This window comes from Pan paniscus, chromosome 1, assembly GCF_029289425.2.
Source record: "Pan paniscus chromosome 1, NHGRI_mPanPan1-v2.0_pri, whole genome shotgun sequence".
Classification (NCBI taxonomy): domain Eukaryota; kingdom Metazoa; phylum Chordata; class Mammalia; order Primates; family Hominidae; genus Pan; species Pan paniscus.
This window is the reverse complement of record NC_073249.2, coordinates 200668305-200735620: the sequence shown is the minus strand read 5'-3', so window position 1 is coordinate 200735620 and position 67316 is coordinate 200668305. Positions and strand designations below refer to the sequence as shown.

General features: G+C 51.7%; 6 protein-coding genes across 13 annotated transcripts; 4 read left to right on the top strand and 2 right to left on the bottom strand.

Moving 5' to 3' along the window:
* Positions 1–23330: 23330 nt before the first annotated feature.
* FAM110D (family with sequence similarity 110 member D) lies at positions 23331–26956 on the top strand. The gene is made up of 2 exons (XM_034958812.3): positions 23331–23442; positions 25524–26956. Exon 2 carries the CDS (start codon positions 25601–25603, stop codon positions 26414–26416), a length of 816 nt encoding a protein of 271 aa, XP_034814703.1. The 5' UTR covers positions 23331–23442; positions 25524–25600; the 3' UTR covers positions 26417–26956.
* A 1022-nt stretch (positions 26957–27978) lies between these two features.
* Positions 27979–32557, bottom strand: C1H1orf232 (chromosome 1 C1orf232 homolog). Its single transcript, XM_034942407.2, has 4 exons — positions 32427–32557; positions 30033–30116; positions 29824–29921; positions 27979–28450 (listed from the first exon to the last, which is right to left on the bottom strand). The coding sequence occupies exons 1-4, from the start codon at positions 32508–32510 to the stop codon at positions 28156–28158; spliced, it is 561 nt and encodes a 186-aa protein (XP_034798298.1). The 5' UTR covers positions 32511–32557; the 3' UTR covers positions 27979–28155.
* On the bottom strand, positions 32427–53314 carry ZNF593OS (ZNF593 opposite strand). Its single transcript, XM_055103742.2, has 3 exons — positions 53135–53314; positions 35628–35700; positions 32427–35346 (listed from the first exon to the last, which is right to left on the bottom strand). The coding sequence occupies exons 1-3, from the start codon at positions 53233–53235 to the stop codon at positions 35200–35202; spliced, it is 321 nt and encodes a 106-aa protein (XP_054959717.1). The 5' UTR covers positions 53236–53314; the 3' UTR covers positions 32427–35199.
* On the top strand, positions 33995–34884 carry ZNF593 (zinc finger protein 593). Its single transcript, XM_003809452.5, has 3 exons — positions 33995–34194; positions 34429–34491; positions 34586–34884. The coding sequence occupies exons 1-3, from the start codon at positions 33995–33997 to the stop codon at positions 34725–34727; spliced, it is 405 nt and encodes a 134-aa protein (XP_003809500.1). The 3' UTR covers positions 34728–34884.
* On the top strand, positions 35219–53872 carry CNKSR1 (connector enhancer of kinase suppressor of Ras 1). Of its 4 annotated transcripts, none has more exons than XM_063601562.1 (21): positions 35219–35352; positions 44467–44624; positions 44729–44910; positions 45867–45951; positions 46370–46411; positions 46489–46593; positions 47195–47254; positions 47344–47412; positions 47727–47828; positions 48068–48138; positions 48211–48284; positions 48398–48504; positions 48582–48609; positions 49011–49183; positions 51159–51232; positions 51402–51473; positions 52226–52299; positions 52434–52495; positions 52590–52689; positions 52764–52945; positions 53264–53872. In XM_063601562.1, exons 9-21 carry the CDS (start codon positions 47748–47750, stop codon positions 53531–53533), a joined length of 1368 nt encoding a protein of 455 aa, XP_063457632.1. In that variant the 5' UTR covers positions 35219–35352; positions 44467–44624; positions 44729–44910; positions 45867–45951; positions 46370–46411; positions 46489–46593; positions 47195–47254; positions 47344–47412; positions 47727–47747; the 3' UTR covers positions 53534–53872. The 4 variants fall into 4 exon arrangements, with proteins under 4 accessions (XP_063457632.1, XP_034814713.1, XP_034814722.1 ...); XM_034958822.3 differs by lacking the exon at positions 35219–35352 and adding an exon at positions 41020–41614 and having other exon boundaries at positions 47344–47433; XM_034958831.3 differs by lacking the exon at positions 35219–35352 and adding an exon at positions 41021–41614.
* A 667-nt stretch (positions 53873–54539) lies between these two features.
* On the top strand, positions 54540–66987 carry CATSPER4 (cation channel sperm associated 4). 5 transcript variants are annotated; one of them, XM_003809451.4, is made up of 10 exons: positions 54540–54825; positions 55272–55415; positions 57775–57876; positions 61674–61771; positions 61945–62065; positions 62274–62407; positions 63892–64066; positions 64838–65049; positions 65362–65503; positions 66483–66987. In XM_003809451.4, exons 1-10 carry the CDS (start codon positions 54613–54615, stop codon positions 66534–66536), a joined length of 1395 nt encoding a protein of 464 aa, XP_003809499.1. In that variant the 5' UTR covers positions 54540–54612; the 3' UTR covers positions 66537–66987. The 5 variants fall into 5 exon arrangements, with proteins under 5 accessions (XP_003809499.1, XP_054959702.1, XP_054959696.2 ...); XM_055103725.1 differs by having other exon boundaries at positions 54571–54825; positions 57803–57876; XM_055103727.1 differs by lacking the exon at positions 55272–55415 and having other exon boundaries at positions 54551–54825.
* The last annotated feature ends 329 nt before the right edge of the window (positions 66988–67316 follow it).

Sequence of the window (67316 nt, the reverse complement as noted above, 5' to 3'; positions counted from 1 at the left end):
TATTACAATAAAACAAGAAAATGAAATGAAAGCATACAGATTTGGAAGAAAGAAATAAAACCATTTGTTTACAGATGACATGATTGTCTGTGTAGAAAAATCCAAAAGAATCATCAGCAACAACAAAAACTCCTAGAACTAATTAGCAGTTATAGCAATGTTGTAGAATACAAGATTAATGTACAAAAGTCTATCAGCAATAAGCAAGTAGAATTTGAAAATAAAGATGCATTACTATTTACATTAAGTTGTACAAATTAAGTGTATAAATTACATTAAATTGATGTAAGTTGTTTACTCAAAAAAGCCACTTAGGTATAAATCTAACAAAATGTATACAAGACTTACATGAAGAAAACGACAAACCTCTGAGGAAAAATATCAAAGAAGTTGGCCAGGCATGGTGGCTCACACCTGTAATCCCAGCACTTTGGGAGGCCAAGGCAGGCGGATCATGAGGTCAGGAGTTCAAGACCAGCCTGACCAACATGGTGAAATCCCCGTCTCTACTAAAATTACAAAAATTAGCCAGGTGTGGTGGTGCACGCCTGTAATCTCAGCTTCTCGGGAGGCTGAGGCAGGAGAATTTTGCAGAGGCAAAAGACTCGGAATAGCCAACTCAAAATTGAACAAAGAAGAATGAAGTCAGAGTACAGACACTACCCAATCTCAAGACTTATGATCAGCCTACAGTAATCAGGACAGTGTGGTATTTGCAAAAGAATAAACAAATAGATCTATGGAACAAAATAGAGAGCCTAGAAATAGACCTATATAATACCATCAACTGAATTTGACAAAGGTAACAAAAGCAATACAATGGAGCAAAGACAGTCTTCTCAACAAATGGTGCTGGAACAACTGGGCCTCTACATGAAGAAAAAAAAGAATCTAGACAGAGACCTTATATACTTCCCAAAAATTAACTCAAAATGGATCACAGGCCTAAATGTAAAATGCAAAACACCTAAAAGACAACATAAGAGAAAATCTGGGCCAGATGCGGTGGCTCACACCTGTAATCCCAACACTTTGTGAGGCCGAGGCGGGTGGATCACCCGAGGTCAGGAGTTTGAGACCAGCTTGGCCAATATGATGAAACCCCAACGCTACTAAAAATACAAAAAATTAGCCGGGCATGGTGGCAGGTGCCTGTAATCCCAGCTACTCAGGAGGCTGAGGCAGGAGAATTGCTTGAACCTGGGAGGCAGAGGTTGCAGTGAGCCAAGATCCCGCTACTGCACTCCAGCCTGGGCAACAAGAGCGAAACTCTGTTTCCAAAAAACAAAAAGTCTGGGCGCAGTGGCTCACACCTGTAATCCCAGCACTTTGGGAGGCTGAGGCAGGCAAATCAGGAGGTCAGGAATTCGAGACCAGCCTGGCCAACGTGGTGAAACCCCGTCTCTACTAAAAATACAAAAAATTAGCTGGGTGTGGTGGTGGGCACTTGTAATCCCAGCTACTCAGGAGGCTGAGGCAAGAGAATCGCTTGAACCTGGGAGGTGGAGGCTGCAGTGAGCCGAGATCCTGCCACTGCACTCCAGCCTGGGTGACAGTGTGAGACTATGTCTCAAAAAAAAACAAAAACAGAAACAAAAAAAAAAGAATGGGCAACAAAGGGATCAGAGAGCAAAGTCACGGATTGGCCCAAGGCAGGCTAGAGTTGATCGGCTGTCCCCTGGAGGAGGCAACCACTCTGGTCCAGGCCTACATGTCAGAACACAAAGCCCTGTGTCTGCCAGGGCTCTCATCCTGCTCCAGCTGGCTCACAAACTCACTAGTGTGCTCCAGAGTCTTGACTTGGGCCCTGCTTCTCCCAGTTTTGTGGCAGGATTTCCTGAAGCTAATGAGAGACCTTGTGGGCCCTCAACCGCTCCACTCTAATTATATCAATGCTACCAGATGGGGGAGGATAGTTGGTTCTTCTAGTCTTTCCTAAAGGAATATCAGTGCCTGTGGGCTACAGTGGACTGTGGAAAATAATGTATTGTTTGGGGTTAAATTTCATGTTTATCTAACGCCTGCCTTTCAGCCTAGGCCCAGTCCTTACAGGTGAAATTTCTTGACTTCAGGATTTCCTTTAAGAACATAAGACTGGGCTGGGTGCAGTGGCTCACGCCTGTAATCCCAGCACTGTGGGAGGCCGAGGCAGGCAGATCACGAGGTCAGGAGTTCAAGACCAGCCTGACCAATACGGTGAAACCCTGTCTCTACTAAAAATACAAAAAATTAGCCAGCGTGGGGCCGCACGCCTGTAATGCCAGCTACTCAGGAAGCTGAGGCAGGAGAATCGCTTGAACCCAGGAGGTGGAGGTTGCAGTGAGCCGAGATTGTGTCACTGTACTCCAGCCTGGGCGACACAGCTAGACACTGTCCAAAAAAAAAAAAAAAAAAGCTGGATGCAGTGGCTTTTGCCTTTAGGAGGCCAGTACTTTAGGAGGCCAAGGCAGGTGGATCACCTGAGGTCAGGAGTTTGAGACCAGCCTGGCCAACATGGAGAAACCCTATCTCTACTAAAAATACAAAAATTAGCTAGGCATAGTGGCACGGGCCTGTAATCCCAGCTACTTGGGAGGCTGAGGCAGGAGAATCACTTGAACCTGAGGTGCAGAGGTTGCAGTGAGCCAGGATTGTGCCACTTCACTCCAGCCTGGGTGAAAGAACAAAACTCTTTCTCAAAAAAAAAAAAAAAAAAATTAGCCGGGCGTGTTGGTGCACGCCTGTAATCCCAGCTACTCGGGAGGCTGAGGCAGGAGAATAGCTTGAACCCGGGAGGCAGAGGTTGCGGTGAGCTGAGATCGCGCCACTGCACTCCAGACTAAGAGACAGAGTGAGACTCCTCCTTAAAAAAAAAAGAGCATAGGACCAAAAGGCTTCAATAGACTGGTGTCTTTGGCCTTCACAATAATTAATCACTATCAGCACTAACCAGGTGTACTTTCCAAGTGCACTTCCACCTCTAAAATTCAGTGATTCTATCCGTTCATGAAAAATTACTAGTGAAAAGATATGGGAGCCACAAAGAAATGTCACACAGCCCCTGCCCTCAGCTCAGAAAACAAAACACGCAAGTTACAATTAGCAGAAAAATTAAAGGCTAACATATACGTGTATTATTATAAATTTGCCCTAAGACACCAAGGTTTAAGAAACATCACATTTCTTTATCTTTCCAACACAGCCATGCCTTAAGGGGCTCTTAATCCTCTCTAGAATATCCACAAAGCTTGGAGAAGGGCCTCTGGTATTCCAACTCTCCACTGAGATGCTTATTGACCAAGTCCACATGAGCTTGTATTTCCTGTTCATGGAGCCCTCTTCACGCCCTACAAACACTCACTAGGACTTTCATTCTATTCCATCTCATCAGAAGTCTTGCTGTCAGGGGTCACTGCTTGATCTTAGCTCTCACAGAATCAACCACCTATTTCCTCTAGTCTGAGGAAATACCACCTTTGTTGAGGTAGAAGGGGTGGATCACTCTCCTGTCTTTCAACACTTTGAGCTATTTCATTGCCCTTGAGACTTGAAAAGTGAAACATTTGTCTCTCCATCGGGACAAGTGAAGCCTCCAGTACATAAAGTCCCACTGCAATCTTGAAATGGCAAAAGGAAAATTGCCTCTCAAGAAAATAAGCCCTACTATGTGCCAGGCACTTTGTTAGCTTTTTGTTTGTTTGTTTGTTTGTTTGGAGACAGGGTCTCCCTGTGTTGCCAAGGATGGACTCCTCCCACCTCAGTCTCCCGAGTAACTGGGACTAATACTGTACCTGGCTACTTTGTTACATACTTTTTGGTTTTTTGTTTTTTTTTTTGAGACAGGTCATGCTGTGTCACCTAGGCTGGAGTGCAGTGGCACAATCACAGCTCATTGCAGCCTCGACCTCCCAGGCTCAAGCAATACTCCCACCTCAGCCTCCCAAGTAGCTGGGACTACAGGTTTGTGCCACCACACCCAGTTAATTTTGTTGTTTGTGGAGACAAGGTCTTTGAGACAGCCTGTTGCCCAGGCTGGTCTCAAACTCTTGGACTCAAGTAATCCTCCCACTTCAACCTCCCAAAGTGCTGGAATTACAGGCATGAGCCACTGTGCCCAGCCTGTTAGATACCTTTAAAAACGATTTTATTTGTAAGAATCCTCTCCCAGTTTGCAGATGAGATCTAAGAAACTAATAATGACACACGATATAGGAGAGAACAGTAACAACAGCAAAACTGTACCAACCAATTTCTCTGTGCCAGGGACCACTTTGAGTGCCTTACATGCATCGACTCACATAATCCCCCACAACCCTGCAAGGTAGGTACCATTCTTCACCATTTTACAGATAAAGAAACAGAGGCACAGAGAGGTCAGATAACCCACCAAGGTCCACAGAAAGTTTTAGAGCCAGGATGTGAAACACAGGGAGCCTTGGCCTTGGAGCTCATGATCTGAATCATCACAGACACAAGCACAGCTGCCTAGGTGGAAAACTGCTGGAAATGTGTGTTAGGAAAAAAGGTTGGATGAATAAAGGGTCTTCAAGACAAGCAGAAGAGGCCGGGCATGGTGGCTCACACCTGTAATCCCAGCACTTTGGGAGGCTGAGGTGGGCGGATCACTTGAGGCCAGGAGTTCGAGACCAGCCTGGGCAACATGAGAAAACCCCGTCTCTATGAAAAACGCAGGCCGGGCACAGTGACTCACACCTGTAATCCCAGCACTTGGGAGGGCAAGGCAAGCAGATCACCTGAGGTCAGGAGTTCAGCCTGGCCAACATGGTGAAACCCCATCTCTACTAAAAATACAAAAATTAGCCGGGCATGGTGGCATGTGCCTGTAATCCCAGTTACTTGGGAGCCTGAGGCAGGAGAATCACTTGAACCCAGGAGGCGGAGGTTGCAGTGAGCCAAGATCACACCACTGCATTTCAGCCTGGGCAACAGAACGAGACTGTCTGAAAAAAAAAAAAAGGAAAGAAAGATAAAAAAAAAAAGACAGGCAGAAAAATCTGAATTTGTGATCAAAGCTAAAAAATGAACGTGTCTTTTTGTTCAGCTTTTCTGCGCTGTAATATACAGGGGTCTTTATTGTAGGATCCATGGATAGATCTCAGAGAATCCCAAACCTCCTGAAGTTTTAGTGTCCTTGTATCAATGCACGTATTTCTGGGAAGATAGTCTAGAGTTTTTATCAGATTCTTAATGGCGGGGGACAGTTCCTGTCCTCCAAGGGCTAAGAACATTGGAGTATGAATACCAATGGCTGAAGGCTCTGTTGAGCCACTTAGCTTTACTCTTGAAACTTGGAGCCAGGCCAGGCGCGGTGGCTCACCTTGTAATCCCAGCACTTTGGGAGGCCGAGGTGGGCGGATCACGAGGTCAGGAGATGGAGACCACAGTGAAACCCCATCTCTACTAAAAATACAAAAAATTAGCTGGGCGTGGTGGCAGGTGCCTGTAGTCCCAGCTACTCGGAGAGGCTGAGGCAGGAGAATGGCATGAACCCGGGAGGCGGAGCTTGCAGTGAGCCGAGATCGTGCCACTGCATTCCAGCCTGGGTGACAGAGCGAGACTCCGTCTCAAAAAAAAAAAAAAAACCAAAAAAACTTGGAGCCTATGTTTCTTCATCTGTAAAACAGGAATAATAATATCTACCTTCATGAGTTGCAAAAATTAAATTATATGTTATTATTATAAATCATAATATGCACAAGCCATACTGTATGAAACTCAAATTAAAATGTGCAAAGACTATAAAATATCATAAAACAAATGTGAGTTATGACAATGAAATCTGTGTTTTAATATTTTCCCAGTAGCCGGGTGTGATGGTTCATGCCTGTAATCCCAGCACTTTGGAAGGCCGAGGCGGGCGGATCACCTAAGGTCAGGAGTTCAAGACCAGCCTGGTCAACATGGTGAAACTCAGTTTCTACTAAAAATACAAAAATTAGCCAGGTGTGGTGGCAGGCGCCTGTAATCACAGCTACTTGGGAGACTGCGGCAGGAGAATCGCTTGAACCTGGGAGGCAGAGGTTGCAGTGAGCCGAGATCGTGCCACTGCACTGCAACCTGGGGGACAAGAGTGAGACTTCGTCTCAAAAAAAAGAAAAAAATTTCCCAGTAATATGATGAATTAGATACCCGAGTGATCCTTCTGATGATAAAAAACTAAATTATTGTATAAAGTTTTTAATTTTTTTTATTATGTTGCTGAGCTGCATGAAAGTAAGAAATAAGCCCCAAAATGAAGTGAAACCAGGAACTATGGAAAAAGGAAAGTAAATACCAACATCGTGTTTAACCCTCAGGATGCCTGCCAAACCCCAGAGACCTTAACATCCTCCTTTCATGTTTGCATAGGATACCTGGGGGACAGGAGATAAATCCCAAGGCTTCTCCAAAATGGGAACTCTAATAGGAGACCCCGGAGGGTCATAACTACAGTGCAAGAGCTAAGGTAAAGTAAATCGGCTGGGCGTGGTGGCTCACGCTTGTAATCCCCGCACTTTGGGAGGCTGAGGCAGGCAGATTGCTTGAGCTTACAAGTTGGAGACCAGCCCGGGCAACATGATGAAACTCCTTCTCTCCAAAAACTATAAAAAATTAGCTGGGTGTGATGGCGTGTGTCCACCAAGAGGCTGAGGTGGGAGGATGGTTTGAGCCCAGGAGGCAGAAGTTGCAGTGCACTAAGATCATGCCACTGCACTCCAGCCTGGGCAATAGAGCCAGACTTTGTCTCAGAAAATAAATAAATAAATAAATAAATAAATAAATAAACCATAGCACTCAGATGGGAGGTCCAATGAAATCTTCCTATATCAACTCTGGCCCTGGAAAGAGAAGAAAATAAAATCACCTTTAAGAATTCATAGCTTTTGGCCAGGCGCGGTGTCTCAAGCCTGTAATCCCAGTACTTTGGGAGGCCGAGGCGGGCGGATCATGAAGTCAGGAGATCAAGACCATCCTGGGTAACATAGCGAAACCCTGTCACTACTGAAAAAAAAACAAAAATTAGCTGGGTGTGGTGGCATGTGCCTGTAATCCCAGCTACTCGGGAGGCTGAGGCAAGAGAATCACTTGAACCCGGGAGGCGGAGGTTGCGGTGAGCTGAGATTGTGTCACTGCACTCCAGCCTGGTGACAAAGCTAGACTCTGTCTCAAAAAAAAAAAAAAAAAATTCATAACTTTTGGCTGGATGCAGTGGCTCATGCCTATAATCCCAGCACTTTGGGAGGCTGAGGCAGGCGGATCACCTGAGGTCAGGAGTTCAAGACCAGCCTGGCCAACATGGTGAAACCCCACCTCTACCAAAAATACAAAAATTAGCCGGGAGTGATGGTGCACACCTGTAGTCCCAGCTACTTGGGAGGCTGAGGCAGGAGAATCGCTTGAACTCGGGAGGCAGAGTTTGCAGTGAACTGAGCTCACACCACTGCACTCCAGCCTGGGTGACAGAGCAAGACTCCATCTCAAAAAAAAAAAAACAAAAAACTTCATAACTTTCCAAAAAACAAAGAGTTCATAACTTTCAAGCCAGCTCTCTCATGAAATCCCAAGTCAAATCATATTACTATGTAATCCTAAAATCCTCAGAGAATTTAAAATTTAAAGTGATATGAGTTGGTAGTACTAGCACATTATTGACAGAAATCATTTCAAATTGTCTCTGAAGAAACTCAACTTCAACACAAGTCTAAAATAATTCCCACAGATTTCCAAACAACATGAGCAGCTAGTGACAAAAAATAACTGAACACAAGATAATAAGGGACCATGAGAAAGAACAAGCAGGATTGGGAGGCGGTGGAAACAGACCTTCAAAGGTATTGAAATTATCAGACGGAATAAAAGATAATCTTGCTTAATATGTTTAAGGAAATAGGCCAGGCATGTGGCTCACACCTGTAATCCTAGCACTTGGGAGGTTGAGGCGGGCAGATCATTTGAGCTCTGGAGTTCCAGACCAGCCTGGGCAACATGGCAAAACTCCATCTCTACAACACATACAAAAATTATCCGGGCATCATGGCACCCACCGGTAGTCTCAGCTACTTGGGGACCTGAGGCAGGAGGATAGCTTGGGCCCAAGAGGTGGAGGCTGCAGTGAGCCGAGATCACACCACTGCACTGTAGCCTACGTGACAAAGTGAGACCCTGTCTCATTAAAAAAAAAAAGAAAAGAAGGACAGAAAGAAAGAAAGGACTTGATACTATGTGTTAGCAAGTAAATTTCCAAAAGAACCAAATACAATTTCTGAAAATGAAAAAATTATGGTAACTGAAATGGAAAACTCAGTAAACAGACTCATCATTAGGTTAGAATTGTTGAGATAACCATTAAAAAAACCAGACCTAGAGCCAATAACTTCCAAACTAACAGTGGGGAAAAAAAATCAATGTTAAAAAAAGTGTTTTTTAGGCTGGGTACGGTGGCTCACACCTGTAATCCCAGCACTTTGGGAGGCCGAGGTGGGAGGATCACTTGAGGTCAGGAGTTTGAGACCAGCCAGGCCAACATGGTGAAACCCCGTATCTACTAAAAATACAAAAATTAGCCGGGCATGGTGGCACATGCCTGTAATCCCAGCTACTTGGGAGGCTGAGGCAGGAGAATCGCTTGAACCCAGGAGTCAGAGGTTGCAGTGAGCCGAAATCACGCCACTACACTCCAGCTTGGGCAACAAGAGTGAGACACCATCTTAAAAAAAAAAGTGGTTTTTTTTTAAGAGAGAGGGAAAGTACAGCAAATAGAATGTACATTACAAATGAGTGAAATAAATAAAAATATAGCAATATCTACAAGTGGGCTAAATTCTCCAAAGATAAAGGATGTCAGACTAAATAAAAGAATAAAATCCACTATTAATATGTTCTGTTTACAAAAGACAAATCTAAAATATCAGGACATAGATTGGCAAAGTTTAGAAAAAGAAATACTTGGCAAAAAAAAAAAAAAATGAGGATGCAATAGCTATATTGAAGCTAAAAGCATCACTAGAGATAGTTTCTACCTAATGATAAAAGTTCCATTCATCAGAGAAAGAGATAATATTTCTAAACTGGCACACATTTAATTAACACTGCCTGTCAACACTTCACTGTCTTAATTACTGTAGAATTAAATAAGTGAACCCTTAACATCATCCTTGGCACATAGCAAGTGCTTAATAAATGTCAGTGATAGCAGCGGCAGGAACATATTCTGTGACTGGTGAAGCCATTTGACTTCTATGAGCCTTAGTTACCTCTTCTGAAAAGTGGCCATAATAATAAATTATTTTTTCAAGTTGCTTTGCAAACCAAATGAGAATAATGTATGTGAAGATGTTTCATACACTACAGAGAACAATATAAACGCAGAAATCGCTGCTCTTATCAGTTAACTGGTATTACAAGCAGCAGTGTCAAGGTAAGCAACCATCTGAGCAGTCCCCAGGTGAAACAGCAGCTCTGAGGATGTCCAGGTGTGCGCAGCAAGGGCAGGCAGCAGGGCGGCCCCCTATGCTAGTGAAGCTCAGGAAGAGCCCGTGGGCGAAGTGGTATCAGGAAAGCTTCTTGGAGGGTGAAGCCCGCCCTCTGGTGGATAACCCTTGTTCAAACTCAATCAGACGAGCTTTCCAGAGGTCCTTGGGGAAACCGTTCCTCAATCTGAGTCTCACATCTCCCCAATCCCATGGTCTTGCTTTCTGCAGATCTTCTGGGGTAGGGTGGGATAATTTTGGAAACAAAATTATTGTGACCTGTGCCTCATGGTGCCAAGCTCACCTAAACTCAGAGTCCTTCCGTTAGGGGCAGTCTTTAAACGGTAAGCAATTTACCATAGGTCCCCACAGTGCACCACTAACCAAGGCTTGGACTCCCATCTCCCAGTGGCCTATCCTTTTTAGATCACTAGGAATGGCAAGCGTGGCCTCTCTAGCTCAACCGACCAGGCTTGAAGGTCTGGAGTGACTATTGTCCATCTGAGTGTCCTGCATTAAACTGGAATGGCCTGACCTTTACACCCCACCTCCTTCAATCACCAGATACAGGCTGCCCTAGGAAGGGTGGGACCTTGGCTGAGTGGGCTCTCAGCCACTGAGGCAGACCCTGAAGGAGGTGACAGCGGCAGGCCATCTGCTAACTGCACTCCCTACTAGTGGGCAGCAGTGGACACCATCGAAAGCTGCTGTCTACAAGAACCCGCCCATACACACTGAAGGCGCAGCCCCTTCAGAATTCCTCTGGCCCTCTTCCCAAGAGGGAACTTAGTGGAGGAACGCCAGTGGGACGAACTACAGCCCCCACCACGGCAGTCCGTCCTGGGGCTGCGGGTGATGGCCCTCATCTCCCTCCTCCTCCATTGGTTCTAGACTCCCCTCACCCTCAGCTGCCACTTCTGCTGGCCTCAGTGGCTCACATGGTGGTGGGATCCAGACCTTCATCCCCAAGAAGCCTGAGCCCCTGGTCATCACGCCCTTCTCAGGCCAGAGTTGCATGACCTGTCCATTTGCAGTTATAGTGGAACAAAAGAACACCAAGAAGCACCTGAGCAGATCACCCTGGATCCACAGGGATCCTTCTTGCCCCCACTGTATAAGAGCAGCCTATTCCTATTTATAATCAGGGTGAAACACCTGTGCCAATGCCAAGACAGGGGTGCCAAGACCCTGCTTCTTTTTTTTTTTTTTTTTTTAAGATGGAGTCTCCCTCTGTTGCCCAAGCTGGAGCGTAATGGTGTGATCTCGGCTGACTGCAACCTCCGCCTCCTGGATTCTCATGCCTCAGCCCCCATGTAGCTGGGACCACAGGCGCGCGCCACCACACCCGACTAATTTTTGTATTTTTAGTAGAGACAAGTTTTCACCATGTTGGCCAGGCTAGTCTCGAACTCCTGAACTCAGGTGATCCATCCACCTCAGCCTCCCAAAATGCTGGGATTACAGGCATGAGCCACTGTACCCAGCGACCCCTGTTCTTGATGGCTAGTCCTGGACACAAGCAGCTCAGAGCACCCAGGAGGTAGACACTGCTTATAATTTAATGCAGATCTGTTTTTCTTTTTCTTTCTTTTTTTTTGGGGGGGGGGATGGGGGTCTTACTATCTTGGCCAGGTTGGTCTTGAACTCCTGGCCTCAAGTGATCCTCCCACCTCGGCCTCCCAAAGTGCTAGGATTACAGGCATAAGCCACCATGCTCAGCCCTTCAATACATATTTTTTTGGGAAAAATGTGCCCCCTTGTAGGACCGGGACCTCTAACCCTGCAGAGCCCAGAGTTGCAGGGCTGGCAAGTACAAAGTCTCCCTCTGGGCCACTGGAGTAACAGTAAGTGGAGTCACTCTTCCTTCCACCCCTTGGTTCCTGTACTCCTTTTTTCTTCCTGTACATCTTTCTTCTTCTCCTTTTTTCTTCTCCTGTACTTCTTTTTACTCATCCAAGGAAGGGCCTGCTGCCCATCTGCAGGGAGAGTAGGCAGCTGACTGCCTATGGCCATCACCTCCCTCAGGGTCTGCCTCAGCTGCTGAGATCCGCCTTCCCCAAGGTCATGCTCTTCCCAGGGCAGCCCACCTCTGGTGATTGAGGGAGATGAGAGTACCAAGTTCTGGCCTTTTGACCCAAAGTGGGACACTGATGGGCAATCCTCACTCCAAAGCATCGGCTGAGCAAAGACCTTTATCTTTTTGTTTTCTTTTTTTCTTCCTTTTCTTAAAACAGAGATGGGGTCTTGCTACATTGTCCAGTCTGCTCTCAAGGTCCTGGGCTCAAGTGATCCTCCCACCTTGGCCCCCCAGAGTGCTGGGATTATAGGCATGAGCCACCGTGCCAGCCTGAACAAAGACCATGTAAACATGGCATTGGGTAAATACAAAAATTAGCTGGGTGTGGTGGTGCACATCTGTAATCCCAGCTACTTGGGAGGCTGAGGCAGGAGAATCACTTGAACCCGGGAGGTGGAGGTTGCAGTGAGCCGAGATTGCGCCACTGCACTCCAGCCTGGCTACAGAGCGAGACTCTCTAAAAAAAAAAAGTCTTAAAGGAGGGGAAGGAGTCAGCAAAGCGCGTAACTGAAGGAAAAGCATTCCTAGCAGAGTCCACAGGCCCCCAGGTGGAGCGTGGTTGTTGTGTTAGAGGAACAGACAAGGAAGACATGTGCATCTGGACAGGGAGGATGGCAGGCGGGGAGGGCAGGGAGCTCACAGGGCCTGGCCACGGGAAGCCTGCAGGCTGCTAAGGATTTGTCTTTACCTCGAGTGAAATGGGGAACCTTTTTCAGAGTTTTGAGCAGAGAAGTGACATGACTGATATATTTTTAAAGAATTGATCTAGAGTGGCATTGAGAATAGATTCTATGCAGGATGAGGTTAGAAAGAGAGAGACTTACTAGAGACTACCACAGCTGGGTGCGGTGGCTCAAGCCTGTAATCCCAGCACTTTGGGAGGCCCAAAGCAGGTGGATCACTTGAGGTCAGAAGTTCGAGACCAGCCTGGCCAACATGATGAAACCTCACATCTACTAAAAATACAAATATTAGCTGGGTGTGGTGGTGGGTGCCTGTAGTTCCAGCTACTCAGGAGGCTGAGGCATGAGAATCACTTGAACTGGGAGGCGGAGGTCGCAGTGAGCCAAAATTGAACCACTGCACTCCAGCCCAGGTGACAGAGTGAGACTCCATCTCAACAAATAAAAATAAAATAATAGAGACGACTACAGTCCCAGGCAAGAGGGGACGGTGGCATGGACCAGGGCAGAAGGAGTGGAGCAGGAGAGAGTGCTCTAAATCTGGATGGATTTCAAAGATACAGCCTACAGATGCTGATGTATCAGATGTGGAATGAAAGAGAGAGAGACAGGTCAAAGGTTAGCCAAAAGGTTAGCCCTGGCCTGAGCAATTGGACAGGTGCTGAGTTAGGGAAGGTTTGAATGAGATGAGGAAGTCAGTGGCAGAACAGGTTTGTGAAAGAGCGAGGTTGTTCCGTAGTTTTGGACATGGGAATCTTGGGTTTCCAGATACTAGCATTACTTTAAGGCCAACATCTAGTACTTCCTAAATGGTCTGAATTACCCCTTCCTTCTTCCTTGGGGGAAGTTTTACAGTACGTACATGTGGCAGTGCTGTGAGGTCCTTCTTTAAGGGACCTAGCCTCCTGTTCAATCAGAGCTTCAGGTCTGTGGACTGGCTGAGATCTGGAAATCAGCTGAGAGGCTGAGATGCTCCTTCATGACAATTCAAGTCAGGCCTCTGGCCATGACATGGAGGCTTTTCTGTTTTATAACTCAATAACATTTAACACACTGCTCATCCACTTCATTCCTAGGGACACTCCGGTCAAAGATCCCTGCAAGTCACAGGGTTCTGGTTGTCACTCCATCCCACTGCATGTTACAGTGAAGGCCGCTTGACTCTGGCAGTTCAGCTCTGCCACTTGGCTTCTGCCCCTCTGGAATCCCATCACCCCCAGTGAGATCAGAGAGCCCATCTTAGTGGTGGCCTCTTCCAATATGCCCAACAACAAAGGACATCCACCATAAAATTTATCAAGGATGCAGATGTTACTCTCAATAACGCTTTCTCAACTCCTAGGTGAAGAGCGGATCCTCTGGGCCCTCTCAGGGAATCCACAGAGGGATTGGGGTACATGCACTCAGAGGGATCAGGGAATCCACAGAGGGATCGGGGAATGCACTCAGAGGGGTCGGGGAGTCCACAGAAGGATCGGGGAATGCACTCAGAGGGATCGGGGAATCCACAGAAGGATCGGGGAATGCACTCAGAGGGATCGGGGAATCCACAGAGGGATCGGTGTACAGGCACTCAGAGGGATTGGGGTATATGCACTTTCTTTTTTTTTTTTTTTTTTTTGAGATGGAGTGTCATTCTCTCTCCCAGGCTGGAGTGCAGTGGCATGATCTTGGCTCACTGCAACCTCCACCACCCCAGGTTCAAGCAATTCTCCTGCCTCAGCCTCTCGAGTAGCTGGGACTACAGGCATGCGCCACCACGCCCGGCTAATTTTTGTATTTTTAGTAGAGACAGGGTTTAACCATGTTGGTCAGGCTGGTCTGGAACTCCCGACCTCAGGTGATCCACCCACCTCAACCTCCCAAAGTGCTGGGATTACAGGCATGAGCCACTGTGCCTGGCCCACAGACTTTCATATAAGTTTTCTCCAATATTCTTGTCTTTTGAGACCTTAGGAATTTAGCCAGGTGTCTCAACCTCACTGATATAGGTCACGTTGAGTACTAATCTCAGTTGACCAAACAAGCAAACTATTAGAGCTACTTTCAGCTGTAAGAGGTAACCCATTAAATCTAGAATCTGTAATAAGAGCATTCATACCAATAAATTCAGATTGATCCAGTGTTCTCTTCTTTCCTCCGTGACTCTAGCCCAGATCTACTGACTTAGGGTCTCTGAGAACGAGAGCCTGGCATTAGCCTTGTTATCAAGCTCCCCATGTAAATTTTTTTTTCTCTTTTTTAATTGTAGAGACAGGGTCTCACGATGTTGCCCAGGCCAGTCTCAAACTCCCAGGCTCAAGTGACCCTCCTGCCTCGGCCTCCCAAAGTGCTGGGATTACAGGCATGAGCCACCACACCCGGCCTCCACATACATTTTTATGTAGCCAACTGGAATCCGCCCAAGGAATGGCATTTGGGAACCCTGAGTCTAATCCACTTCCCTCCTTTCAACAGATCAGAAACTAGAGGCTCAAGAAAGTGACTTGCTCTAGACAAAGAGTGAGTTAATGGTAAAGTCAGGACCAGAACTTTGGTCTCCTGATTTCTTAGGGGAATGTCTACTGCACTTCCAGGACAGCTTTAAACAAACCTGGAAGTATTTGGTCAGCATACCTTCCAAATTACCATGGAGATGGATTGGATGGTGAGCAAACTGAGGCTGTACATGTTGAACGTTACAACCGTCATGAAAAAGGTGATCCTAGTTTAGGAGGGAATGATGTGCTTCTTTCAGGTTTATTTCAGTTGTAAGTGACTGAAAAATCAACCTGACAGAGTTAAGCCTGGGGATTGCCTTCCTTGGGTATAAAAGGGTAATTCCCCAGGGTTGGATATGTTCACTGTGACAAACACCTCCCTGATCATAGCTCAGTGCCCTCCTTAGAACTGGATAGAGGGGCTCCTGCCCTTTAAAGGACCCCATAACCCAGGTGTGGTGGTGCTGTGCCTGTAGTCCCAGCTACTCAAAAGGCTGAAACTTGAGCCCAGGAGTTCAAGGTTGCAGTGAGCTATCATCATGCTACTGCACTCCAGCCTGGGCGACAATGAGATCCTGTATCCAAAAATAAGTAAATAGGCCGGTGTCTCACGCCTGTAATCCCAGCACTTTGGGAGGCTGAGGTGGGCGGATCACCTGAGGTCAGGAGTTGGAGACCAGCCTGGCCAACATGGTGAAACCCCGTCTCTACTAAAAATACAAAAATTAGCTAGGCGTGGTGGTGGGCACCTGTAATCCCAGCTACTCTGGAGGCTGAGGCAGGAGCATCACTTGAACCCAGGAGACAGAAGTTGCAGTGAGCTGAGATCACGCCACTGCACTCCAGCCTGGGCAACAAGAGCGAAACTCCATCTCAAAAAAAAAAAAAAGTAAATAAATAAACAAAAATGAAAATAAAGGACCCCATATATCAAAAGCATCCAGAAAGGAACTTATTAAAAACCCCCTGGGACTCTGTCATGCAGGACCCAGTGCTCAGTGCTGCACAGTGGAAGCTGTAGCTCTCGACATCTGCTCTCACACCTAATTCCATTCAATCCAGAGAAACACATGCTTAACAACAAACAACCAAACACCACGCTTCTCCACATGTCTTGCCCTGTATCCTTGAAGCAGGAAGCAGAAGCCTACTGCATCCGAATGCCAGGAAAGTTAGTGTGTGGTGATGCTGCTATTGTTGCAGAAAGAGCTGTTTGGAAGGTGGGAAAGACTCAGTGGTGGAAGCACTCAGGTAAGAGAAAAGACATCAATTAACTCATCAAATCCATCCTCTCTGAGAGCAGGAGTGCTGTTGATTCTTGCATAAGAAAGTGTTGTTTCCCAGCAGTGCTGTGTCCATTTTCTCGATTCACCTCGTGTTCCAACTTGTAGCACAGCCCAGTATCCCCCGTTATACGCAGTTTAACTTTCCACAGTTTCAGTTACCCACAGTCAACGGTAGTTGGAAAATATTAAATGGAAAATTCCAGAAATAAACAATTCATAAGTTTTAAGTTGCATGCCGTTGTGAGTACAGTGATGAAATCACAGGCCATCCCTCTCCATCCCTTCTCCATCACAAGAAGCATAATACAATAAGATATTTTGAGAATGGGAGAGAGACCACATTCACATAACTGTATTTTTTTTTTTTCAGAGACAGAGTCTTGCTCTGTCGCCCAGGCTAGAGTGCAGTGGTGTGATCTCAGCTCACTGCAACCTCAGCCTCCCAGGTTCAAGCTATTCTCCTGCCTCAGCCTCCTGAGTAGTTGGGACTACAGATGCATGCCACCACCCTCGGCTAATTTTTGTATTTTTAGTAGAGACGGGGTTTCACTATGTTGGCCAGGCTAGTCTCGAACTCCTGACCTCGTGGATCTGCCCACCTCGGCCTCCCAGAGTGCTGGGATTACAGGTGTGAGCCACCATGCCCGGCCTTGAATAACTTTTATTACAGTATATTGTTTTGTTATATTTCATTATGGGTTTTTGTTATTAATATCTTACTGTGCCTAATTTATAAATTAAACTTCATCATAGGTATGTATGAATAGGAAAAAATATAGTATATATAGGCTTTGGTAATAGCTGTGGATGCAGGGATCCCTTGGGGGTCTTGAAATATATCCCTCTCGGAAAAGGGAGGACTACTGCATTTTCAAAAGAAGCATAGAATGGCTGAGGAACATTCTGCAACATGAAACAATTCATTTTACTCATAAATTTGTAAGTGAAGGCTAGGCATAATATGCATGAAGCATGGTGCCAATTCCTTACTATTAATTCATGAATCTAGGTTTGCTTTATGAGATGTGAAAATTATGATGTAAGAGATAGGCGTGTATGTGATGACATTGACATATCTTGTAATGTGTCCTGTGTTCACCATCATTTATCATATGTACTCCATTTCAACATTTAAACCTGTTATGTAACATTCATAGTTCCTCTCTAAATTTAAATATTACTTTAATAATTTCCTTTTTTTTTTTTTTTTTTGAGACAGAGTCTCACCCTGTCGCCCAGGCTGGAGTGCAGTGGCGTGATCTTGGCTCACTGCAACCCCCGCCTCCCGGGTTCAAGCGATTCTTCTGCCTCAGTCTCAGGAGTAGCTGGGACTATAGTTGTGTGCCACCACGTCCGGGCTAATTTTTGTATTTTTAGTAGAGATGGGGTTTCACCATGTTGGCCAGGCTGGTCTCAAACTCAAGTGATCCACCTGCCTCCGCCACCCAAAGTGCTGGAATTACAGGTGTGAGCCACCCTGCCCACCCTTTATTTTGATTTCTAGTTGCTAATATCTCAGCAGAGCAATGTTTCTCTAAATCGAAACTAAAAAAGAAAAAAACAAACAAAAAACACCCCAACACAGATATAGGAGAGGTTGTCTAATTAGGCATTACTGTCAGTAGAATACAAATTATGTGAGACTTGATTATAGCAACACAATTATTAATTTTGCTGAAATCAAGGCAAGAAAAATAAATTTTACAGGATAAAGATATAATTTATACCTTATATGCTCTTTGTTTTCTTACTCATCCAGCATTACTGGCCCTTTAACAGAACACCCATATGTGTTCAATACTAATTAAATTCAGTCACCTTTGACATCTTGCCAACTCTCTCTGTTTCAAAAAATTTAAAAATAGTTGGTGTTTTTTTCTTTGAGTTAGGGTCTTGCTCTGTCACCCAGGCTAGAGCGCAGTGGCACAATCATAGCTCGCTGAAGGCTTGATCTACCGGGCTCAGGTGATCCTCCCATTTCAGCTTCCCAAGTAGCTGGGACTACAGGTGTGCACACCACCATGCCTGGCTAATATCTTTTATTATGATTTGTAGAGATGGGTCTCCCTGTGTTGCCAGGCTGGTCTCAAACTTCTGGGCTCAAGGGATCCTCCCTCCTCCACCTCCCAAACGGCTGTGATTACAAGTGTGAGCCACCGCACCTGGCCATATTTTTTTAACATTGCCATTATGAAGATATATATTGTCAAGGTAGGAGGATGATAGATTTCTTGCCAACTCATTCCATGAGAAACCCTGTTTCTTTTCCATGTGTTCCCCTATTTTACTTAGTCTAGGTGAGATGTTTTTTGTTCCTTGTACCCAATCTAAAGGAACTGTGATGAAGACATGTAAGTGGAAGGTGAGATGGTGGAGATGGAGAGGTGGTGGCTGAGGTGGAGATGACGAGAATGGCAGTTGGGACTGTCTTCATGCCCATCCTTGCCTCAGTCCAGAAGACAGAGCAAGCAAGGCAGGGAGGCCAGCAGGCAGTGAGAATAGATTTGCTCTAGCCCTGCCTGAGCCACATAGGGGCGGACAGCTCTCCCTCGAGGTTAAAGCCCCAGCTCTACCATCTGCAAGCTGTGTGACTGTGGATGAGTTATTCTACCTCTCTCTGCCTCTGTTTCCTCATCTATAAAAGTGAGCTAGTAATAACACCCACCATTTCACATAGGATTTTGTAAGAAGTCAGTGGGGCACTGAGTGTGAAGCACTTGGCATAGTGCCTAGCATATAGGGAACAGCAAATGTAGTTGGTTTTGTTATTCTGACACTATGCTGGAGACTCCGTGAGAGCAGAAATCTTATCTTATTCACTTTGTTCACTAGCAACACATAATTACTCAGGAAAAAAAAAATGCTTAGGCTGGGCTCGGTGGCTTATGCCTTTAATCCCAGCACTTTGGAAGGCCAAGGTGGGAGGATCACTTGAGGCCAGGAGTTTGAGACCAGCCTGGCCAACATAGCAAAACCCCATCTCTACAAAAAAAATACAATAATTAGCTGTGTGTGATGTTGCACACCTGTGGTCCCAGCTACTTCAGAGTCTAAGGCAAGAGGATCACTCAAGCCTGGGAGGTCGATGCTGCAGTGAGCCGTGATCACACTACTGCACTCCAGCTTGGGCAAATGAGCAAGACTCCGCCTCAGAAAAAAAAAAAATTAAAGAAAAAAGAAAAAAATTTAATGGCATCTTCCTTCCCATTCTCCCCCTGCCCCCTCCTCCGTGAGTCATGGGCGGTGGGTGTGGGGCCTGGCTCTGCCCAGAGGCCACACCCCTCAGAGGGAGCGCAGGCACTGGGGCCAGGCTATTGTTGTGGCTGAGATTCTTTCCGAAACGGAAAGCCCTGAATTAGAGGACGGCTGCTCTAATCTCTGTGGGGGGCTTCTCCTGTGGCCTTGGGGCCTGGCAGATGCGCCTACCCTCTCCCCAACTCTTGTTTCAAGAAACCCCAGTCCCCTCCCTGAGCCCTTCCCTTCCCTGAGCTCCCATCTTTTCTCTAAGTCCCCTCGAGCCCCTTCTCTCAGTCTGAGCCTACCCATCTATTCACAAACCCCATCCCTTCTCTGCACCCCATCTTCTCTCTTATGCCCTCCCACCTTCTCTCCCGCTCCTCCCTCTCTCACTCTCCGCGACCCTTCCCTGGCCTCTTGCCCTCACTGAGACCTGGCGCCTGCAGTGCTCTCGGCCCAACACTCTCTCTGTCTCCCCTAAACCCAGTCAAAAATCCCTTCCCAGTAGGGCTCAGATACCCCTCCTCTTTGAAGCTTCCCACCCCACCCCGGGCAGAAGAGGTCACCATCCCCACTGCTGTGTTCATCTTGGTTGCAGTAGCACTGGTCTCTCACCAGTCGTGGTGAAGCTTCCTGCCTCTGCCACCATCTGAGAGCAAAACCACGTTAGATCCATCTGCGGACCCCATGGCACAGTGCAGGTGTTCTCGGTGATTTGCTGCCGGCAGCTGTGAGCAAGACTGGGATTAGGAAAAGAGATGCGGGCCAGAAGTGCAGCAAGGAGTTGGTAAAGGGCGAAAGCTGAAGTCAGATTCATCTAACTTGCACCTTGCAGATTGCAGGCCCCACATTCCAGAGCACCTTGCGGTTGCAGGCTCCACTTCCTGCATCTCCAAGCCACACAGGAGCTGGGTCTCACCATTCCCGCCTGACACAGAAGGAAACTCAGAGAGGTTAAGTTCTTGCTCAAGCCCACACAGCCAGCGAGAGGTAGACTAGGGCTGGAATCAAAGGTAGGGCTGAGGTGTGGGGGCTGTAGCCAGCTAGTGAAGGGGGTGACACACGTTTCCTCCGTGACAATGTGGGCATGGGATGTGAGACTGGATCTGAAGGCCTCCCTGACCTGGCTGGTTATTCCCGACACTGACCAGAGCTGCTCCCCCATCCTCCCACCACCCTCTCCTGGAAGGAGACGTTCTGACTCAGGCCCATTCCCGATCTCCATCCCCAAGGTGATCTGGGAATGAGGTCGGACGTAGGAAGGAAACCCCCCAAGACTCGCTTCCCCCTTGCTTGAGGTCCTGGCTCTAGGGCCGGAAAGAGCCACTTTAAGGTAGTCCCAGGGGACCTACAACCAGAAACAGGGACGGTCCGGTTCATGGCGAGGGTGGCTGGGAGCCGAGGCCAGATAGATGCAGCCCACCTCATCTTCTCATCCGCCCCCACCTCCCCTCTCATCTGCTGACTTTTTCAGGGCCCCCTTACCCAGAAAGCCGATCCAATTTGACCTCTCCTCCCTGACCCTGCGCTGCCCACAGGGTGGAAGGTCTGTGCCTGTCTCCCAGGATTCTGTCCATTGGCATCAGGGTAGGGGTCTGTTGCCCTCACACTGACAGCTCCTGAGAGCAAGGCTGCTTAGCCCTCCCCCAGCCCCCACCAGAGATCCCTAAGGGCAGAGCTGTGCCACTTCTGTCTCACTGGGGGCTCCCAGAGCTGGGGCTGTCTCCCCTCCCTGACAAAACCCTCCCGAGCAGAGGTGGGGGCACTTCCAACTGAGGGCTTTGGCGTGGAGGACTGAGTCACCCTTGTCAGACCAGAGCTGCCCCAGGGTGTCACCTGCGTTGCACCCTGAGTCCCCTCTTTCTGTAGTCCAGCATCTGTCCTCGATCCCTAGAAGGGAGCTGTGAAGGGGCCCCTACCGGTCCTACCACCCAACCTGGATGCTCCTTTAAGACCAAAGGGATGGGGGTTGCAGAGTCAGACACAACAGCCCCATCCTCCCCCCAGGCGGCGGGCCAGGTTTCCTGCCATTGACAGCATCCCAGCTGGCCCTGCCCACCTCCCATGCTTAACCCCTTCCTGACCAGATCTCAGAGCCAAGCTGGCACCCTCAGCCTTCACCTAGAAAGTTAGGAGAATGAAAGTGACTTTTTTTGTTTTTCTTTTTTGCAGCTTTGTCACCCAGGCTGGAGTGCAGTGGTGTGATCTTGGCTCACTGCAACCTCTGCCTCCTGGGTTCAAGTGATTCTCCTGCCCCAGCCTCCCTAGTAGCTGAGATTACAGGAGCGCGCCACCACGCCCAGCTAATTTTTGTATCTTTAGTAGAGACAGGGTTTCTCCGTGTTGGCCAGGCTGGTCTCCAGCTCCTGGCCTCAAGTGATCGGCCCACCTTCACCTCCCAAAGTGCTGGGATTACAGGTGTGAGCCACCTCGCCCGGCCCGAAAGTGCCATTTCATCGGGTTGTTTTGAGGATTAAATATGTTAATCTTTATGTGAGGTACTTAGAATAGCCCCTAACATATATTAATCTCTCAATAAAAGTTAGCTATTGGCCAGGAGAGGTGGCTCACACCTGTAATCCCAGCACTTTGGGAGGCCGAGGCGGGCAGATCGCAAGGTCAGAAGTTCAAGATCAGCCTGAGCAACATGGTAAAACCCTGTCTCTACTAAAAACACAAAATTAGCCAGGCACTTGCCTGTTATCCCAGCTACTCGGGAGGCTGAGGCAGGATAATCGCTTGAACCCAGGAGGTGGAGGTTGCAGTGAGCCAAGATCACGTCACTGCACTCCAGCCTGGGTGACAGAGTTTGGTGAGCTTGGATAAGTCTTTTCTCCTCTCTGAGCCTCAGTTTCTTCAGCCGTAAGTGTAAAAAATAATAAAACCTCCCCCAAAGATTGTCATGGGGATTATGACAAAGCAGCTAATGGCATTTTGAAAAGTGCTGTAGCAACAAAATATGGAACTATCACCAACAAAATCCCCCCTTTAGGTAATAAAAACCTTTTACCAGGAGATGGGCCTTGGGTTTTCAGACCCACTACTGACTTGACAGGCAGAGGGTGCAGTTCCAAACGTGGATTTGGAGCTGGGCTTTGGGCATCTCTCTCCCCCCTCAGCTCCTGTTTCCTTACTCATTAAGTGGGGGGTCATTCCTGCTGGACGCCTGTCTAGGGTCCTTGTTGGGGGGCGGTCAAAGGAGATCAGAGAGCACAGACGGGAATGTGCTTTGCAAACATGAAAGAGGGCTAGAAAGGAGGAGGAGGGACTTGGGGAAGGTGGCCAGCCAAGGGGGGAAAGGATCCTTTGGCCTGAGCACTGGTCTTAGTCTGGGCTGGAGAGTTTAGTTTGCCTGCTGGGGAGAGGGGAGGTGTCTCCTATGAGGTAGGGTTTCACCTTGAGACATAAGGTGTCAGAGAAGAAACTCTGATGGAAGAAGCTCTAAGAGGCTCCAAGTGTGGGCAGAGAAGGAAGCGGGCCAAAGGACCTGGGCTTGGCCCTGGAATCAGCCCCTCATCACTGTCTTCCCAGGCAATCCCATCTGCCATGAAAGGACCTTGGCAGAGGCAGCTCCAGTGAGCTCCAGGGTCACCTTCATGACAAGACTTGCCGCCACAGGCTCACCTGCACATCTATAGCACCAATGCCCCCACCCTTAGGCTGCAGATTCCTGGTCTCGCCCCCAGGGAAAGCAGGCTTGACACCACCCAGCACCCAGACCAAGACAGGTCTCAGCCTGCTACAGAGGGAAAAAAGCAAGTTGACTAGAACCCTGTTCTGCCTTCCCATTCAGACTGTCAGAGCATCTGCCACAGCCCAGGGAGGGGGCTGATCCCACATACGGAGCCCCCACCCCAGGCCTTTGGAGGAAGCCTGGGGGTCAGGAGGCCTTGTTTGGAGTCCTGGCTCTGCCCAAGCTCACAGTGCTTCCACAGGCAATCACCTAACCGGGCTGGGACTGTTTGACCATCTGTAAAATAAAAGGAGCTGGACTTGGTTCACAGGTCTCCACAGCGCAGGACTGTGATCAGGAAAGAGTTAACGGAGGCCAGGATCTGCCTTAGGAAGGCGAGGGTTAATTTGGGGGGCGGGGGGTGGAGGCTTTCTCTGCTTTTCCTGTGGAGAGTGAGGTTTGGCTGCCACCAAAGTTACTTCTAGTCCTTGCTGTCCACTCCTGCCCTCAGTCTGGACCTGCCCAAGGACCCCTGCAATTAGGCCTCCCATGCAGAGGTGAGTGTACCCTGAGCCCAGGGCTGGGGTAAGAAGGAACCCAGGGGCCTGAGGGCAGGGAGACTGGTGCCAAACTAGTGAGCCTAAAAGATGGCCCATGCCCAGAGCAGAAGCCTTGGGCAGAGTTGAGACCACAAGTTTCAGGACTGGGAGAAGGCAGGCAAAGGAATGGAGGGCCCGAGGCCGCCTGCCAGGCTTCTAGGGCGGGATGTCTGAGGTCCGGCCTCCAGGCTAGCCCAGAAGGCAGGGAAGAGGCTGTGGATGACAGACTATTTTGGTCCTTGTGATTAGGAACTTTTTATAGTCTCCCTGCTCAGGGCTAGGGAGAAGAGGAGAGGACAGAGGGCACCCATGGGGTCAGACAAGCAGTGCCTTCCTGGGACCTTGGAATCTGACCCACTGCCCAGGAGACTCCCTGGGAGACAGGGAGGGGGACACTGCCAGACTCTCCTTGGTTCCCAGGCCTCAACTACCCATGAGCAGACTGACTACACACTAGATGCTGGGTGCAGGGGTGGGCTGGACCTGGCAGGGTCTCTGCCCCAAGGCCTCTCACAGACTCCTTCCCCGCTTCCCTGGCTAATTCTGTTCCTTTGTTGTCCCCAGATCCAAGGTCCCTCAGCCTCCAGGACTCAGGGGGAGTAGGGGAAGATAGGGGTGGGGTCGGGTGTGCAGGGCCATGTGGGTGGCCCATTCTGTTACTGCCAAGAGAACTGTCAGCTCTTGATTTACAACCCCTCCTCGCTCCTTGCCCCAGCAGAAGGGAGGTGGAAAAGGGTCATGAGGTCTTAGGATAAAAAAGGGACAAGGACCCTGAGGGCAAATTTCTGGGAGTGGGAGCACAGGTTATTAGGAAGAATTAGTGGAAGGAACTTTTTAGTGAGGCAAGGGGCCCGTTTCTAATGGAAATTGCTTGGTTTTATAGCAGCAGGAGTACACGCAAAATATCAGTGAGTTCTTTTTTTTTTTTCTTTTTTTTTTTTTTTTGAGACGGAGTCTCACTCTGTTGCCCAGGCTGGAGTGCAGTGGTGAGCGATCTCAGCTCACTGCAACCTCCACCTCCCAGGTTCAAGCGATTCTCCTGCCTCAGCTTCCCAAGTAGCTGGGATTACAGGTGTGCGCCACCCCGCCTGGCTAATTTTTGTATTTTCAGTAGAGATGGGGTTTCGCCATGTTGGCCAGGCTGGTCTGGAACTCCTCACCTAAGGTGATTCACCCACCTCGGCCTCCCAAAGTGCTGGGATTACAGGCATGAGCCATCGCGCCCGGCCTCAGTGGGAAGTTCTGATAGGCAAGTGAGAGATCCAATCTAAACTGCAAGGCAAGAAACCTGGGTGACAAAGCAAGACTCCGTCTAAAGAAAAAAAAAAGAAACCTGGGTTCCAGTCCTGGCTCCTAACTCTCAATAGGACCTGAGCAAGCCCCCCTCCTCTCCAAGCCAGTTTCCTCTTCATGAAATGGAAATGCAAAGGTTAAACAAGGTGATGTTTACAGTTTGGCATTCTGCGATCCCCTTGGCAGGGGCAGAGTAGCTGGCAGTAGCTGATAGGGCCTGGGGACCACCTCCCTCTCCTGCCCCGATGGCCCTGCTGGGCCTGGGCAGGGCAGTTGGCTGCAATTACTGGAGGCTCCTACCCTGTGGTTATATCCCTGACCTTGGTGTTTGGGGGCGGGAAGGGTGGGCCCTGCTGGAGCCAGCCTGTGGCTGGGAGCCTTCTTGTCTTGGGCTCAAAGCTGCTGGGTTGGGAAGAGGTATTTTTTCCGGTTGAAGCCACTTTCAGGAATTGGGCCGGGACCAGCCCTGTTTCCTTTTCCAAGTGTCCTGCTTGCTAAGGCCTGCTTGCACGACCCTGTAGCCAGATTGGGGCACCTTCAAAGGGGAATATGTTTCTGAGTGGCCAGAGAGACCCCATTCAATATCTCTGAAGGACAGGGAATGGCCTGAGCCTCTGCTCCCTGGATGTGGCACCGGCTAACCTGGATGGGAGAGGGTGGCTGACTGATCCTATACTGAGGAATGCCGGCAGGAGAGGACCAGGGGCATTTCCTACCCTTCCCCTGACCTTCCTCTCTCCCTGCAGGTCTGTGAGAGCCCAAGCCAATTGCTCTAGGCCCCGTGGCTGGCTACTTATGGGGCACTGTCCTGACCAGCTCTAAGATGCTCCTGGCCCCTCCCTCCACCCCGTCCAGAGGACGGACTCCCAGCGCCGTGGAGAGGCTGGAAGCCGACAAAGCCAAGTATGTCAAGACGCACCAGGTGATAGCTAGGCGACAGGAGCCAGCCCTGCGTGGGAGTCCTGGGCCGCTCACGCCGCACCCCTGCAACGAGCTGGGGCCCCCTGCATCGCCCAGGACGCCCAGGCCGGTCCGCCGGGGAAGCGGCAGGCGGCTGCCGAGGCCTGATTCCCTCATCTTCTACCGCCAGAAGCGGGACTGCAAGGCTTCGGTGAACAAAGAGAACGCCAAGGGCCAGGGTCTGGTGCGGCGCCTCTTTCTGGGTGCCCCGCGGGACGCTGCCCCTAGCAGCCCGGCCTCCACAGAGCGACCTGCGGCTTCAGGGGGTTGGGCTGCGCCCCAGGATGCCCCGGAAGCGGCGGGAAAGCGGGCGCTGTGTCCCACGTGCTCGCTGCCCCTGTCGGAGAAGGAGCGCTTCTTCAACTACTGCGGCCTGGAGCGCGCGCTGGTGGAGGTGCTGGGCGCAGAGCGCTTCTCCCCGCAGAGCTGGGGTGCCGACGCCAGCCCGCAGGCCGGAACTTCGCCGCCGCCCGGCTCCGGGGACGCCAGCGACTGGACATCCAGCGACAGGGGCGTGGACAGCCCGGGCGGCGCGGGCGGCGGCGGCGGCTCGGAGGCAGCGGGCTCGGCGCGGGACGGGCGCCCCCCGGTGTCGGTGGTGGAGCGCAACGCGCGCGTCATCCAGTGGCTGTACGGCTGCCAGCGCGCCCGCGGACCGCCGCGCGAGTCCGAGGTGTGACCGCCGCGGCTCAGGAGCCGGCTTCCCTGGGAGTGCCAAGCGCGGGGCTGGCCCCGGGCACGGAAAAGGACACCCCTCTTCTGGCGCGCTGGGTGCCTTTGCGTAAGCCCTTCCTTCTGGAACTCAGTTTCGCGTCTGAACCTTGGGGAGGTGGAACAAGTTGCTGCCGAAGGCCCTTCCCTGCTCCCGCGGCGAAGGGGGAGGGAGAGGCCTCTTGGTCCCTGTGGAGACCCGGTCTGGGGAGTCACGATTGGGGTGGGAGATGAGCAAACCTGCTGAATAAAGTTAAAACGTTATTTAAATGGGGAGCTGAGGAAGGAGCAAACGGGTTTTCGCGGTTAAACCCGTGGGTTTTGGAATGTGTGTTCCCGGTTGTGTGATCCTGGGCAAGCACTTGACCTCCCTGGATGCAGCGGCACCCCTCGGTTATTAAGGAGGGAGGAGTAGGGGATAGAAGTATTTCAAAATAGTTGTAATGCTCATGGCAAAGTGCCCAGCATATAGAAAGTGCTCAATAAACGATAACTGCTGTGACTTCTACCGAATGAGTACTAACACTGTTGTGATCTCCACTGGCCTCCTGGTCGATCCAAACTAGAGCTGGGAGCTGGGAATAATGCGCTTTGGGAGCCCGAGGGGGCGTCTGCTCCAGAAATCTGGGCTCCACCTGATCCTAAAAGGCCCCATTCCCGGAGTTTTGCTGCCCCGGTTGTGGTCACTGGGTATGAAGGGCTGAGATCCAACCTTTCGGACACAAAAAGAAGGGAACCGGGCCGGGCGCGGTGGCTCAGGCCTGTAATCCCAGCACTTTGGGAGGCTGAGGAGGGTGGATCACGAGATCAGGAGTTCGAGACCAGCCTGGCCAACATGGGCTCTACTAAAAATACAAAAATTAGCTGAGCTTGGAGGCACGTGCCTGTAATCCCAGCTACTCGGGAGGCTGAGGCAGGAGAATTGCTTGAACCCCAGAGGCGGAGGTTGCAGTGAGCCGAGATCGAGCCATTGCACTCCAGCCTGGGCAACAGGGCCAGACTCCGTCTCAAAAAATGAAAATAAAAAAAGAAAAGAAGGAAACCTTTCCTGCCAGCCGGCAGGCTCCTGCCACTGCCTCCCTTTCCTGCAAGGACACACAAGGTCGCCTATTTTCATCACAGGTTCGCACCTCCAAGCCTTCATCCTTCATGCGCCTCCTTCCTTTGCCTGGGTTGCCGTTCCTTTTCTCTCTGCTCTTCCTTCTCGGAGATAACGTATATTCTCCTCCAGGAAGCCTTCCTGAATGCCCCCAGTCAGCCTCACCTGCTCTGAGCTCCCAAGTACAATCCTATTTTTGGGCCTCAATTTGTCACCTTTTGTGGGACCCGCTGGTAGTCTGGGTTCTCTAGTTAATCTTTGACCTTTTTCCTAGTACAGGGACGGCGCACATAGTAGGGCCACAGGCACAGTTTGTTGAATTAAATGATGCTGGAGAGGGCGATGGACGCAGTCCTCTGGAGCTCTCCAACTTCCTGGAAAGTTGTACCTTAAATAAAAAACCCATCCTGATATGCGGGCTGACTCTGGTCATTTTCGCCTTGTGTGTTTGGTGAGGTGAGGACCCCTCCAGCTGGACCCCGCCCGAGGTCGCCCCCCGCAAAAGCAGTCTTTCTGGATGTCTGGACAAAAGCACGCGGTCACACAGGCTGTCGGGCCAGGGTTTTTATCAGTGGTGGGAGCAGCGGGCGCGGGGTTCGGCCAGCCTGCTAGTCACCCTTGGGCGCAGCCTTCACCCTCATCTCGGCCAGTTTGTGAGTGAGGAAGCCCCACTTGAAGCCGGCCACCGGCTTGGCCTCCTGCGACTCGGGGCGCTCTGCGGCCTCCTCCGCGGCCTCGTCCGCGGGTTCGGGGTCCGGCTCCGGAGTGGGCTCGGTGCCGCGCAGCATGGACGCCGCCGCGGCCTGCTGCTGCTGCCACCTGCTGGCGAACGCGTCCCAGAAGCCCGGGCCGCGCGCCTCCGCCGCCGCCGCCGCCTGCGAGGGGGGTCGCGCCGCCAGAGGGCTGCGGGAGAGGGCCGCGGTCAGGGAAGGGGCCGGGCGGTCCCGGGGAGGAACATCGGCTGGGCTGAGGGACGAGTTTAGTGGGGCCGGGGGAACCTGGGCGGAGTCAGAGGCAGTGGTGAGGAGCGGGGTCAGGTGACCAGTGGGGGACCGGGACGAGGAGGAGGGTCAGGGCCTGGAGGCAAGGGGAGGGCTCAGAGGCCCTGGGAAAGGGGGCTGGGGTGGGACAGGGTCAGGGGATTAGGCGAGGGATGTGGAGGGAGGGGACCGGGATCAGGATCCCTGGGGAGAGAATGAGGTCAGGGTTTCAGGAGAGGCTCAAGGAGGGACGCTGGAGGCGTGCGCAGGTCTGGGAAGCTGGAAGGATCCCTGGGAAAGCAGGTGGGAGCGGGAGGGCTTTTCAGATCCCACCTGAGGGAAGCCCTGGGGAAAAGAGGCGGGGCACAGGCAGGAATCAGGTTCTGAGATTGAGGGAAAGGGGGACTAGGGGCACGGGAGAAAGGTAGAGCGACAGGAAGGCCTAGGTCAGAGGCTTAGGGGAGAGCGTGGGACTCAAGAGAGGTGGGAAGATGTTGGGGGGAAGGGCAGTCACGGAGAGGTGATGAAGCTTGAAGTGGAAGCCTCAAGTCCAGGAAGTTCCTTAGGGAACTGGGGTTGGGGGTGGGGGAAAAGAATGGAAACCTGGGGGCGGGAGAGGCTGATGGGTCATGGGGACCCTAGGAGAAAAGAATAGGGTCAATGGTGAGAGGGGGATGTGATCAGGATGGAGAAAAGGCAGAAATGGAGAATGTGCCAGTGATAGAGCCAGGAGGGAGACTGAGGTCCCAGGTCCCACCCGCTAATCCTTGGCCTCAAAGACCTTCTCAGAAGGTGGTTCCCAAAGCTGCAAGCTGCAGGACCCTGAGGGAGCTTGCTGAAAACATGGCTAGATCCCCAAGACTCTGCCACACCAGCGAAATCGGAGTCTCTGAAGGAGGGTCCAGGAATATGTTTGTGACACGCTTCCTTGGAGGGTGAGGGTTTAGGTAATACTTGAGAACCTTTGAGTTGGATCAGCTGTTGCAAACACCTAAAGGTATTCTGCGTTCTTGGATTTTAGAGAGATGGCCCCTCCCAAGCGGATGGGTCGTGAGAGCCCATAAATACCTTCTAGCACCTCAATCCCAACAGCTGGTCAATTCCTCCTGAGATTTACCCTAATCTCCCAGATATGCTGATTTGGCCTGTTTCCTGCTGAGAGAAACAGAAACAGCCTGGGACTGCCCCTCCCCAGCCCTCAGTGGTTAGAAAGACAAACAAACCAGAAGGAAAGGACCAGGCAGAAGGGGGACCTCAGGCCCCTTCCAGAACCACCACAAACACACACGCACATACTGGTCAGCGCAAGGTTCTGGTGGCAGCAGCTTATCTTCATCTTCTTTGTTAAACAGAGATGACATTGTCAGCCAGCCTTTCACCCCGACCCCCTGAACCTGGGAAAGGGGTTGGGAGTCAGGGAGGGGGTCCAGCACAACCTCCCAGGACTCCACAGAAGCCTCTGCCAGGCTGCCCAGGGTTGGGGTGGAAGAAGGGAGAATACTCACCCGGCGGGCCAGCTGTGACATGGGATTGAAGGTCTCCTCGGTCGGTTCTGCTGTCTCAGACTCCACTAATGCTGGGTTCTCCCTCTGGGACACAAGACCCCCACACAGCATGAGAGAGGCCGCAGAGGAGTGGGATCTCCCTCCTCCACTGCTAGCCTAGTACACACAGACCAGGCACCCCAAATCCCACAGAACTAAACACATACCTATACACTCCACAGATCCACAAGGGCACATGGGAATGCATACAGGTATACCTGCAGAGTAAATCCCTGCAGACACCCTTTTTTTCCTTTGTGTGTGCGTGTGTGTGTGTGTGTGATGGAGTCTTGCCGTGGGGTGCAGTGGTGCGATCTCGGCTCACTGCAACCTCTGCCTCCCAGGTTCAAGTGATTCTCCTGCCTTAGCCTCCTGAGTATCTGAGCCTACAGGCACCCACAACCGCCCTGCTAATTTTTGTATTTTTAATAGAGATGGGGTTTTGCCATGTTGGCCAGGCTGGTCTCGAACTCCTGGCCTCAAGTGATCCTCCCACCTTGGCCTCCCAAAGTGCTGGGATTACAGGCGTGAGCCGCCAGTCCGAGCTGCAGACACCCTTGAGCACACATACCTGCCCACCACAGACACATCCATATACACCCAAAAGCATGTGGACATGGGCATGCACTCTGATGTAGACACACACCTGTACATGAGCATGCCCCCACATGGCTACAGCTCTTCACCTGTACATAGACATACGTGTTGTGAAGCACCTATACAAGGACACACACAGTTATATCATTCACACCTGTGCACTTATACAACCACAGACAGCTGCACAGAGGCCTATCCGCAACACACAAAACCTCTCCACCCAACCACAGATACCAAAACACATACACCATACAAACAACACCTGCAAATGTCTACACAGAGGCATGCAGGCAGACTGCTACCCAAAATGTTCACACCTGCACATACACTTTCACTGGGGATTCCACCCAGATACTGATCACACCAGTTACCCACTGACATTTCTGCACAAGCCCAGCCTTAGACACCAACCTCTCCAGACATTCAAGAATTCAAACCATTCCCCGCCCCTCTGAACCGATTCCTGCCTCTGCCACATTTTGTGTGATTGTGTGACTGCCACTTATCACAGCCTCCAGACATAAGACTGTCCCTGGTTTCAGAAACTTTGCTGTTGTTGTTTTGAGACAAAGTCTCACCTGTCACACAGGCTGTAGTGCAGTGGAGCCTCAACCTCCCTGGGCTCAAGCAATCCACCCACCTCAGCCTCCTGAGTAGCTGGGAATACAGGTGTGTGCCACCATGCCTATCTAATTTTGTATTTTTTTGTTGAGATAGGGTTTCACCATGTCACCCAGGCTGGTCTCGAAATCCTGGGCTCAAGTGATCCTCCTGCCTCAGCCCCCTGAGTAGATGGGATTATAGGTGCCCGCCACCATGCCCAGCTAATTTTTGTATTTTTAGTAGAGGCAGGGTTTCGCCATGTTAGCCAGGCTGGTCTCGAACTCCTAACCTCAGGTGATCCACCCTCCGTGGCCTTCCAAAGTGCTAGTATTACAGGCAGGAGCCACTGCACCTGGCCTGTTTGTTTGTTTGTTTTTGAGAAGGAGTCTTGCTCTGTCGCCCAGGCTGGAGTGCAATGGCGCAATCTCAGCTCATTGCAACCTCTGCCTCCCAGGCTCAAGCAATTCTCCTACCTCAGCCTCCCAAGTGGCTGGGATTACAGGTGCACGCCGCCATGCCTGGCTACTTTTTTTTGTATTTTAGTAGAGACTGGGTTTCACCGTGTTGCCCAGGCTGGTCTTGAACTCCTGAGCTCAGGCAATCCACCCGCCTTGGCCTCCCAAAGTGCTAGGATTACAGGCATGAGCCACGGTGCCCGGCCCAGCCTGTTTTTTTTGTTGTTGTTGTTTGTTTGCTTGTTTTTTGTAATGTCAGAACAAAGCATGGTCTAAGTATGGCTTTGATCTGATGCCGCTGCAGTGACCTTTCTAGTACAGGCGCCACTCCCCCTACCTCTAGTAACATGGGGCTCACTACATCACTCCTACTTCTGCTCCCATTAGAAAGTTGTGTCCAGCTAAGTGTGCCCGTGTGCCTACTGCCCACTGGTCCTAGAAGAATCTCTTCCATGTGGCAGCCTCGAGATCTTTGGAGACAGTGGCCACTCCTCCCATGGTCCCTAAGTCTTTTCTTCCTCAGTTTTCTTGAATGTCCTGGCTTTCTGATGCTGCACCATGGTCTTTAACATCCCTGAATGTGGCATCTGCACAAATGTGGCCCCCCCACCTCCAAGCCTATCCTGTGCCCCGCTTCATACTGCTCATTCCTGCTGCCCCTCTGCACATGCTCCACCCAGCATGCATGGATGGCACCCACCTCCTCTGCCAGGTCTTCTTCAGATTCCCCACTCAGGGTCTGTAGCACTTTGGACTTGTAGGTTTTCCAGAAGGCCTGGTTCATGGCTGCAGGGGGAAGGGGCCTGGCACGCAAGCACAGGAAGGTGGTGGCTCAGTGGATACCAGTGAGTCTGGCTCTAGGAACTTGGTGAGGCCAAGAGCCTGTCCGAGGGATCCAGTGACTTCATTAAAGATGCACCAGCCTCCCCAGCTGGCACAGTGCCCAGGAGGTGAACCTGATCCAAAGGAGTCGGGGAGTGGGGGATGGAACAAGCTTCTGCCACCTTAGCCCCTTGTCTTTACCCATATTGGCAAAGAATAATGAAGTCATTTGTCTCTAGAGAGGCTTTCTTCCTGGGCCTAGGAGTACTTGAGTTGTTCATCTGTTAGCATGCCTCCAGGAAAATCTTCTTCCATTCACAAAATCCTGAGGTCTGGGACCCACACTGGAGCCCCTGTGACTGTAGTCGTACTAGTTGTGTCTTCAGCAGGGCTCCACCCTGTGTCCCTACTCAGCCTCAATGAACTGGAGCAGGAAGATCCGCAGGCCCCCAGTGGGCACCTTGGGCTTACATTTCACTCCTTTGTCTGGGCTGGAAACTGATTCCTCTCCCCAGGGATACACGTGCCTGTCTCCTTGTTTCCTGGCAACAGACTCCAAAGAGCTGGAGCCCCTGAATTATTGCTAAGCTCCTCTGGCCCCTTCCAGCTGAGTTGGCTCTGGCCAGCCTGGGAGGCACCAGGCTCCTGTGAATGGGGAAAGGCCCTCTAGCCACTCTGAGCATGCAACACCTAGGCCTTTGCTGCCAGCCCACCTCTGGGAGCCCAGGGCTTAGAGAAAGGAGGCAAAGATGGAGAGGTCCTTCTATGAGTACTTGTGAGAGGAACTGAGCCCTCTGGAGTCTGGATGCCTGAGGACTGCAATCTCTGGGGAGGAACACCCTTCACGGATTTGGTTGGGGTCAGAGAGAGGATGGAGACTCAAGGGAATAACGGGAGCCGGGAGAAGTGAGGGCTTTTTCAGGGACTGGAGATTATCTCGGGAAGCCCTGGTGGGGCTGGGATTCCAAACTTATTCACTCTCAGTCATTTACTAATTTATTCATGACACAGACATTTATCAGTGCTTTCCAGAGATAAAGCATCCCACCCCCACCGCGGAGTCCAAGGTCTGGGAAACAGGAAGGGATGACAGGGGTAGAGGCTGGCACTGATACTGGTTGGACCAGGCCAGGAAAAGCAGGGCAGCAAGACGGCCCCGAAACCCCCAGGGGCACGCACCACCCCGCGCCTCCCCAGCGAGGGCCCGCGGGGCCATGCCCTTCAGAAGGCACACTTCTGGGAACCCGTCCTGAGCTCGGTCACTGACGTCGACGGCCGCCTGGCGGCGCTCGAGCCGCTGGCCGAGAGTGACGTCATCAGAGGCGGTCCGGCCGAGCCTGCCTCGCCCCCCGGCGTGGCCTGACGTAGCTGATCGGCCCGGAAGCGCTCACACGTGTGCTCCCTGCCCTGCTCCTGGCCCCTTGGCCGGCCGGGCTGTTTCTGGCCATGGGTCGCTCCCGCCGGACAGGCGCGCACCGAGCGCACTCTCTAGCCCGGCAGATGAAGGCGAAGCGGCGGCGGCCGGACTTGGATGAGATTCACCGCGAGCTGCGGCCTCAGGGATCCGCACGACCCCAGCCCGACCCAAACGCCGAGTTCGACCCCGACCTGCCAGGGGGCGGCCTGCACCGCTGTCTGGCCTGCGCGTGAGTCCCGGACGAGCCCGGCCTGGGGCGGAGGAGGGTCCGCGGTACCGGCCGGGAGATGTGAAGTTGAAGCCCCAGGCCGCGCAGAGTCTTCTCTCTTGGGACCCGTGGGTCCGCCCGCCTCCCGTTTCTCAGACCCGGATCCTGGCGTCAGGGACAAGCTAGGGCTAGGGAGATAGGTGTACTTGGGAGACTATCACCTCCTCACTCTCCTTCTCACTTCCATTCCTACAGGAGGTACTTCATCGATTCCACCAACCTGAAGACCCACTTCCGATCCAAAGACCACAAGAAAAGGTATGAAGGAGTAAGGAGAGGATTGATGGATGGGTGCTCAGCAGATAGGGCTCTCACCTGGTCAGCTCCCAACTCCTGTTTTTCTTTCTCCCAGGCTGAAGCAGCTAAGCGTCGAGCCCTACAGTCAGGAAGAGGCGGAGAGGGCAGCGGGTATGGGATCCTATGTGCCCCCCAGGCGGCTGGCAGTGCCCACGGAAGTGTCCACTGAGGTCCCTGAGATGGATACCTCTACCTGAAATGGCCTGAAGATGCAGGGCAGAGGAATTGCCCATGGACAGTGATGCAAGGACTAGGCTGGGAGGGAGCGTGCCAACCCCTTTTGCCTCTGGGTTTGGGGAGCGGAGGGCCTCTTCTTGGTGCCCTGCCCCCAATAAAGGAACTGGACAAAGAGAACTTGCCTCCAACTCTAACTTCCAGACCGCTGTCTCAAACTCCTGCCCTGGAAGGGCTTCTCTGCTACTTTCTGTACACCAGGCCTAGGGTGTCTACTCCCCACTTGGTCTATCTCTGCCTTCCCTCTGAGGTCCTAGCATCTGAACTGGAGCACCCAGATGGAGGCCTGATGCAGTGTGGGGTGGCGGGAGTGGGATCAGATTACTCTGTCCTGCTTCTGACAGAGACTGATCCCCAGAAAAGAAGGCTTCTGAGATTGCAGCCCCCTCCCGAGTCACCTACCCCCAGCATCCAAGTGAGAGTCTCTCTTCTTCGTTACGGGGCCCGTGGCACCCGCCGCTGCCCCACCATCTTCCAGACGGCATAGCAGGAGCCACCCAGCCCGAGGACAGCTAGCACTGTAGCCACAACTCCCGCCAGCAGACTCCGGGGCTCTGCCTTCAGCTCACCAGCTACCTGCATCTGGAGGTGCACAGAGGGTGTGCCTCAGGGGTCAGTTGAGACTGCCAGGAAGGTGGGGAGTGGGAAGGGGCTGAGTAGATGTAGCTAGGGGAAGGAGACATGGACGCCGGTCCTGCCCCAGGGAGATTCCACCCCAATCCCTTTCGCCTCACTGCCCATCTGGGCCTGCCTGCTCAGGCGGCAGGGAACGTGACAGCCTGGCTGTTGGGGGTGTCAACCCAGCTATGGTAGGGGGAGGAAGGGGTCAGTCGTGCCAGAAACCGTTGATCAGGGGTACTTACCTGTAACACCCGGAAGTAACCAGGGGTCAAGCGTCGAAATCGCATGGTGGGCGGCACTGGTCTCCCTGGCGGCCTGTAGGGTGGGAGCGGACATGAAGACCAGTGGTCTTCATGACACCAAGAAGTGGAAACTAGGGTAGAGGGGTCTCTGACCTTCTACATACGCAAGACCCAAGCTCTCAGAGGATGCTCACCCGCGCCTGCCTGCCCAGGTCTGGCAGGGGGCGGAGCAACTGGACCTTTAAATCTGGTCCCTTCCCCCACTGCCTACCATCCTGCCAGCCTTAGAAGCAGCTGTCAAAAGAGATCAGCATCAGGCTTGAGCGGCACCTCCCCCACTCTCCGAGGAGGCGGGTCCGGGTAGGCAGGAGAGGCCTTGGCTGGCAGTGCTCAGGAGTCCCAGGCCTGGACCAGGTACTGGGCGGGCCTCCTTCAGCCCTGGTCCAGGCCCCATCGCTACCTCAGATGATTGGATGCCACCAATCAGCATTATCGAAGGAAGGATGTGTTATTAGCTCCCACAACAGTATGCCTTTTCCATTTGATTTCTGTGAAATCAACCGGCCCTACCTCAAGGGAGGGCACATATAACCCTTTTTTTTTTTTTTTTTTTTAAAGACAGAAGTCTCACTCTGTCACCCAGGCTTGAGTGCAGTGGCATGATCTCGTCTCACTGCCACCCAGGTTCAAGCGATTCTCCAGCCTCAGCCTCCTGAGTAGCTGAAATTACAGGCACCTGCCACCGCGCCCAGCTAATTTTTGTATTTGTAGTAGAGACGGGGTTTCACCATATTGGTCAGGCTGGTCTTGAACTCCTGACCTCATGATCCCCCCACCTTGGCCTCCCAAAGTGTTGGGATTACAGGTGTGAGCCACTGCGCCCGGCCAATTTAACCCATTTTTTCAAGACAAAGTTTCTTCAGGGACTTCCCTGCCCTCAGCTTGAAACAATAATAAAAGCATATCTGCATATACCAGTTAAGGAAGCTGCCCATGACACGTTAAAAATAGTAGTCATTGTTCTAAGCACTTAACTTGTATTATTTCATTTGCTATCGATTATCTCTTAAATGAAAAAGTATGGCTGGGCAGCACTTTGGGAGGCTGAGGCAGGCAGATGGCTTGAGCCCAGGAGTTCGAGACCAGCCTGGGCAACGTGGTGAAACCTCATCTCTACCAAAAAAAAAAAAAAAAAAAAAAATTTAGCCAGGCATGGTGGTGCATGCCTGTAGTCCCAGCTACTCAGGAGGCTGAGGTGGGAGGATCACTTGAGCCCAGGAGGTGGAGGCTGCAATGAGCTGAGGTTGCACCATTGCACTCCAGCATGGGTGACAGAGCCAGACCCTGTCTCCAATAAAAAGAAAAAAGAAAAAGTACAATTTGCAGAATAGTATGTAGAGTATCTGCAGATATAGAAAATAGAAGAATATCCCAAATTTAGTAGTGGCCCCCACTGGGGAACATGATAGAGACACACTGGGGAAAGGGCACATCCTTCTTTCACTTAACCTATTACCTTTGAAATGTATACAGCAAATGTGTAGAACTTTATATTCATAAAGCTTTTTAAAATAGGCTGGGCATGGTGGCTCACACCTGTAATCCCAGCACTTTGGGAGGCCGAGGTAGGTGAATCACTTGAGGTCAGGAGTCCGAGACCAGCCTGGCCAACATGGCAAAACCCTGTCTCTACTAAAAATAAAAAAATTAGCTGGGTGTGGTGGCGCACACCTGTAATCCCAGCTACTCGGGAGATTGAGGCACGAGAATCACTTGAACCTGGGAGGGAGAGGTTGCAGTGAGCCAAGACTGCGCCACTGCACTCCAACCTGGGCAGCGGAGCAAGACTCTCTCAAAAAACAAAACGAAACCCTTTAAAATAGAAGTTGCCAGCCGGGTGTGGTGGTTTACGCCTGTAATCCCAGCACTTTGAGAGGCCGAGGCAAGGAGATCACTTGAGGTCAGGAGCTTGAGACCAGCCTGGCCAACATGGTGAAACCCCATCTCTACTAAAAATACAAAATTAGCCGAGCATGGTGGCACACGCCTGTAATCCCAGCTACTTGGGAGGCAGAGGCAGGAGAATAGCTTGAACCTGGGAGGCGGAGGTTGCAGTGAGCCAAGATCATGCCATTGCACTCCAGCCTGGGCAACAAGAGCAAAGCTCTGTCTCAAAAAAATAGATAAAAATAAATAGAAGCTGCCACTTACTGTGTTCCTAACTGCCTAACCCTGGCGGATGCTGGGAGCGTAGAGTAAAGGCGCCGTGGTTCAGGGAGGAAGGGGGCTGGTTCTCACCTCTGGTGGCAGCTCAGGAAAGATATTTGATGAAATCAAGATCTGTCAACTGAACACTAATAAAGGCTCTATTAGAATTTACTGGACTTCCCCAGAGTGCCACAGGGAGGCTGCTGCATGAAGAGGCAAAAATGTTAAATGAGGATGCAGCACGGAGTGTTCAAGGGACACAGACCTGAGGCAAAAGACAAAGCTGGAGATGGGCATTTTGCAAATTTGAAGCCAACTGGCTCACAAAATGAAAGAGGCTGTTAATACCAAGTGTGAAGGTGGGATGACATCACCAGAGCTGGCCAAGTTCAGAGAAGCTGGAAATCTCAATTTGGATGTGACGTTATTAAATGATGACAACACACGTACACTACATGGGCCAACCATGGGCGAAATTCAGACTTTGGGTCTCTGGGTTACAGGAAAGGTCGTGACAGGCTTTGACGACTGGGGGTGCTGCAGAAATTCTGAAGTAGGTGACAACAGGTAGCTCCTCCCCACAGAATTAAAGCAATAATAACTCCTATCTACCCCATGATACAGATTTCAAAGTACTTAATGTCATCACAGTGCTAAGGCCTAGGAATCCCCTTCTGGAGACAAAGAAACAGATTCAGAGAGCTGTAGAAGTTGGGCTGAGTCACATAGCAGTTGAGTGTGGAACTGATTTTATCTGATTTTTTTTTTTTTTTTGAGACCGAGTTTTGCTCTTGTTGCCCAGGTTGGAGTGCAGTGGCGCAATCTCGGCTCACTGCAACCTCTGCCTCCGGGTTCAAGCAATTCTCCTGTCTCAGCCTTCCGAGTTGCTGGGATTATAGGCACCCGCCACCACGACCGGCTAATTTTTTGGATTTTTAGTAGAGACGGGGTTTCTCTATGTTGGCCAGGCTGATCTCGAACTCCTGACCTCAGATGATCCACCCGCCTTGGCCTCCCAAAGTGCTGGGATTACAGGCATGAGCCACCGCGCCCGGCCTTTTTTTTTTGACATGGAGTTTCACTTTTGTTGCCCAGGCTGGAGTGCAATGACGCGATCTCAGCTCACCGCTACCTCTACCTCATGAGTTCAAGCAATTCTCCTGCCTCAGCCTCCCGAGTACCTGGGATTACAGGCATGTGCCACCACACCCGGCTAATTTTGTATTTTTAGTAGAGATGGGGTTGCTCCATGTTGGTCAGGCTGGTCTCGAACTCCTGACCTCAGGTGATCCGCCCACATAGTGCTGAGATTACAGGCCTGAGCCACCACGCCCGGCTGATTTTATCTGATTCTAAAGTCCTGGGAGTCCCCTGACCTGATGATGATGATGAAAATGAACATTTACTATGTCTCAGATATTTTTCTAAGATTAAAGCTCTTGCTCTGAGGTTCAGAATTCAGGGGATCCATAAACTTGGATGGGAAAAAATTATATTTTTATTTTTGCTAACCTCTAACCAAAATTTATGATTTCCTTCTATATGGATTGAAGCAGTAGCAGTATCTTTGGCTTAGTCACCAATAGAAATCACATATTTTCATATCAAATTGTAGTTATTGCAAGTATCTCAAAATATTTATGCTCAAGTGATTTCAAAATCACAGTGGTTGTTAAACCACCACTAAATTGTTCGTGAGCAACTTCTGTTTCAGATGCTCCTGTGACGTAGCCACCATTAATTGGTTACCTCCAGGCTTAGCAGTGGTTCAGTGACCAAAGGGCGAATCTGCCTGTTCTGAGTAGGGCTTCTCCACTCTTCTGCATTCCCTGTCTTTTTTTTTTTTTTTTTTTGAGACGAAGTCTTGCTCTGTCGCCCAGGCTAGAGTGCAGTGGCGCGAACTCGGCTCACTGCAAGCTCTGCCTCCTGGGTTCACGCCATTCTCCTGCCTCAGCCTCCTGAGTAGCTGGGACTACAGGCGCCCGCCACCATGCCTGGCTAATTTTTTGTATTTTTAGTAGAGACGGGGTTTCACCACGTTAGCCAGGATAGTCTCGATCTCCTGACCTCATAATCCGCCCGTCTCGATTATAGGCGTGAGCCACCATGCCCGGCCCAGCATTCCCTGTTTTTAGTTGTTTGCTGATCAATATGTAAGAGGAGGGGCGTCAAAGACCACCCCACAGTTTAATGTTCTTATTCAAGCTGGTCGACAACACACTGAGGTCATTAAAAAAGAAAAATTTAACTTTCGGCCAGTCTTATTAATGTTAGTAAACACATAATATAAATTTCTGGTTTTATTTTTTTGAGATGGGCTCCTGCTATGTTGCCCAGGGTGGCTTTGACTCCTGGGCTTCAGTGATACTCCCCCGCTCAACCTCTCAACCTCTCGAGTAGCTGGGACTACAGTCGTGTGCCAGCACTCCCCAGCTCCAAATTTTTTTTTTGTTTTTTGTGAGTTTTTTTTTTTTGAGACGGAGTCTCGCTTTGTTGCCAGGCTGGAGTGCAGAGGCGTGATCTCAGCTCACTGCAACCTCCGCCTCCCAGGTTCAAGCGATTCTCCTGCCTCAGCCTCCTGAGTAGCTGTGACTACAGGCGTGCACCACCACACCCAGCTAATTTTTGTATTTTTAGTAGAGACGGGGTTTCACCATGTTGGGCAGGCTGGTTTCCATCTCTTGACCTCGTGATCCACCCGCCTTGGCCTTCCAAAGTGCTGGAATTACAGGCGTGAACCACCATGCCCGGCCAAATTTGTTTTTAAATATAGTTTTGATAATTGTTCTCATTGTAATCCTAAGCATTTTGTTTTGTGCATTTATTTATTTATTTATAATACAGAGTTTTGCTCTGTTGCCCAGGCTGGAGTGCAGTGGCACGATCTTGGCTCACTGGAACCTCCCCCTCCTGGGTTCAAGGGATTCTCCTGCCTCAGCCTCCTGAGTAGCTGGGATTACAAGCACCCACTACGCCCAGCTAATTTTTTGTATTTTTAGTAGAGATGGTGTTTCACCATATTGGCCAGGCTGGTCTTGAACTCCTGATCTCAAGTGATCCGCCCACCTCGGCCTCCCAAAGTGCTGGGATTACAGGCGTGAGCCACCGCGCCCGGCCTGTTTTATGCCTTTATAAGCAGCTATTCTGAGAAAGCATTCACAGGCCTCACCAGATGCCAGAGTCCATACTGCAAAATCCAAGGGAGGCTAAACACCCCAGTTCTAAATGTTTTCAAGCCATTCAGATACTGTGCACAGCTGCCCTTTGAGGTACGGTCTATTATATCTCTTTTACAGACCCAGAAACTGAGGCGCAGAAGTTAGGGTCAGCCCCAGGTCACACAGCTAACAAGAGCTGGCCTAGGCACCCAGGGACCTGGCCCCCTAGCCTCTGTGCTTTGCTACTGATTTCAGCGCTCCTCTTGTGGCTTTTTCTTGAGGAGCCCAAGGGTCAGGGTCCCACCCCGCGATATGAGGCCAGTGGCACTGCCCCCTAGCAGGCGCGAGATGCCAGAGCCCTAGGATGTCTGAAGGGCCGGGCAGGAGGCGGACGGGCGTGGGCCAATGGCTGTCGCAGTACCTCACCTCGCCGTCTGTGTGAGCCCAGGTATGCAGTAGGCTCCGCCCAGGACCCAGCCCGGCCCCTCCTTAGGCCTGGGCTCTGGGAGCGGAAATTCCGGCGACAGCAGGGCAAAACAGGAGCTGATTCGAGCTGGCAGCGCTGGGCCATGGAACCGGTAGAGACCTGGACCCCCGGAAAGGTGGCAACTTGGCTGAGAGGTGGGTGGGGCCGGGGTAGAGTTGGGCTTGAAGGGGACTAGGTGTGGTGTCCCACCGGGAAGCGGGAGGAGAGGAAAAGGAAAAAGAATCTGCGGACTGGGTGCGGTGGTTCACACCTGTAATCCCAGCACTTTGGGAAGCCAAGGTGGGTGGGTCACCTGAGGTCGGGAGTTCAAGACCAGCATGGTGAAACCCCGTCTCTACTAAAAATACAAAAATTATCTGGGGGTGGTGGCAGGTGCCTGTAATCCCAGCTACTTGGGAGGCTGAGGCAGGAGAATCGCTTGAACCCAGGAGGCAGAGGTTACAGTGAGCCGAGATTGCACCGCTGCACTCCAGTCTGGACGACAGAGCGAGATTCAGCTCAAAAGAAAAAAATAATAATAATAAACTGCGGGCTCTATCAGTCGGTCAGTCAGTCAACAAATATTTACAGAGCACCTAACATGTTCCAGGTACCATGCTGGGCAGAGAGACAGACGAGATGACCCTGGGGGGCCCAAGGACCCAGAAGGGGGCCCCTCATCGTGGCAGTAGCCCAAGAGGCCTCTAGGGTGATAATGGGGAGGCGGTGTCATGAAAACAGGAGGGAGGCCTGACAGGCCCACGCCCACTGTATCTCCTTCATCTTCCCTGGCCCCAGGGCCAGTGGGCTGTTGTTAAATCCATTTCTTAGAGTCAGAAACTGACACACAGAGCCAGGAAATGATTTGCTCAGTCTCTGGTGTCATTTTCCCCCCTCCACACCCTGAGCTCCTAGTGACAGAAGCAGAAGCCCTAGGCCAGACTGAAGAGGTTGACACAGCCCCACCCTGGGGCTCCTATCCAAGGGGCAAGGTGCTGTCCAGGCTCAGCGAGCCCACACAGATGGGAATCAACACACCCCACAGGCAGACTCAGAGAAGGAAGGGCCTCCTGACACACAGTGCGACCAGGAGCAGGCAGTCAGGACACCCCTCCCAGAGTGGGGAGCTGGAGCGCACTAGAGACAGGCTCAGGAGGACCAGCCCGGGTAAGGGCAGGAATTCAGGGCTGGGTTCAGACTCCCAGGCTGGATTCCAGGCCCACCCCCACCGCTTGCCAGCTCTGTGACCATAGGTCTTAGTTTTTCTGTCCATCAAATGGGAAAGGCAACTCTGACCTTATGAAGTGGACAAAGTGAGACAATCATGACATGGTTCATTTGTAGCTCAATGCCTGGGTCTATTGGGAGGGCACCAGCCCAATACAGTCACCGTGCAGGAAGGAGGTGGCTCAGGGGTCCATAGCCAGGGAGTGATAGGTTCATGAACTCCCAGTCCAGTGCTCTCAATGTGACACAGGGAACACACACACACACCTCCCCCAGTGAAGGAGCCTGGCTTAGAAGGGGAAGAATTCCTTCGAAGAGTGAGCAAGCTACTTAACCTCTGTGTCAGTTTTCCCATCTGTAAGCAGGATAATGATAGTCTTTACCTCCTAGAAATGCAGTGAGAATCAAATGTGTTAATATGTGTAAAGCTCTTATAGATTTGCATAGCACATAGTAAGCCCTCAATAGACACTTTTCTTATTTTTGAGTGCTTACCTTGTCCAGGCACAGGCCGGGGGTTAGAGGCAAATGGTTATCTAAGGCCTGATCTTTGAAGAGCCTGTGATAAAATGGGAAAGACCGATGGTCAAGTGCAGGGGTTTGTGGAGGCTCAGGGCCAGTGGGAACAAGAGGAGAGCCCTCCATCCCTCTCAGCCTGGGAAGTTATGGAAGGCTTCCTGGAGGAAGTTAGATGAAAAAGGAAGTGAAGGAGCTAGAAGAGCAACGCCAGCAGGAGGAATAGCACTTGCAAGGACACTGAGGTAAAAGGGTGTTCCAGGAGCTGCAAGGAATTAGCTCTGTGCATCTGAAATGTTGAGTTTGGGGGGCTCTTCAGGATATGATGCTGGAAAGAGAGGTAGTAGCCTAATCATACAGGGCCTGTAGGTCATGGTAAAGTCTGGCAATAATAAATGATGGCTATTATTGGCTGTCTCCCACGAACCAGACAGTGGCCAAGGCCTTGACATATGTTGTGTCATTCAATACACACGATTAGAAGGTAGGTACTTTTATTATTCTCACGTTACAGGTGAGAAAACTGGGCACAGAGCAGTGCTATTACTTGCTCAAGTGTTCACAGTGTCTCAGCGACTCCATAGCCTCTTGTTCTTATCCCCTGTATCATTAGTTCTCAAACTTAAGGGAGCATCACAGTCACCTGCATTAAAATACAAACTGCTGGCTGGGTGTCGTGGCTCACACCTGTAATTCTAGCACTTTCAGAGACTGAGGCAGTCAAATTGCTTGAGCCCAGGAGTTCAAGACTAGCCTGGGCAACATGGTGAAATCCCACCTCTGCAAAAAATACAAAAATTAGCTGGGTGTGGTGGTGAGTGCCTGTAGTCCCAGCTACTTGGGAGGCTGAGGTGGGAGGATGGATTGAGCCTAGGAGGTCAAGGCTGCAGTGAGCCGTGACTGTGTCTCAAGCCCCTGTCTCAAAAAGAAAAAACAAAACAAAAACAAAAAAAAGACTGCTGGGCTCCAACCTCAGAGTTTCTGATTCAGCAGGTGTGGGGTGAGGCCTGATAATTTGCATTTCTAACAAGTTCTCCGGTGAGTCTGCTGCTGCTGGTCTGGGGGCCACTTTTGAGAACCCATGTCCTATACTTTCCTGCTTCTCAACTCGGTGGCCTCATCTGTGAAATGGGCAGAACAGCCTGGGTGTCAGAGTTGTCATTAGGGTTAGACTAGAGGGAAAAGAGCTTTGCAGGCATGAAGAACCAGCCCAAAAGGTCCTGACACCTCTGCTTCCCCGAGCTGAGCCTTACTCTCCCTCCAGGTCTTGACGACTCCCTGCAGGACTATCCCTTTGAGGACTGGCAGCTGCCTGGCAAGAACCTGCTCCAGCTCTGCCCCCGAAGCCTCGAGGCTCTGGCTGTGCGGTCTCTGGGACACCAGGAGCTCATCCTGGGCGGGGTGGAACAGCTCCAGGCCCTGGTGAGTGAATGCTGGTCACACTGGCTGCAGCTTCCACCAACCTGGGGGGTGTGATGGGGGGCTGGCTGCTGCCAGAGAGGTGACTTGTCCTCTTTCTGGCACAGAGCTCCAGGCTACAGACAGAGAACCTGCAAAGCCTGACAGAGGGACTGCTGGGGGCAACCCATGACTTCCAGAGCATAGTCCAAGGCTGCCTGGGGGACTGTGCCAAGACCCCTATTGATGTCCTCTGTGCGGCTGTGGAGCTGGTGCATGAAGCTGACGCCCTCCTCTTCTGGCTCAGCAGGTACCCGGGTTGGGGTGACGAGTGAGGGACTATTGTCATCCTTGGCCTCCTTCAGGGCGTGGGAGAGAAAAACAGAGCTTGGCTCTTGTTCAGATATGGTGAGCCAGGCGTGGTGGCTTAGGTCTGTAATCCCAGCACTTTGGGAGGCCGAAGCGGGCAGATCACTTGAGGTCAGGAGTTCGAGACCAGCCTGGCCAACATGGTGAAACCCCATCTTTACCAAAAATATACAAAATTAGCCAGGTGTGGTGGTGCGCACCTGTAATCCCAGCTACTGGGGAGGCTGAGGCAGGAGAATCACTCAAACCTGGGAGGTGGAAGTTCCAGTGAGCCGAGATCATGCCACTGTACTCCAGCCTGGGCGACAGAGTGAGACTCCCTCTCAAAAAAAAAAAAAAAAAAAAGATATGGTGGAGCAGGGCAAAGGGATTAATCCACCTGTGCAGGGGCACTGGGATGCCGGAGTTCCCACCCCACCCTCCAGCTTGTAATAATCGGTCTCATCAACAACCACTGAATGGAGAGCCTCCCCAACCCTGTGCACTGGCTGCTGCTTGTCCTACAGACCCCACCTCAAATGTCATCTCGGGGAAGCTTTCCCTGTTGTACACTCTCCAAGCTATACTATTAATAAACAATAAATAATAACTTATTATAAACTCATTATCCAATGTTTCATGATACTCATTACAGCCAAAGTTAAATTGATATTGATGTATGATGTCTTTACTGTCTGTTTCCCCAGTGCCTAGAACAGGGCTTGGCATGTGGTAGGCACATGACAAATAAGTCCTGTGCTAATCTCTTTAGATGTCTCAATCATCTCCTTTACTCTAAACCAAAACCCATCAGAGCAGGTATTATCCCCAAGTCTCTGAGGTGAGTAATTGGTGAATAATTGGCTCTGAGTGGTTAAGCATAGTCCCTTAACCACTGTGCCATTCTTCCCCTGCCAGGTACCTCTTCTCCCACTTAAATGATTTCTCAGCATGCCAGGAGATCCGAGACTTGTTGGAGGAGCTGAGCCAGGTCTTGCATGAGGTAGGAGAACCAAGGGCCAGGCTTGGCCCATGCCCTAGAGACCAAGCTGGGCTAGAGCTTTTTATAACCTGTGAATCAGCCCAGGATCGAGTATGAGGATTGAGACGGGCGAGAAAGGAGGAGAGGAGGCCCTGCCACTGGGTATGGGACGATGGGGCCTGGGGTCCCCTAGCTGGCAGGGGAATTTTGACACTCAGGACAGGGAAGGAGGGGAGGGCACGTGTGGTGACTTCTGGGGGCCTGGTATCAGGGAAACGAGCCCTCTGGTTAAAACGCTGGGGCCCTGTGGTTCTGGGCAGGGGGCCAGTGTAGGGAAGGCAGGGAGGGACTGTACGGAATCCCACCCTGCCCCCAGGAGAAGGCAGTCCCCCATGGCCCTTGCTCAGGGGAGGCCCCTGCTCTCTCATTCTACTTCCAGGATGGTCCAGCGACTGAGAAGGAGGGCACAGTCCTGAGGATCGTGAGTCTGTGGGGTGGGAAGAGAGTGGGGGTAGGGGCGATCGGGCTCAGGCTACATAGCCCGCTCCCCTCCCCCAGTGCAGCCACGTGGCTGGGATCTGCCACAACATCCTGGTCTGCTGCCCCAAGGAGCTGCTGGAACAGAGGGCCGTGCTCGAGCAGGTGCAGCTGGACAGTCCATTGGTGAGCCCTGCCCTCCCACCTCTCACTTCTGACCCCTTGGCAGCCTTGTCTGGGCCCTGAAATAGGGTCCAGGATCCCACAGAACCCTGTGCTGCCATGGCTGGAAAGCCTTTTTTGTACAGATGCTAAAATGGAGGCCCAGAGGATTGGCCAGGGTCTCCCGTTGCTCTGCTCCTCCCCAGTCCTGAGGGGCCACGCGGGTGTGGCCTCAGGTAGTGTGTTCCAGCCTTGGGATGGAGACGGGGCAGGGGCTTGGGGGCAGTTAGGAGAAAGGGAGAGGATGTGACCTTTCTTGGTTTAATCTTTGACCAGTGGGGAAGACCAGAGCCCTGTCCCTGCTTGTCCCTTTAGGAATGTTGCTGAGAAGCTGGTACCTCAGAAATCAGGGTCTCCAGCTTCCCTCTGGCTCTTAGCGGAGGAGAAGGCAGAGGCCCACAGGAGTAGCAAGTCCAAAGTCATACAGCAAGTCTGGGCAGGACCAGCTTGGGGTCAGCTCTTGCCACAGTTCCACCCACCATAGAGTGCTGGTGTCTGGCGGGGGTCCTGCCTATTGGCCCTGTTGCCCCCCAGCCCCCGGTGACTATAGCCTCTGCCTCTGCAGGGCCTAGAAATTCACACCACCAGCAATTGCCAGCACTTTGTGTCCCAAGTGGACACCCAGGTGAGAGCCCCACACCCTTCTCAGCCGCCCATCCCCGAGGCCTCTCACCTGCAAGCCAGGCCAACCTCAGGCCCCATTCCCCACGTCAGGTTCCCACTGACTCCCGACTGCAGATCCAGCCTGGAGACGAGGTTGTCCAGATCAACGAGCAGGTGGTGGTGCGTGAGGAGAGGGACATGGTAGGAGGTGAAGGGGTCACCGAGTGGAACCCAAGTCTGGTGGGTGGGGAGGCAACCAAGGGTTCTGACCAGGGTTGTGGGAGCTGCCTTCCAGGAGATGAGCCAGCTAAGTCTGGTGAGAGCATCCTCTGCAGAGCCCAGGTGATGGGGCCCATGGAAGCCCCCAGGAGGCTGCATGAGTGGGAGGCAGAAGTGGGAGGCTGAGAGAGAGCTCCCAGCACGAGGGTGAGAGTTGGTGGTTGCTTCAGAGCCTCCTGCCCAGGTTGATACCAGCCAGTGTTTCTGTCCCCCAGGTGGGATGGCCCCGTAAGAACATGGTGAGGGAACTGCTGCGGGAGCCAGCCGGACTCAGCTTAGTGCTGAAGAAGATCCCGATACCGGAGACCCCCCCACAGGTACCTTCCCCTGCCGCCCCCCGACCTGCCTTCAGACCCCCCCTCCACAGGTACCTGCCCCCACCACCCCCACACCTGCCTTCAGACCCCCCCCAACAGGCACCTTCCCCTGCTGCGCCCCCCTAGCTCCCTTCAGACCCCCCCACAGGTACCTGCTCCTGCTGCTCCCCTACCCCTGTTGCCCCCCAACCTGCTTTCAGACCCCTGTCTCCATTGCTTTGTTCCTGGTTGTTCCCCAGACGCCCCCTCAGGTCCTGGACTCCCCGCACCAGAGGAGCCCATCACTGTCTCTGGCCCCACTGTCTCCCAGGTAACAGGCTCTGTCCAGGTGTGTCTTGGTGGGGAGACCGTGGGCTCATCTCATCCCCCTTGCCCTCCCCAGGGCCCCATCTGAAGACGTCTTTGCCTTTGACCTGTCTTCAAACCCCAGTCCCGGACCCAGCCCTGCCTGGACAGGTAGTCTCAAAGCTCCATGGATGCCCCGGACACGGCATCTGGGCACCCAGTTCTGACCCCAAGCCTGGGATTGGGCTCATAGACTTTCCCTCTCTCTCCTCCCTCCCTGACAGACTCTGCCTCCCTTGGCCCTGAGCCCCTGCCCATCCCCCCGGAACCCCCAGCCATACTCCCAGCAGGGGTAGCAGGGACTCCAGGGCTCCCTGAATCCCCTGACAAGGTAAGCTCAGGGGCTTAGCAAGGAGGTGGGTGGGTCTGGACCTAGATCCTTCTCTCACCCTTCTGCTGTCCTTTCAGAGTCCTGTTGGTCGGAAGAAATCAAAAGGTATGAGGTGCGCTGGACTAGGTGGGGGTTCCCCTGTTTGAGGAGCTGTTAAAAATCGTTACATGCTGGGCAAGATCACCCCCATCCTTCCCACACAGCCTCTCCTGGAAACAGCTCTGTTTCTAGGGTCAGACAGAGCTGTGCTCCCAGTCTGGGCCTCTCACCAGACTAGAGGCTAACCTGTTTGCTGTGACTGAGCAAACAGTTTAGCCTCTAGTCTTCAGTTTGCTCATCTCTAAAATAAGAAGGGTCATCCCACCTCAGAGATGACACATGTAGCATTCTGAGCAGAGTGTGGGTTCAGAGATCTCACTTGGGGATGCTTGTGGAAGGCAGGGAGTAGGTTTAGCGGGGACACCTTGCCAGCCCCTCACTGCCCAGCTTGTGCTGTGCTGCTACAGGCCTGGCGACCCGGCTGAGCCGCCGGCGGGTGTCATGCCGTGAGCTGGGCCGGCCGGACTGTGACGGCTGGCTCCTGTTGCGAAAGGCACCGGGCGGCTTCATGGGCCCGCGCTGGCGCCGCCGCTGGTTTGTGCTCAAGGGACACACGCTCTACTGGTACCGCCAGCCCCAGGTAAGACCCCATACACAAAAATGGGTAGGCAAGTGAGTCACTTCCAGGCCTCGATTCTCATCTCTATTGTATCATCCACTCTTATTCCTGGTCCAAGGCTTTGATGTCCCCATCTGTAAAATGGGGACTTTATTCAGAGAGAAATGAGTTAATATATGTATAAAAGCAGTTTGGAAAAGGTATCATAGGAGGTATAGAGAAAAATCTTTTTTTTTTTTTTTTGAGACAAAGTCTCGCTCTGTCGCCCAGGCTGGAGTGCAGTGGCATCATCTCGGCTCACTGCAAGCTCTACCTCCCGGGTTCACGCCATTCTCCTGCCTCAGCCTCCCGAGCAGCTGGAACTATAGGCGCCCGCCACAACGCCCAGCATATTTTTTGTGTTTTTAGTAGAGACAGGGTTTCACCGTGTTAGCCAGGATGGTCTCGATCTCCTGACCTCGTGATCCACCTGCCTCAGCCTCCCAAAGTGCTGGGATTACAGGCGTGAGCCACCACACCCGGCCCTGAAAAATCTGGGCAACATAGCAAGATGGGGTCTTGCTATGTTGCCCAGGCTTGTCTCAAACTCCTGGGCTCAAGCGTTCTGCCTGCTTCAGCCTGCCAGAATGCTGGGATTATAGGCGTGAGCCACCACATCTGGCCAAAAAATCACTTCTATTCTGCCCACTTCTCCTTATCCTTCTGATATTCTGTCCATCCGAATGATGGGCCATTCATTTACTCATTTATTCATTCAGGATTCAGGTGCCTACTGTGAACCCAGCTCTAGGCTGGGCACTATGGACACAGAGAAGAATTGGATGATTTTTGCTTCTCCAGAACTTAGAGGCTAGTAGGGGAGAGGGATGAATACACACTCAAGGACAATGTAGGGACCGTGTGCTAAGATAAAGGGAAAGCCCAAGGGATATGTGGGAGCACAGCAGAGGTGTCCAGTCCATCCTGAGGAGTCCAGATGCCCCCTGACAATGCAATACCTGGCAGTTAGTTGCATGGGAAGGGGAAAGAAAACCAGGAAGAGAAAGCAGCATTCAGAAAGCTCAGGGGTGTGAAGCAGTTTGGTTTGTGTCTACTGAAGGAACAAATGCATGAGCAGGCTCTTCTTGTTTGGTTGTTTGGTTTTTGTTTTTGAGACAGAGTCTTGCTTTGTCACCCAGGCTGGAGGGCAGTGGCATGATCTCAGCTCACTACAGCCTCAGCCTCCCAGGTTCAAGCGATCCTCCTGCCTCAGCCTCCTGAGTAGCTGGGACTACAGGCACATGCCACCATGCCTAGCTAAGTTTTTTGTTTGTTTTGTTTTGTTTGAGACGGAGTCTCGCTCTGTTGCCCAGGCTGGAGTGCAGTGGCGCAATCGCAGCTCATGGCAACCTTTTCCTCCCAGGTTCAAGCAATTCTCCTACTTCAGCCTCCCGAGTAGCTGGGATTACAGGCACCTGCCACCATGCCTGGCTAATTTTTTGTATTTTTAGTAGAGATGGGGTTTCACCATGTTGGCCAGGCTGGTCTCGAACTCCTGACCTCATGATCTGCCCGCCTCAGCCTCCCAAAGTGCTGGGATTACAGGTGTGAGCCACCACACCCAACCTAAGTTTTTAATTTTTTGTAGAAATGGGCTTTTTTCCCAGTCTGGTCTCAAACTCCTAGGCTCAAATGGTCCTCCTGCCTTGGCCTCCCAAAGTGCTGGGATTACAGGCATGAGCCACCATGCCCAGCCTTCAGGCTCCTCTTTTTTTTTTGGCTGTTTCTCTGATATCTTTGGCTCCCCTTTCCTGGCTTAGAGGCATCCTTTGGCCACATCTCCTACCCTGACCCCAGATTCCAGCCCTGAGCTCCAGAAACAGGGAGACTTGTTAGAGAGCCCAGGAGATGCCTTCTCCTCTCCACAACCCTCAGGAGCCCGAGGGGTAACTAGGAGCTGACTGGGCCTTGAGGGTATTGGGGTTCCAACCTGACCCTCGTGCTGTGATCCCCCCAGGATGAGAAGGCTGAGGGCCTCATCAATGTCTCCAACTATAGTCTGGAAAGTGGACATGATCAGAAGAAGAAATAGTTAAGTCTTGGGGTGTGATGGGCTGGGGGATGGAGACAGAAAGTGAGAGGAAGGGTGACGGGGTAGCAGTGGGAGGTGTGGCAAGTGGCTGGGGCGCCCAGAATCCAGCCTCTCTGGGCTGTGGGTGGGCACGCCCAGGCTGAGTGATGCTCCTCCACTACCTGGCAGTGTGTTTCAGCTCACCCATGATGTGTACAAACCCTTCATCTTCGCTGCTGATACCCTGACAGATCTGAGCATGTGAGTGCCGCCTCCCTTAGCCCCTACTCTCATATGATTCCCAAACTCTGTGAGCTTGGGAGCCTAGGCTCAGGAGCCTGGAGATACAAATTCCAGCTCTCTGAGAGTGGTTGGTCAAGATACTCACTTCTCTTTCTTTTTTTTTTTTTTTTTTTTTTGAGACAGAGTCTCACTATGTCACCCAGGCTGGAGTGCAGTGGCGTGATCTTGGCTCACTGCAATCTCCGCCTCCTGGGTTCAAGTGATTCTCCTGCCTCAGCTTCCTAGGTAGCTGAGACTACAGGCGCCTACCACCATACCCGGCTAATTTTTGTATTTTTAGTAGAGAGGGGGGTTTCACTATGTTGGCCAGGCTGGTCTTGAACTCCTGACCTTGTGATCCGCCTGCCTCGGCCTCCTAAAGTGCTGGGATTACAGGTGTGAGCCACTGCACCCGGCATCTCTCTTTTTTTTTAATTAAAAAGTTTTGTGGGGAGATGGGTTTGCCCTAGCTGGTCTCAAACACTTGGCCTCAAGCAATCCTCCTGCCTCAGCTTCCCAAAGTGCTGCGGTGACAGACGCGAGCCACCGCACGCAGCCAGTACTCACTTCTCTAAGCCTCAGTTTCATCATCTATAAAATGGGTGACTAAGAGTTCATCCCTCTCAGAGTTGCTCTGAGGATCATTAGAAGATGATGTGGGTAAAAAGCCCCCAGCATACAAGAGGGCCCCAGTGGATGGAAACCCTGTGAGACCTGCTTGCTCTCCATAGGTGGGTGCGTCATCTCATTACCTGCATCTCCAAGTACCAGTCTCCAGGCCGGGCCCCCCCACCCCGAGAGGAAGGTAGGTGTCTCGCAGGGTTGAGTGGGAGGAACCCTCACCTGAGCCTGTGCCTTTCCTGGGATGGGGGCTAGGAACTCAAATGCCCTAGGCCACTCCCTGGCCTCCCAAAAACCCACTGCTGCTCCTCACCCCAGACTGCTACAGTGAGACCGAAGCAGAGGACCCGGACGATGAGGCTGGGTCCCACTCAGCCTCGGTGAGTGGGGGGCTGCCGGGGGTAGGAGGTGGGGATAAACAACAGGGCGTGGAGCTCAGACAGAAACCGTCTGTGCTTTCCACCCTGCCTGCAGCCCAGCCCTGCTCAAGCTGGGAGTCCCCTCCATGGAGACACATCACCTGCAGCCACCCCCACACAGCGCAGCCCACGGACCTCCTTTGGCTCTCTGACAGGTGCTGGGCTGGAGTTGGGAGCTGGGCTGGGGGCTGGGGTGGGCACATCCTCATCCTGCTCTTCCCTCCCACAGACAGCAGTGAAGAGGCACTGGAAGGAATGGTACGGGGGCTGAGGCAGGGTGGCGTGTCCCTCCTAGGCCAGCCACAGCCCCTGACCCAGGAACAGTGGCGGAGCTCTTTCATGCGGCGCAACCGAGACCCTCAGCTCAATGAGCGAGTGCACCGTGTGCGGGCGCTACAGAGCACACTCAAGGTCAGCTGGGGGGCTCTGGGCACAGCAAGGGACTAGGCTCTGGGCTTCAGGCTTTGGTTTGCGGCTGTCACCTCCACCCTGGGCACCAGACTCCAGACTCAGCTCCGGACCCTGGGCTTAGCAGCTGACAGTGGGCTCAGCTGTGGACTGGGCCAGGCTCTGGGTTCCGAGTGGGGATTTGAGTCTCACCTAGGCTCCTCGTGCCACGCTGGCCAGGTGCTGGCTTCCAGGCGCCGGACCTCCGGAGTGAAGTCTGGCCTCGGGCTCTGCCCACTTCCCTGGGTGATCATGGTCCCTTAGCCCCTCCTCTCCACACAGGCAAAGCTGCAGGAGCTGCAGGTCCTAGAAGAAGTGCTGGGTGACCCTGAGCTGACAGGAGAGAAGTTCCGCCAGTGGAAGGAGCAGAACCGGGAGCTGTACTCAGAGGGCCTGGGGGCCTGGGGAGTCGCACAGGCTGAAGGCAGCTCCCACATCTTGACCTCTGACTCCACAGAACAGTCCCCCCACTCCCTGCCCTCTGACCCTGAAGAGCACTCCCATCTCTGCCCCCTGACCTCAGAGAGCAGCCTCCGACCTCCTGACCTCTGACCCTGGCCAGCACTCTAGCTCCTGACCTTTGACGCGAGGGCCACCTCAACCCCAGCTTCTGACGTGTCCAGGACAGAGTATCCCTGGATTCTGTTCAGGGTGGGAAGTAGTACTGCTAGTCATGGTCTCACCCCGAGCTGACCCCTCTGCCTGGGCTTTGTGCCACCCTCTCCCTTGCCAAAGAAGAAACTCTCCCCCCAAATCCTCCAACCTCTGGGGCCACAGCCCTGCCCCTCCAGTTCCTTGGCAGTTCTCCCCCAAACCAGGTCTGTACAGGTGTTCTTTATTTTACATGAGGGCTACTTTCCAACCAAATAAAGTCAATTTTTCTAAAAATGAGTCTACATGTAACTTTACTTCCACATTCGAATTGGAAATCTGCCCCCCTGTGGGGACTGGGGTGAGTGCTCTTGGCCAGAGGGTGGGTGGCAGACCCTTCGTGCAGCCCGTTGGCCTGGGCTCTGTACCCGAGCTCCAAGCCTGCCAGGATGGTGGGGGATGACCCATGGCTAATGAGGGCTCCAACTCATGTCCACCTCTCCCCAGCTCTTTGAAGGCTAATGGTGATCTCCTACCCCATTCCCGGGGGGCACACAATGAGAAACTTCCACTTTGTAGATGGGGAAATGCACTTTGCACGGAAAGGTGGTGGGGACAGTCCTGGAGACTGGGCTGGTAGGACAGGGCAGCTGGTGGGGAAGGGTGCAGGTTGAGGTCTGCCCTGGGAAGGCCCTGGGGAAAACACTTCTCTCCTTCACTCCTCATTCCAGCCTCACCTCCACCTCCTGGATCCAAGGCAGGGACACGTCCCTGTGACTCCATTCAGGCTGCACGGGAAATCTGACCTGCTCCCATCAGCCTCTGACTTCCAACCCCAGCCCAGCATCTCCACAGCATCCCCAGACTTCCTCTGTGGGATGCGGAGGAGGGCCAATGGGAGGAGCTTCTCTCCAGGTTGGAATTCCTCAGTAGAATGCAGAAGGCTGGAGGTCACAGAGGCCTCTGTGATATCACCACGACGGGGAGTGAGACCACTTGGAGTGAAGATTCTTTGAGGAGAAGGAAGAGACTGAGCAAACATGAGGGATAATGAAAAGGCCTGGTGGCAGCAATGGACCTCCCATACAGGCCTCGAGGGGTGGGGCGGGACTCAGGAGGACCGTATGGGGTTTGGAGGGGCAGTAGCTGCACTGAGGGGCCGCCCCTCTCCCCTGCAGAGTACCATTCACGAGTCCTACGGTCGGCCAGAGGAGCAAGTGCTCATCAACCGCCAGGAAATCATGAACAAAGCGGTAAGGATAGCTCTCGCCCCACAGTGGCCCCTTCTGCAGCTGTGCTCATGGGCAGCAGGCCCTCATGGTAACTCTGCCCCTCTACCCTCTAAACGCCCCCAGAAGACCCTCCCTAGCACTGATCCCTGAGTGACTGCCCATGATATGTTAGTAACTCTCTGGCAATGCCCCCCATAGGAACCCTTATATAACGATCATCTTCACTATCAGAGAGCCCAAAGAGATTCTCTGGCAATGACTTCCACAAAATCCCCCGATAGTAACCCACTTTTAGTGGCCATTTAGATAGTGATCTCTACACTGATGTCTCCATTCCATGATCCACTCTCAGATGACCTCCCCCCTCTAGAGTGGGCCCCAGGAACCCCCATTCTCTAAGAGCAAACCCCCAGGCAGAGGCTTCCTATGGTGACACCTGCCTGAAGGAAGGTCCTGCCCTCTCCCAGGACGCCTGGGACATGCAGGAGTTCATCACTCACATGTACATCAAGCAGCTGCTCCGACACCCCGCCTTCCAACTGCTGCTGGCCCTGCTGCTGGTGATCAATGCCATCACCATCGCTCTCCGTACCAACTCCTACCTGGACCAGGTGGGATGCCAGCATGACCTCTGCCCCACTAACCCTAATGGGGGGCCTGGGGCAAGAACTCTCCCGGCCTCAGGCTCCTCATCTGTCTGTGACGGTTGGATTGGATGCTCTTCAAGGGTCTGTCAGCTCTGACCTTCTAGGAATCTGGAGATCAAGGAAGACTTCATGATGGAGAGGGCTCTGCAGCCTGGCTTTGAGGAATGCATTGGATTTGTACAGGAGGGACAGGAGAAGAATGGTGTGAGCAGAGGGAGGCAAATGGGTGCCTTGTGGAGAAGGGGTATCCAATTCTAACCAGCAGTCACTAAGGGAGAATCACTCAGTGCCAGGCACTGACTGTGCAGACTGCCAGGGTCCCAGGGATAATAAGCACAACTGGGTCCTGTCTCAGACCACAGAAACTGTCATTACAAGTGCCCAAGTAGCACCCAGAGTACATGGAGGCTCAATGAAGGCACTCGAACCTAATCTCAGGGGTCAGAGCTGGCTTCCTGGAGAAAGTGACACTGGAGCTGAGAGTAAAGAAGTAGGATGTGATCTCAGTCACTACAACAAAGAAACAGAAAAAAAGAGCACGTAGGAGTTGGCCAGGCAAAGAGAGGTGGGGGAGACTGTTTTGGGGAAAAGAAACAGCATGTGAGAGACTTCTCTGTGTCCAACTTGAAGTTTAGTGTGACTTATCCTTGATGTTTTAATTTCTTTTTTTTTTTTTTTAGAGACAAGGTCTCACTCTGTCACCCAGGCTGGTGTGCAGTGGCGCCATCTTGGCTCAATGCAGCCTTGAACTCCTGGACTCAAGTGATCCTCCTGCCTCAGCCTCCCAAGTAGCTAGGACTACAGGCACGAGCTACCATGCCTAATTAAAAAAATGTTTTTGAGCCAGGCGCAGTGGTTCATGCCTGTAATCCCAACACTTTGGCAGGTCAAAGTGGGTGGATCACCTGAGGTCAGGAGTTCAAGACCAGCCTGGCCAACATGGTGAAACCCCGTCTCTATTAAAAATACAAAAATTAGCCGGGCATGGTGGTGGGCGCCTATAATCCCAGCCACTTGAGAGGCTGAGGCAGGATAATCGCTTGAAGCAGGGAGGCGGAGGTTGCGGTGAGCCGAGTTTGTGCCGCTGCACTCCAGCCTGGGCGACAGAGCGAGACTCTGTCTCAAAAAAAAAAAATTTTTTTTTGTAGAGACAGGGTCTCGCTCTGTCGCCCAGGCTGGTCTGGAACTCCTGGGCTCAAGCAATACTCCAGCCTTGGCCTCCCAAAGTGCTGAGATTATAGGTGTGAGCCACCATGCTGGGCTGAGGACTATTTAGAATGCTTTTTTGAATAATGGTGTGGATGTCCTATTGTCTCCAGTGGCCATATGTGACAGTGGGCCCTAAGGCACTGAGTCTGTTGCACTTTGGGGTAAAGCGCACTTTTGGGGAGGACACTTTGAGAGGCCAAGACAGGCAGATCACTTGAGGTCAAGGGTTCGAGACCAGCCTGACCAACGTGGTGAAACCCCATCTGTACAAAAATACAAAATTAGCCAGGCATGGTGCGCACGCCTATAATCCCAGCTACTTGGGAGGCTGACGTAGGAGAATCGCTTGAACCCAGGAGGCAGAGTTTGCAGTGAGCTGAGATGTCACATTAAAAAAAGAAAGAAAGAAAGGGAGGAGACACGGTGACTTGGGTGACTGCTAGGTGGAGTCGGGCACTATGGGGGCTGTTAGTGGGGTCGCAGCCATAAGGAAGCTGAAGGAGTTTCGAGGTTGAGAGAAAGTGAATTGGGCTCTGGACAGACCCCAGTCACCCATCTACCAATTCATCCATCCAGGGTGCATGTCCTGGACCCATGAGTGGCAGGATACCCAGGAGTTTGGTCAGGCCTAACTTGGAGTATTTGGAGAGCTGGAATAGCAGGAGAGGTTAGGACAGATGGAGCTTGGTGTTCTCCACCCTCAGAAGCCAGGCCTTTTCCTCCCAATCCTGGAGGCTGTTCTGCCTCTCCTACCTCCCTCTCCAAAATATCCCTATTCTAGAAGTTAGGGACAAAAGTTCGTAGTCAGACAACCATCTTTATCAACTAGCTGTGCACACAGGCGCCACTCTGATTCCACTTCTGTAAGACGGGAATAAAACCTACTTTGCAGGACAACAGTGATGGTAACATGAAGTGATGTGTGATAGCCCCAGCACAGTGCCTGGCACGCACAGGCAAAGTGTGTTTTAAAGGAAGTGACAAGGTTGCTGAGGACCAAGAGCAGCAGTGATACGGGACTTCCCTCCCCTACATACATCCTTTCCCTGCCGGCTTGCCCAGGCCCTGCTCCACTGACCTCTCTGCCCCTCTTTTTTCTCTGTCTCCCATGTAGAAACACTATGAGTTGTTCTCTACCATAGATGACATTGTGCTGACCATCCTTCTTTGTGAGGTTCTCCTTGGCTGGCTCAATGGCTTCTGGATTTTCTGGAAGGTGAGATCCTGAGCCCTTTGCCCCTACTTCCCCCTGGGGACTGCACACCACCCAGTCTGCCCCTGTACTCCTGGCCCTACAAACTGAGGGTGTGAGTACGTGTGTGTGTGTAGACAGAGTGTGTTAGTTCAGAGATGTGTATGATGTGGCAGAAAGTAACTGGTACTAGAAGTGCAGCCTCCCTGGGCTCCAATTCCAATCCCTGCTCCAGCCTTCCCCAACTCTGTAGTCTTGGACAAACCTGACTTCCTTGTCTGAGAAATGGGGCTGAAAGCATCTACCTTAATTTACAGAGGTCAGCAGGGATCAGCACACTTTTTCTGTAATGGACCAGATAATAAAGATTTTAAGCTTCATGGCTGTACAGCCTCTGTTACCATGACTCACCTCTGCCATGGCAGCACAAAAGCAACCATGGACCGCACATAAATGAAGTGGGCATGGCTGTGTTCGTGGACACCCAAATTGGAATTTCATGTAATTTTCATGTGTTATAAAATCTGAGTTTCCCTATTCACTTGCTTTACTCCTACTTACAAACTCATTCAGATGTCTTCTCTTCCAGGAAGTCTTCTTGTCTCTCCCAGGCTAGGTTAGGTGCTGCTTTGTGTCTCCATGATGCTATGCACTTATTTTTTTTGCATGGAGTTAAAATTTGCTGTTTATCCATCTTCCTTAAAATAGTCTGTGAGCCCAACAGGGCAGACATCCTATGTTCTCAGGAACTGGATCTGGGTATGGCACACAACAGGAGCTACATACTGAAGGGATATATGGATGGATCTGCAGACAGGCAGACTTGTATCTCCTTGTGTATGTGAAGGTGCAGACTCAGTACGAGAGGCCAGGAGGACTTGTGCTTACTGGACCCCCAATACATTGAAGAACTTTTTTTTTTCATTAAGTATAGTTTTCTTGCTGGCTGCAGTGGCTCATGCCTGTAATCCCAACACTTTGGGAGGCCGAGGTAAGAGGATCACTTGAGGCTAGGAGTTTGAGACAGACTAGCAACATGGTGAAACCTCGTCTCTACTAAAAATACAAAAACTAGCTGGGCGTGGTGGCGTGTGCCTGTAATCCCAGCTACTTAGAGGCCGAGGCAGGAGAACCACTTGAACCCGGGAGGCGGAGTTTGCAGTGAGCTGAGATTGCGCCACTGCACTCCAGCCTGGGCGACAGAGAGAGATTCTGTTTCAAAAAAAAAGTTTTCTTTTTGAATATTTAATGCAGATACATGCTGGTCAAAACTATGTTGAAAGGTACACACAGAATTCTTGCTTCTCTTTTGTCCCCTCATCCCTCTTCTCCCACCACTATCCTTTCTAGGTAATGTTTTTATGTTTATAGTCTCTTTTTTATTGTCTTTGTCCATTTAGTGTTGCTATAAAGGAATACCCGAGGTTGAATAACTTATAAAGAAAGGAGTTGTATTTGGCTCCCAGTTCTGCAGGCTGTGTGAGAAGCATGGTGCCAACATCTGCTTCTGGTGAGGGCTTCAGGCTGCTTCCACTCATGGCAGAAGGTGAAGCATGTGCAGATCACATGGCGAGAGAGGAAGAAAGAGAGAGAGTGAGAGGGGAGATGGGAGATGCCAGGCTCTTTTTTCTTTTTCTTTTTTTTTTTTTTTTTGAGACGGAGTCTCGCTCTGTCGCCCAGGCTGGAGTGCAGTGGCGCGATCTTGGCTCACTGCAAGCTCCGTCTTCCGAGTTCACGCCATTCTTCTGCCTCAGCCTCCCGAGTAGCTGGGACTACAGGCGCCCGCCACCACGCCTGGCTAATTTTTTGTATTTTTAGTAGAGACGGGGTTTCACCGTGTTAGCCAGGATGATGTCGATCTCCTGACCTCGTGATCCGCCCTCCTCAGCCTCCCAAAGTGCTGGGATTACAGGCATAAGCCACCGCGCCCGGCCTATGCCAGGCTCTTTTTAATAAGCAGCTCTTGAGGGAACTCATTCATTACCTTCAGGATGGCACCAAGCCATTCATGACCCAATACCTCCCATTAGGTCCCACCTCTAACACTGAACATCAGATTTCAACATGAGATTTGGAGGGGATAAACATTCAAACTATAGCAGCCTCACAGTATTTATTTTTACAATAATCAGCAAATATGTATATACCCTCCATCTTCCGTTTCCTAACAGTAACATAGTATAAACATTATTCTGCACTTACTTTTGTCACTGAATGGATCCTGACAATCTTTCTATATCAGTACATGGAGATCTTTCTCATTTTTCTTTCTTTTCCTTTTTTTTTCTGTAGAGATGAGGTCTTGCTATGTTTTCCAGGTTGGTCTCAAACTCTTGGCCTCAAGCAATCCTCTCCCGCCAGCCTCTCAAAGCACCAGGATTACAGGCAAGGGTCACCATACCTGGCCTCATTTTTCTTTTTGTAGCTACATAGCTACATAGTATTCCATTGATTTAATGGAATTTAATGTGCCATAGTTTATCCAATCAGTCTCTTCTGATCATTTGACACGTTGGTTTTCTTTTCCTTTTTTTTTTTTTTTTTTCTTTTTGAGACAGGGTCTCACCCCTGTTGCTCAGGCTGGAGTGCAATGACACCCATTTCGGCTCACTGCAGCCTTGACCTCCTGGGCTCAAGTGATCCTCTCAGCCCTCCAAGTAGCTGGGACTACAGGGGCACATGCCAACACCCCTGTCTAATTTTTATAGTTTTTTGTAGAGACAGGGTTTCACCATGTTGCCCAGGCTGGTCTGGAACTCCTGAGCTCAAGCAATCCTCCCACCTCAGCCTCCCAAAGTGCTGGAATTACAGGCTTGCACCACTGCACCTGGCATGTTGGTTATTCTTAACCTTATACAAATGTCATTTTGTACTTCAACCAGAGTATCTGTGGATCAGATTTCTAGAAGTGTGATCCCCGTTCAGATTTTTCATACCTGTGAGTTTCCTTCTCCTCCCCATCTCATTCCTGTGTAAGTGTCTTATTGGACAAAGGGCTTGCAAAATGTACCAGTCTCCCTTTCTTTCTTTTCTTTCTTCTTTTTTTTTTTTTTTTTTTTTTGAGATTGAGTATCACTCTGTCACCCAGGCTGGAGTGCAGTGGCGCAATCTTGGCTCACTGCAACCTCCGCCTCCTGGGTTCAAGCAACTCTCCTGCCTCAGCCTCCCAAGTAGCTGGGACTACAGGCACGTGCCACCATGCCCAGATAATTTTTGTATTTTTAGTAGAGATGGAGTTTCACCATGTTGGCCAGGCTGGTCTCAAACTCCTGACATCGTGATCCACCCGCCTCAGACTCCCAAAGTGCTGGGATTACAGGTGTGAGCCATCGCGCCTGGCCCGCCTGTCTCCCTTTCTTGTGCCGTGAGAGCTATTTCACCTCAGAACTGGCTACTGAAGCAGTATTCCTTATGTTTTTACTAGTATCCATTTTCATTTTATTATTAATTGTAGTGTGTGTCACACAAAGGCAGGAACAGCCAAGTGTTTTCATGTTACCTACCTGTAGGGCAAGGCTGTTTTGAGCATGCTTTAGCCAAGGTGGGCACTCAGCTTAGGGACCAGCCATGTATCTGTAAGGGTCTTTGCTGTGTGTCTCTGAGACTGCATTTGGCTATTGACACATGTATGGGACAGAGAGTACACGTGTGTTTTGTGGCATGTTTGGGGGGCGGCAGGGTAACAGCAGTGGATGGCAGCTGACTGGCCCTGCTCTGAGAGGGACATTGAGCCCTCATCCCTGGGATGTGGGGAGGGCAGACCTAGGATGCCCCCATGGGCTGGGCCTGACAGACACCACTGGGGCTGGCCCACTCCCCAGGACGGCTGGAACATCCTCAACTTCATTATCGTCTTTATCTTGCTCTTGCGGTTCTTCATTAATGAAATCAATATTCCCTCCATCAACTACACTCTCAGGTGAGCGGGGAGCTCTGGAGAAATGAGGGGGACCTATCTGGAACCCAGGAATGAGATGGGGGGATAACGACCAGCTGGAGATCAGCTTTGCCTCTCTGGGCAGCTGGTGGGGGTAATGAGGAGGGAGGGGGCTGGGAAGGGCCTAGGGGCACCCCTGACAGGCTCTGCCACAGGGCGCTTCGTCTGGTGCATGTGTGCATGGCAGTGGAGCCCCTCGCCCGGATCATCCGCGTCATCCTGCAGTCGGTGCCTGACATGGCCAATATCATGGTCCTCATCCTCTTCTTCATGCTGGTCAGTGCCTGCCCCCGCCCCCAGCTGTTTCCCTTCCCTGAACAGGGCCCTTGGGTCATTGCGAATAGAGGGGTGTCTGGAAAAGCAGAGAGGCCTGTGGGCCTGAATCCCTGTGATTTCCTCGGCAGCGTTCATTTGCATGACATTTGCGTGTCCTATTTCCAGGCCCTTTGGTGAAGTCGGAGTGGGGCTCTTTTCTCTCTGACAGGTTTTTTCCGTGTTTGGAGTAACACTCTTTGGTGCATTCGTGCCCAAGCATTTCCAGAACATACAGGTTGCGCTGTACACCCTCTTCATCTGCATCACCCAGGACGGCTGGGTGGACATCTACAGTGACTTCCAGTGAGTGCCAGTGGGACTTCCAGCCTCATCCCACCTATGGGGCAGGGTAGCCGGTGGAGCTCCAGGCTGAGAGTGGGAGCTCCAGGGATTGGGATGAGGATGGCACAGTAGAAGTGGGGGTTCCCAGGTCTTTAAACAGAGGAAAAGGAAATACCTGGACTTATGGTACCTGAAGCCTTGTCACCCTTGAATCTCCATATATTCAGAGTCCCATTCCCACCCTGTAATGGGGACCTCTCCCATCATGCTAACCAGCTGGGTAGTTGGCCTTGGATAGGGCAGCAGGTCTGCAGTTATGCCTCAGGTTACAGCGCAACCTCCCAGCCCACCTTGGAGCCCACCAAACTGCCTGAACTGGGAACTTTAGGTCTCATTTCATTCATTCTTAAACCCACTGCCCACGTTCATTTTTGTGTTCTGTTCTTTACCTCTTTTCTATTAAGTCTAAGCCCTATTTCTTTCCAGTTTACTCCAGAAAGTGGGACCCCTTAACTGATTTCTTTTTATCTTCTACATGTGAGTATAGAAGCCCAGTAGATAAAGGGCTTCTACAGTCATTCTCCATTATGGCATAGGTAGTGGATAAAAATCAGGCTGGCCGGGGCCGGGCGCGGTGGCTCACGCCTGTAATCCCAGCACCTTGGGAGGCTGAGGTGGGCAGCTCACGAGGTCAGGAGATCAAGACTATCCTGGCTAACACAGTGAAACCCCATCTCTACTAAAAATACAAAAACAAAGCCAAGTGCAGTGGCTCACGCCTGTAATCCCAGCACTTTGGGAGGCTGAGGCAGGTGGATCACAGGGTCAGGAGTTCAAGACCAGCCTGGCCAAAAAGGTGAAACCCCGTCTCTACTAAATATACAAAAATTAGCCGGATGGTGGGGTGCCTGTAATCCCAGCTACTCAGGAGGCTGAGGCAGGAGAATCGCTTGAACCTGGGAGGCGGAGGTTGCGGTGAACCCATATCACGCCACTGCACTCCAGCTTAGGTGACAGAGTGAGACTCTGTCTCAAAAAAAAAGAAAAAAAAAATTAGCCGGGCATGGTGGCAAGCACCTGTAGTCTCAGCTACTTGGGAGGCTGAGGCGAGAGAACGACATGAACCCAGGAGGTGGAGCTTGCAGTGAGCCGAGATCACGCCACTTCACTCCAGTCTGAGCGACACAGCGAGACTCCGTCTCAAAAAAAAAAAAGAAAAAAAAAAGAAAAAAAGGAGTGTAGCTAATAGATTAAACTTAATAGTGTTGATGTGCACGTCCCCACCTTGCAGGGTTGGTTAGAGAATCAGCCCACTGTCTGGCTGCACAGTAGGTGCTTAGTAGAGAGCAGCTATTGAGACAGGAGTAGGGAATGGGATCTGCACAACAGCAGTGACACAGGCAGAAGTTCTAGTAGGCCTTGGGATGATTTTCCCATTTCATAGACAAGGAAACTCAGGCTTGAAGGGCCAGGGAAATGATGGGGCCCCTGCCTGCCATCTGCAGGACAGAGAAGAGGGAGTATGCAATGGAGATTGGGGGTGCCATCTACTTTACCATCTTCATCACCATCGGTGCCTTCATTGGCATCAACCTGTTCGTCATCGTGGTGACCACCAACCTGGAGCAAATGATGAAGGCAGGAGAGCAGGGACAACAGCAACGAATAACCTTTAGTGAGGTGCGTGGGATGGGGAGGGCAGAAGGGAGGAAAAGGAGTGTGTATGAGAGCGGACTTGAACATATGTGCATGTATGTGTGTGCTTGCATAATCAAGGGCCTGGAGAAAGCCAAGTTGGAGGCCTGGAGGCAGCAGCCCCCCATCTTGAGTGCCCACCCACCAACTGGGGCTTCTGAGGGGTGTGGATTTTCTAGATGTTAGATTTCTATGGCAACTCAAAACTGAGCAGCTGGGTGACCTTGGGGCATTTACCCACTCTAAGCCTCAATTTTTTTCTTTTGTAAAATGGGAATAATAATAGTACTTAACTCATAGGGTTATTTTATGAGGGTTAATGGGTAAATGAACAGTGCTTAGCGCATAGTAAGCACTCAATAAATGTTAGCTACCGTATTATTCATTGAGGGCAGTACTTCCATAAGGTTGGGGAAAGGGGTGGAGTACTTCTAAAAGAGTGGAGTGCTGGAGGCCTGGGCTTGAGGGTAGGCAGGGCCTTATAAATTTGCTGGGTAGGGTTTATCAGGGTTGAAATCTGGGGCAGGGCTAAATTTTAAAATGGGGTGAGAATTTTTAAAGAGGTGGGGGAAGGTCATGTGCATTTAAAGTTGGGTTCCCCCAGCAAGGCAGTGAGGCTAAGATTGGTGAGAGCTGAAATGAGGGCCTTAGAACCCTGGGGTCCTAAGAGACTCATCCTGAAGCCAAGCAGGAAAGGGGTGCCGGGGGCATGCCTGCCTGAGCTGTCCTGACCCCTCTCCATCCCCCGCTTCCCAGACAGGCGCAGAGGAAGAGGAGGAGAATGACCAGCTGCCACTGGTGCATTGTGTGGTCGCCCGCTCGGAGAAATCTGGTCTCCTCCAGGAACCCCTTGCGGGAGGCCCCCTGTCAAACCTCTCAGAAAACACGTGTGACAACTTTTGCTTGGTGCTTGAGGCAATACAGGAGAACCTGAGGCAGTACAAGGAGATCCGAGATGAGCTCAACATGTAGGGGAGGGTACTGGGGCTGCCCCCAAGTCATGTGAGTCAAGGCTGGGCAGAGTGTCAGAGTCTTCTGGCCTCACGCCCTCACCATTTATAAGGCAGACCCTGGGCCCCACAGAGGTCCCCCACCCTATTGGTGGAGGAACTGGAATCCAGACTCCAGGTTCCTCCAATCTCACACAAGGGCACAGCTCGGCCTGGGTCTCTGTCAGGGCTGCGTGGGAGAGCGAAGCGGGGGTGACGCCAGGGAAGAGGTGGGAGGGCCGCTTCCCTCCCCTGCAGCCTTCTGAAAGGCACTCACTGCTCCACCCCCAGGATTGTGGAGGAGGTGCGCGCAATCCGCTTCAACCAGGAGCAGGAGTCAGAGGTGTTGAACAGGCGCTCGTCGTCATCCAAGGACATCCGCCAGATGCCTCAACAGCAAGACTTGCTCAGTGCGCTCGTTAGCATGGAAAAGGTGTGCCTTCCTTCTCCTACCCAATGGGTACTCGCCCTGACACTCTGCTCAGCCCAGCCCAGCCGGGCCTCTGGACCATTTGTCAAAGTTTCTGTCTATTCCAAGATCTGGTCCCCCTCACCACCACCACCCCTCCTTTTTTTTCTTTTTTCTTTTTCTTTCTTTCTTTTTTTTCTTTTTTTTTTTTTTTTGAGACGGAGTCTTACTCCATCGCCCAGGCTGGAGTGCAGTGGCGCGATCTCGGCTCACTACCACCTCTGCGGCCTGGGTTCGAGTGATTCTCCTGCCTCAGCCTCCCAAGTAGCTGGGATTACAGGTGCTTGTCACCGCACCTGGCTAATTTCTGTAGTTTTAGTAGAGATGGGGGTTTCACCATCTTGGCCAGGCTGGTCTTGAACTCCTGACCTCGTGATCCACCCTCCTTGGCCTCCCAAAGTGCTGGGATTACAGGCGTGAGCCACTGCACCTGGCTGTCTGCCTCTTAAACTTCCATCTGCCCCAGCTGTCACTGCCTATCTGGTTAGGTTCTGCACTTTCCTTCTCGGAGAGGCTCCACCCTTCCTGCCAGTTTCATCTCTAGCTCCTTCAAACCTACCCTTTCTTAGTGTGTGTGGCATGAGCCAGCTCAGTGCCTGCCTAGTGGCAGACACTTAGGCTGTAAGTATAGTGTGGGCACAGGACCCGGGATCCTATCTAAGGTGCACAAAACCAGCTGTCTCCTGAACTCCTGGAGAGAAAAAGGCACACACCCACGTTACTTAGTTTCTTTTTCTGCCCCCCACACCATCAGCCTGGGATACACCCTGGGCTCCCAAACTCAGAGGGGGTACTAGGTAGGCTCAAGTTAGACCTATGAAGCACTTCTCTGGGAGGCCTGGCTGGGGAAGCTGGTGAGACTGGAGGAGGTGAGTAAGGGAGGCTGCCATATCCGGGGGGGTGGGGGAGGGCGGGATTAACAAGAAGACCTCTTGGTTTGCAGGTTCATGACTCTAGCTCACAAATACTCCTTAAAAAACACAAGAGCAGCCACTGAGAGGCCAGGATGGGAGCCAAGGGGCCTGCACACACACACCCAGCCGCTGCGTCTTCCTGTGTCCTTAGTGTTGCTTGGCAGAGCCTGGCCAGAGCCCATCCTCTCCCTTACACCTGGGCAGAGGCCAGGGGCTGTGAAGGTGGCAGCACCTGCAGGGCTGGTGCCTGTGAGCCCCAGGTCCGGAGGAGCAAGGACAGAGGAGGATGCTGGATGATGAGAGTGGGAACCCCAGCAGCAAGGATGAGCACAGAAGGGGGTGCTGGCCAACACAGCCAGGATTTGACATAAGGATGGGGATCCCTGGCCCCCTGCTCTTGCCCAGAGCTGGTGGGGGGCCTCAGTGGGCCCCAGAACCAAGAAGAGAAAGGCAAGGCCAGTGGGGCCAGACATCTGTGTGTTGACAATAAAGTTTTGTGTTGGAATCAATGTCTCTGACTGGTGGATCTCCAACTCCTTGGGGCACTTGCCTGGGTCTAATAGGAAAGACAGATCTTGCCCCTCAAAATCCTGTTTGTCTGGTGGGAGAGTCACAGACTGCACTGAAGAGCCTCCAGTCTAATGGCAGGGAGAATTGCACCCCTAAAAATTTCTGACTTAATGGTAGAGATATAACCCTTGCCCTCAGGGTCCTAAGCTTTGTGGAGGAAAGTCTGGTCCTCATGGGAGGGAGCCCCTGTCTGATGAAGGAGATGGCCCTACCTGCTCTCTCCCTGTCTGAAGATGGAGACTGGTCCTCACTCTGGGGAGCCCTTGTCTGATGGGATCACCAATGACCAAGTC

What these genes read in the sequence shown, in the direction of transcription:
- CNKSR1 (XM_034958822.3), top strand. Translation starts at nt 41,563, where the DNA reads ATGGAACCGGTAGAGACCTGGACCCCCGGAAAGGTGGCAACTTGGCTG. An exon ending in GGTGGCAACTTGGCTGAGAG is followed by an intron (nt 41,615 to 44,466) that starts GTGGGTGGGGCC and finishes CTCTCCCTCCAG; the next exon opens with GTCTTGACGACTCCCTGCAG. An exon ending in TGCAGCTGGACAGTCCATTG is followed by an intron (nt 46,594 to 47,194) that starts GTGAGCCCTGCC and finishes CTGCCTCTGCAG; the next exon opens with GGCCTAGAAATTCACACCAC.
- CATSPER4 (XM_055103721.2), top strand. Translation starts at nt 54,613, where the DNA reads ATGAGGGATAATGAAAAGGCCTGGTGGCAGCAATGGACCTCCCATACA. An exon ending in CCAACTCCTACCTGGACCAG is followed by an intron (nt 55,416 to 57,774) that starts GTGGGATGCCAG and finishes TCTCCCATGTAG; the next exon opens with AAACACTATGAGTTGTTCTC. An exon ending in GACATCTACAGTGACTTCCA is followed by an intron (nt 62,408 to 63,891) that starts GTGAGTGCCAGT and finishes TGCCATCTGCAG; the next exon opens with GACAGAGAAGAGGGAGTATG.
- ZNF593 (XM_003809452.5), top strand. Translation starts at nt 33,995, where the DNA reads ATGGGTCGCTCCCGCCGGACAGGCGCGCACCGAGCGCACTCTCTAGCC. An exon ending in CACCGCTGTCTGGCCTGCGC is followed by an intron (nt 34,195 to 34,428) that starts GTGAGTCCCGGA and finishes CCATTCCTACAG; the next exon opens with GAGGTACTTCATCGATTCCA. An exon ending in TCCAAAGACCACAAGAAAAG is followed by an intron (nt 34,492 to 34,585) that starts GTATGAAGGAGT and finishes TCTTTCTCCCAG; the next exon opens with GCTGAAGCAGCTAAGCGTCG.
- FAM110D (XM_034958812.3), top strand. Translation starts at nt 25,601, where the DNA reads ATGCTCCTGGCCCCTCCCTCCACCCCGTCCAGAGGACGGACTCCCAGC.
- C1H1orf232 (XM_034942407.2), bottom strand. Translation starts at nt 32,510, where the DNA reads ATGAACCAGGCCTTCTGGAAAACCTACAAGTCCAAAGTGCTACAGACC. An exon ending in TGTCACAGCTGGCCCGCCGG is followed by an intron (nt 29,922 to 30,032) that starts GTGAGTATTCTC and finishes CCCCTTTCCCAG; the next exon opens with GTTCAGGGGGTCGGGGTGAA. An exon ending in CCAGAACCTTGCGCTGACCA is followed by an intron (nt 28,451 to 29,823) that starts GTATGTGCGTGT and finishes CCTCTCCCGCAG; the next exon opens with CCCTCTGGCGGCGCGACCCC.
- ZNF593OS (XM_055103742.2), bottom strand. Translation starts at nt 53,235, where the DNA reads ATGATCACCCAGGGAAGTGGGCAGAGCCCGAGGCCAGACTTCACTCCG. An exon ending in GCGTGGCACGAGGAGCCTAG is followed by an intron (nt 35,701 to 53,134) that starts GTGAGACTCAAA and finishes CCCACCCTACAG; the next exon opens with GCCGCCAGGGAGACCAGTGC. An exon ending in GTTACTTCCGGGTGTTACAG is followed by an intron (nt 35,347 to 35,627) that starts GTAAGTACCCCT and finishes GTGCACCTCCAG; the next exon opens with ATGCAGGTAGCTGGTGAGCT.